Source organism: Arachis hypogaea, chromosome 16, assembly GCF_003086295.3.
Source record: "Arachis hypogaea cultivar Tifrunner chromosome 16, arahy.Tifrunner.gnm2.J5K5, whole genome shotgun sequence".
NCBI classification, from domain to species: domain Eukaryota; kingdom Viridiplantae; phylum Streptophyta; class Magnoliopsida; order Fabales; family Fabaceae; genus Arachis; species Arachis hypogaea.
Window position 1 is genome coordinate 76,678,139 of NC_092051.1, and position 72,089 is coordinate 76,750,227.

General features: G+C 39.4%; 3 non-coding genes across 3 annotated transcripts; 2 read left to right on the forward strand and 1 right to left on the reverse strand.

Annotated features, from left to right (window-relative positions):
* The first annotated feature begins 27,554 nt into the window (after positions 1-27,554).
* Positions 27,555-27,658, forward strand: LOC112759981 (small nucleolar RNA R71). The gene has a single exon (XR_003180440.1). It is a non-coding gene; the product is annotated as a small nucleolar RNA R71 (small nucleolar RNA).
* A 27,910-nt stretch (positions 27,659-55,568) lies between these two features.
* On the reverse strand, positions 55,569-55,676 carry LOC112760955 (small nucleolar RNA R71). Its single transcript, XR_003181367.1, has one exon. It is a non-coding gene; the product is annotated as a small nucleolar RNA R71 (small nucleolar RNA).
* Positions 55,677-70,434: 14,758 nt separating this feature from the next.
* On the forward strand, positions 70,435-70,542 carry LOC112760160 (small nucleolar RNA R71). The gene has a single exon (XR_003180611.1). It is a non-coding gene; the product is annotated as a small nucleolar RNA R71 (small nucleolar RNA).
* Positions 70,543-72,089: the final 1,547 nt, after the last annotated feature.

A 72,089-nucleotide genomic window follows, 5' to 3' on the forward strand; every position in this document is an offset into this window, starting at 1 on the left:
CAACCAAGAGTGTGAAAAACTAGGTAAAAACCCAACCAAGCATTTTGTCAAACACTTGGCGGGCATAAAAAGAGAGCATGATAAAATGACAAGAAATAATAAATGCTACAACTACCAAGCAAGGAAAGTAAAGATAGCAACTCAATTAAACAATAAATGACATGAAAACATAAATTGCATTAAACGTAAATTAAAATAACAAGAGTGTTCATGAACATAAAAAACAAGGAAAATGAGAAATTGACAAGATAACATAAGAAAATTAAGACAATAAAACAAAGAAAGGTAGAAAAAACTAGATGAAAATAAGAATTAAAAGTAGAAATTATAAAGAAATTAAACTAAGAAACCCTAATTCTAGAGAGAAAAGGGAGCTTCTCTCTCTAAAAAACAACTTACATAATGCTAAACTAACCCTAATTTCTCCCCCCTTCACATGGAATGAGGCCTCATTTGATATAGCAAGAATCAGCTTCATAAAGTCCCAAAACTGGGCTTTGGAGGCCAAGAAATCGCCCCTAGTGATTTGCATTAATGAGGTCACGTGACGCAGGTAACGCGTGCGCGTGGGTCACGCGTACGCGTCACCTGGCGAAATACACTCCCAAGCGTACGCGTCGTGTCACGCGTACACGTCGTCGTGCTTGCTCTTGTGCGCGCGCACACATTGCTTGTGCGCACGCACGGATGCTGAATCTTCCAAAACTTCATTTCTTCATGATTTCTCCACTTTTGCATGCTTTTCCACCCCTTCTTCAATCCATATTAGCCTTGTTAACCTGAAATTACTCATCAAACACATCAAGGCATCGAATGGAATGAAAGTGGAATAAAATTGATTAAATTAAGTACAAAACAACATGTTTTCACAATTAAGCTCAATTTAGGGAGAAAATACAAAAGTATGCTATTTGGATGAATAAAGATCGGTTTATGTGATGAAATCCACTCAAATCAAACCAAAATATATCGTCAAATATGGATTCATCAGTAATGCCATTTGCAAAAGCAAAGCTTCACAACTCCTCCCGATGTCACACGCTAACAAGTTTAATCCTTCGTGTTCATAAGTCCTGTCTAACGAACTAACGTTTCGATGGTTGCGTCTAAGGATTGCACGTGACACCAATTTTTAAAAATAGTCATTTCGCTGCAGAATTCACATTTTTATACCAAACTTTAAACATGCATAACTTTTCTTTAAAAATCATATTTCACCTGTTCTTCGGATGACATAAACTTCACGAACCCAATTTTCATTCGAAACAACTTTCATCAAAATTGAGGCTCCGGAAGATATGTTATGGCACGACAAAGTTTGTTAGAAACATGTTTTATCAAAATTGTGCAAAATCCTCTATTTTTCAAAATCTCAAACCATACCAATTCAACAATATCCATGATCAACTTCAAGACGTTACTACACTACACTTACTCCTCAATCACGTTTCTACATGTCCACACCTATTTTTCTCAATCTCCCTTTTATCCACTCATAGATCAATAAACCCAATAATTCTCAATCTAAGAAATGCATATCAACAATTTATCACAAATTCAACTCATTCAACAACTTCAAACTCAGCATAATTCACATCAATGCCCCTAGTTCCATAAATTCGCATCAACATCTATAATCACCGTCTCAAGCATCTACAATTATCACCAATCACCAATCATTTCCATTCATTTCCTAACATCATGATTATTATCATTCTACAACATCATAACCATATCTCATTGCATAAAAACTCATTCAATCTACATTCACAATTTTTACCCATCATCATCAAATCCATATTTATCATCAATTCATTGCATCAACACCACTTCCATCATACAACTCAATCCACATTTCAATATTCATCTAATATTCACATACAACTAATCACATTTTGCACATTCAATCATTCAATCCTATCTTAACGTCCACTAGCCTAAGTTTCCCACAACATTATATATTAACTAAAGGAACCCGAAACCATACTTTGTTTAACACCCTATCACCCTAAGCCTTACTTCATGCCATAAAGCAAAGGATAACAAAGTGCCACGACAGTTCTAAATCACATACAATAATATGTATGGAAGGAAGTAATAATACTTGAAGCCCGATAAAGAAATTAAACCTCAAAACTCATATAACAGAGGTACAAAAGCGCAAAGTGTTCACACGATAACCAAATGCGTAAAGGTAAGCGAAGGATCATAGATACAAGATAATCAAAGTATAATATACATATATATAAAGTACACAAAAGAGAATAAGACACAGCCTGTAGAGTTTAGACTGGCTAGCTTAAACCAAAACTAATAGAGTTTTTGGGATAAAACGGGAACATCCTAACTCTAAATGTAAGCCTCTAAGGCAACAAGTAAAATATACAAAAGTGAGAAATACTACATTAAATTAGCCAAAAGGTACAAAATATAGAAGTGAACCCTCCGCTCTGTCACCATCCTACAAAACTTACCGAGGTGGGTTGCGACCTGCATCTGAAAAACAACAACAACATATGGCATGAGAACCGGAAGTCCTCAATATGGTAACAGTGCTCAATAGATAAGATATAGGGTTTCGGGATGCCAAAGGCAATCCTAGAACTTCAAACTGGAAAATAAAGATTCAACTTAAAATAAAAAACTTAAAACCATAAAAAGATTATTTATCTTAAGGGATTTCTAGCTAACATAAACACCACTGTCCCACAGCCTTAGGCAGCCAAACCTCCACGTGATCCCATCTCCACCACATACTGAGCCTCTTCAATCCCAGTAGAAAACAGAAGTAATTGAAAAAAAGTAAAACACAGGTAATACACACTTACAACAATTAATTCAGGAAGCAAGTAAGCATGTTATACAATTAGGAACTAAATGCAAGTAAGAAAAGCAAAAAAACACATAGAAGATGCACATGATGAATGCCTATTGATGACATGTCATCATGTCATGTTTTTCTATGTTTTTTCATACAAGAAATTGATGATTATTGCTTAAATATTGAATGCTTTTGTGCTTAAATGGTATATTTCTTTGATCTTTTGATTTTATAAACTTTGTAGGAAATAATAGAAGAAGAAGCAATAAAAGCACTAAAAGAAGAATCATGCTCCCAAGGTGGCAAAAGAGTTGGAAACAGACTCAAGGAGGAGCAAAGAGGATTTGCAACCCTGACCTCTTCACACTCCAACAAGAATAACTCGAGCTACAAAACTCCAACTGAGGTAATTCAAGTGGCATTGGAAAGTAAGAATCTAGAGCTTTCCAAGCATATATGGCACTACATGGTGGACACTAAATCTGAGGGAGAAAACTTACCCCGAAAGTACAAAGATGAACATAGTATCAACCTGCAGTAAGGCTAGGTGACCTCTTCACCTTCCAAGAGGAATAACTTGAGCTATCAAGCTTTGAATGATGCGCTCTCAAATGCATTAGAAAGTAGACATCTAGAGCTTTCCAACGATATATAATAATATGGGGTGAACATTAAGTTTGGGCCTCAGAAGCTGGCGCTAACTTTGGCCTCCAATCAGCGCTCATTTGCCAAGTGAGCGCCACGCTCACTAATTGAGTGTTTTCGTGAGTTTTCAGCTGGGAAGCAAGCTTTTTGCTGTCCGAGCACTCAATAAGTTAACTGGGCTCTCACTAAGTTAACTTGGCGCTGACAGCACGACTATGCCTTCTTCAAAGGACCATAACTTGAGCTACAGATGTCCAATTGATGTGCTTCCAATTGCGTTGGAAAGCTGACATTCAGAGCTTTCCAACGATATATAAAAATCTATATTTGGCATGAAATTAAAGCACAAGTGATAGGAATCTTTACGGCCCACAAACCACGCTCAATAGCCTTTGGAAGTGAGCGTGGCGTTCACTTTTCTACCTTTTTCGTGACTTGCAAGCCTTGGGGAGGAAGTTTGTGCCATCCGTACACTAAATTAGTGCTCAAAATTTGAGCGAAGCGCTCACTAATGCAGCGCCCAGTGAAGAAACAAAGCCCTCAATGAAGGCAGCGCTCAAACAAGCAAAGTGTAGTGCTCAAAGGACGATTGCATTGCTAAAAAAGAGAGTGCTAGTAAGGGAGCCACAATGCGCACCAATTGGCACACCAAAGGAGTGAACGTTGCGTTCACAAAGTGAACTAAGCATTCCACTGGGAGCATCACCAACACCCCTGACCTACTCTAATTCAAGGCCAAACCAACAAAAGCCCATTGGTCATGACTCAAAGGCACAAGAAATAATTAGAATAGGAATTTTATTTGAATTGTAATCTGTTTTTAATTTCAATTTCATTTTGTAAAGCCTATATAAAGGCATCAATTTCATTTCATTGGAGCTGGGTTAGGCTACTAGCCAGCAGTAGGAGTAGGAGTAGGAGTAGAATAGAAAGCTCTCTTTGATACACTTTTATTTTTTTTGCAATTGTCATATTTTAGTCTTGAATTCGATTTCACAGTTTCGTTTTCATTGAGCTTGATTTACTCTTTTGCACTTCTACTTCTCTGTAACTTTACATTTCTGTACATGATTCAATCTGATTTACTCTTCCTGCAAGTTTGATTTTCTGCAATTGCTCTAAGTCGTGATTTACTGCTTCATTCAATTTCCTGCACCCAATTCCCTTTACATTTGATGCAATTTACCTTTCTTGATCTTTAAGCTTCTGTCAAATTTACTTTCTGCACTTTATAATTCTTGCAATTCCTTCTCTGTTAGTTAAATTTCATTCAATTCACCAATGTTAGCTTGACTAAACTGATCACTCACTAAAGTTGCTTGATCCATCAATCCCTGTGGGATCGACCTCACTCTTGTGAGTTATTACTACTTGATACGACCCGGTATACTTGCCGGTGAGTTTGTGTGGAAATCTAATTTTCACTCATCAAGTTTTTGGCACCGTTGCTAGGGATTGATTCAGATCAACAATGATTAAGTGGGTGAGAAGTCTAGATTAGGCATTTTCTTTGTTTTTGTTCTTTTAATTTTCTGTTCTGAGTTGACATCAAGGTGTTTGTATTTTTGGCTCACTAAAAAATTCTCAACTGTGATATGAATTTCAATTTTCATTGGTGATGTGTTTTACAAAATTTAAATGGAGTCTCATCTTTTGATCAAACAAATTTCATGAGATATTACCCACCGTCATCAATTGACTATTTTAATAGTGGCTGGGAATATCACCAAGAAAATATAAATTCTGAGCACTCCAATCCATGGAGATATGCTCCAGAGCCACAAATTGATCAAGCGAATCACATGAGATATTGTCCAAAACCACAAATTGATTTATGTCATTATCCTCATGGTATCTATGCATATCAACAAGAGTGTGAACAATCAAGTGAAAGGAATTTCCTCCCAGAGCCACAAAGTGAATCATACTGTTATGACACTAACACAAACTATGGCTGGGAAGGGAATTCTAGTGCTCCATATGATATTCAGCAAGAGACATCATCTCTTGATTATGCTTTCAATGAATTCATGCATGATTTCTCTCCAATGCCACAAAATGATCCACACCCTAATGAATTCTACAATGATTCACATTGTGGATGGGAGGATTAAAACCAGAAAGCAATTGACAGTTCATACTCCATTTATCAAGAGCCATCATCACTTGAGCAAACCTTCAATTCATTCATGCAAAATTGTCCACCCTCACCTCCCAGTTTCTTATTTGAAAACTCTTCATCACTTGATTTTGCCTCAACACAAAGTTTCCTCCAAGATCCATACAACTCATCCCACCAACCACAAAATTCATTCCACGACTCACAAAACTCATTCCACACCCCTCAACACAACTTCACCACAACACATCTATGTCACCAAAATTACTCTCAACCTTCATCTCTTTAGCTAGCAGTTGAGGATTACCTTCAATGGTCCAAAGAATCCTTAGAAAGCCGATGTCAATTCACTGGAAGACAGGGACAACTCTTGGAAATACACAAACAATCATGGAAAGAAATCCTCTTCAAGAAGATGGATGGGTCGATCCCACGGAGATTGCTGGCTTGAAGCAAGCTATGGTCATCCTGTATATCATAGTCAGGCGGATTCAATTGGTTATGTGTTTTGATAATTGAGAGATAAATAAAACGTAAATTAAAATTAAAATACTTATGTATTTCATTGGTGGGAATTTCAGATAAGCATTTGGAGATGCTTTGTTGCTTCTGAACCTCTGCTTTCCTATTGTCTTCATCCAATCATGCGTGCTCCCTTCCATGGCAAGCTGTATGTTGGTGGATCACCGTTGTTAATGGCTACCATCCGTCCTCTTAGTAAAAATGGTCCAGACACGGTTTCTGTACGGCTAATCATCTATCGGATCTCACGTCTCGGATGAAAAATACCAGGCACAGCTACCGCACGACTAATCATCTGTCGCTTCTCACTTGTGTTGGAATAGGATCTCTCTATCCTTTTGCACACTGTCACTGTGCCCAACATTCATGACTTTGAAGCTCGTCACAGTCATCCCATCCCAGATCCTACTCGGAATACCAAAGACAAGGTTTAGACTTTTCGGATCTCAGGAAAGCTGCCAATTGGTTCTAGCCTCTACCACAAAGATTCTAATCTCGCGAATTCCAATCCTCTATTGTCAAGAGAGGCAAGTCAAATCCATGGATTAGAGACCCAAGAGATTATACTCCAGCTGTCGTCCAATGACTACGTTGAACATCATGTAGACCGCTTGTGGTTGTCAGGCACGCGGATGTTGACTAAGCGAGTAATGAAGAAAGTGGGTGATTGTCACGGGTCACCCCTTTATTCTGAATTAACTGAATTAAGAACGAGAGTATATCTTGGAGAAGAGACATGCGTGAATTGAAAGAGAAACAATAGTACTTTCATTAATTCAGGAAAAACAGCAAAGCTCTGCACCTTAATCTATGAGGTGTAGAAACTCCACTGTAGAAAATACATAAGAGAAAAATGTCTTGGCATGGCTGTGTGGCCAGCCTCCCAATGTGAAAAATGGCATAATATCTGAATACAATAGTAAAAAGTGCTATTTATACTAAACTAGTTACTAAGGATTACAGAAAATAAGTAACTAAGTGCAGATAGTGCAGAAATCCACTTCCGGGACCCACTTGGTGTGTGCTTGGGCTGAGCATTAAGCTTTACACGTGTGTAGGCCTTTTCTAGAGTTAAACGCCAGCTTGGATGCCAGTTTGGGCGTTTAACTCCAGTTTTGGTGCCAGTTCCGGCATTTTACGCCAGAAAAGGGTCTCTGGCTGGCATTGAACGCCAGGTTGGGCCATCAAATCTGGGGCAAAGATGTTTGCTTTCCAGCACAATTGAGAACGCGCTAATTGGATTTTTATAGCTCCAAAAAAATGCGTTTGAGTGCAGGGAGGTCAGAATCCAACAGCATCTGCAGTCCTTTCTCAGCCTCTGAATTAGATTTTTGCTCAGGTCCCTCAATTTCAGCTAGAAATAACCTGAAATTACAAAAAAACACACAAACTCATAGTAAAGCCCAGAAATGTGATTTTTGCATAAAAACTAATAAAAGTGTAATAAAAAGTAACTAAAACATACTAAAAACTACCTAAAAATAATGCCAAAAAGCGTATAAATTATCCGCTCATCACAATACCAAACTTAAATTGTTGCTTGTCCCCAAGCAACCAAAAACAAAATAAGATAAAAAGAAGAGAAAATACAATAAATTTCAAAAATATCAATGAAGATTAGTTTTAATTAGATGAGCGGGACTAGTAGCTTTTTGCCACTGAATAGTTTTGGCATCTCTCTATCCATTGGAGTTCAGAATTGTTGGCCTCGTTAGAAACTCAGAAATACAGATAATGTTATCGATTTTCCTAGTTAAGTTCTTTTTGATTCTTGAACAAAGCTACTTTATGAGTCTTGGCCGTGACCCTTAGCATTTTATTTTCCAGTATTACCACCGGATACATAAATGCCACGGACACGTAACTGGGTGAACCTTTTTAGATTATGACTCAGCTTTGCTAGAGTCCCCAGTTAGAGGTGCCCAGAGTTCTTAAGCACACTCTTTTGTTTCGGATCACAACTTTTACCACTCAATCCCAAGCTTTTCACTTGGACCTTCATGACACAAGCACATGGTTAGGGACAACTTGATTTAGCCGCTTAGGCCAGGATTTTATTCCTTTGGGCCCTCCTATCCATTGACGCTCAAAGCCTTGGATCCATTTTACCCCTGCCTTTTAGTTTAAAGGGTTATTGGTTTTTTGCTCTTGCCTTTTGGTTTAAAGAGCTATTGGCTTTTTCTTTCTTTTTTTCGCAAGCTTTTGTTTTTCAATGCTTTTTCTTGCTTCAAGAATCAATTTTATGATTTTCAGATTACCGATAACATGTCTCTTTTTTCATTATTGTTTCAAGAGCCAACTTTTCTTAATTCAAACTTCAAACATGCACTGTTTATGTATACATTCAGAAAACAGAAAGTATTGCCACCACATCAAAATAATTAAACTAATTTCAAGATAAAATTCGAAATTCATATACCTTTTGTTCTTTTGCAAATAAAAGTATTTTTCATTTAAGAAAGGTGAGCGATTCATGGAATCATTCATAGCTTTAAGACATAGACACTAGACACTGATGATCATGTAATAAAGACACAAACATAGACAAAACAGAAAGCATAGAAACGAAAAATAGAAAAATAAGAACAAGGAAATTAAAGAACAGGTCCACCTTAGTGACGGCAGATAGTTCTTCCTCTTGAAGATCCTATGGAGTGCTTGAGCTCCTCAATATCTCTTCCTTGCCTTTGTTGCTCTTCCCTCATGGAGGATAATGGAGTGCTCTTGGTGCTCCATACTTAGTTGCTCCATGTTGGAACTCAAATCTCCTAAAGAGGTGTTAAGTTGCTCCCAATAGCTTTGTGGAGGAAAGTGTATCCCTTGAGGCATCTCAGGGATTTCTTGATGAGGAATTTCCTCATGCTCTTGTTGAGGTCCATGAGTGGGCTCTCTTGTTTGCTCCATCCTTTTTTTAGTGATGGGCTTGTCATCTTTAATGAGGATGTCTTCCTCTATGACAATTCCAGCTGAATTGCATAGGTGACAGATGAGATGAGGAAAGGCTAACCTTGCCAAAGTGGAGGGCTTATCAGCCACCTTGTATAGTTCTAAAGGTATGATCTCATGAACTTCTACTTCCTCTCCAGTCATGATACTATGGATCATGATAGCCCGATCCACAGTTACTTCGGACCGGTTGCTAGTAGGAATGATAGAGCGTTGGATGAACTCCAACCATCCTCTAGCCACGGGTTTAAGGTCAGGCCTTCTCAATTGAACGGCTTGCCTTTGAGTCTTTCTTCCATTGTGCTCCTTCCACATGAATGTCTGTGAGGACTTGGTCCAACCTTTGATCAATGTTGACCCCTCTAGTGAAAGGATGAGGATCTCCTTGCATCATTGGCAAGTTGAATACCAACCTCACAGTTTCCGGACTGAAATCCAAGTATTTCTATCGAACCATTGTGAGCCAATTCTTTGGGTTTGGGTTCTGATAAAGCCCAATTTTGTGGTTTATCTTGTGCTTAATTTGGGGGATTTTATCACCTTTTCTCATATTTATTCAATGAATTAGCATGGTTTTGCAATTCTCCCTTGATTTGTGCTTAAATGTGAAAACATGCTTTTTAGGCCTTAAAATCGCTAAATTCAACTCACTTTAAGTCCATTCAATGCCTTGATATGTCTGTTGAGTGATTTCAGGTTCATAAGGCATGTATTGGATGGAAGAAGTGAGGAGAAAAGCATGCAAAGTGGGAGAACTCATGAAGAAATGAAGGAACCGTAAATTTGTCAAGCCTGACCTCTTCGCACTCAAATGACCATAACTTGAGCTACAGAGGTCCAAATGAGGCGTTTCTAATTGCGTTGGAAAGCTAACATCCAGCGCTTCGAAATGATATAAAATTTGCCATCTATTACTTCACGTTCAGGAGAGCACACGCACCATGTACGCGTGCCCGCCGATGCTATCCGTGGCCCACTAAAGTGAAATCACCCCCAGCGATTTCTGAAGCACTTTGGGCCCAACCCAACTCATTTCTAATGCTATTTCATGCAGAATTCAAGCTTGGGCAAGGGGGGAGCAATTGTTTGTAGCATTAGCATCGTGTAAGTTAGTTTCTAAAGAGAGAAGCTCCCTCTTCTCTTTAGGATTAGGTTAGGTTAATCCATCTTAGATCTAGGATTAATTCCATGTTCTCATCTTATTTCCTTTACAATTTCTTGTTCTACTACTTTATTCTTCTTAGTTCTCTTGTTAATTTTACTTTTATGTCTCTTTTATGTTTATGAATGCTCTTGTTGGATTTGGATCTTTTCCTTAATGAAATTTAATGATGATGTTTCTTTTATTGATGATTTGAGTTGTTGATTTACTTTTCTTGCAATTGGTAGTTGGTAGATTTATTATTCTTGCACATTTATTATGGTTTCCTTTATTACCCACCAAGTGTTTGACAAAATGCTTAGTTGGGCTTTAGAGTAGCTTTTGAGCATTCTTGGCTTGGGAAGAGTAATTGGGCAATCTTGAGTCATTTATACCCAATTTACATTGGTGATCTAGAGTTGTTAGTTAATATCATTTCCATTGACACTAATCTTTCGCTAATCCAATTAGTGAGTTGATTAGGACATTTGGATTTGAGATTAACTAGTCTTGTTTGACCTTCTCTCATAGAAGATAACTTATACCTTCTTCCAATGTTGGAGATGACGAAATGAGATAGATTCTTGTTATTATTATTATTATATGATTGATTAGTCTTGTTTGACATTCTCCCTATGTGAAGATAACATGATACCTTCTTCCATTTGTTGGAGTTGACTAAATAAGATGAATTAATCATTGTATGACTAGGATAGAAAGCCTATGATCTCAAACCTTGCCATGAATGTCTCTCTTTATTAATTGCTTTCTTTAATTGCTCTCTTTACTTCTCTTGTCATTTATTTTCTTGCCCTCCTATCAACCAAACCCCTTTCTTACATTTTCATAGCCTATAATTGATCACTTCATTGCAATTCCTTGTGAGACGACCCGGAGTCTAAATACTTTGGTTATAAATTCATTGGGGTTTGTACTTGTGAAAAACCAAATTTTTGATTGAGAGGATTGTTTGTTGGTATAGAACTATACTAGCAACGAGAATTAATTTTGTGAAATTCTATACCGACACGACAGAATCTATTAAATCAAAATGGCACCGTTGCCGGGGAGTTGCAATGGTGTTATGTTATTGGCTATTGTATATATGTTAATATGCTTCTTTGCTAGTTTTTGCTTGTTTTAGGAGTTATTTTTTATTAGTTCTTACTAGTTTTGTTTTTATTTTCTCTTGCTTTTATGAATTCTCACCACTTTGGCTATGAGTTTAGTTCAAATTATGTTGTAGAAAATGGGAGCTATGATAAACCCCGATTTCGTGGTTTATTTTGTGCTTATTTTGGGGGATTTATCCACTTTTTCCCACATTTATTCAATGAAATAGCATGGTTTTGTAATTCTCCCTTAAATTATGCTTAATTGTAAAAAACATGCTTTTTAGGCCTTAAATTGGTGATTTTAACCCACCTTAATTCCATTCGATGCCTTGATGTGTTTGTTAAGTAATTTCAGGTTCATTAGACAATTATCGGATGGAAGAAATGAGGAGAAAAGCATGCAAAGAGGAGAATGCATGAAGAGACAAAGATTTGGAAGGAACCAATGGACGCGCACGCGTACAAGGCGCGCACGCGCAAAAGTGGTCTCTCACAAGGATGCGCACGCGAACATGCCGCTTCCGCACGGATGGGGATTTGCCAATCAACGCGCACGCGCACATGGCGCGCACGCGCCAACACTCGTACTTGGCCCACTTAATGGCAAAACGCTGGGGCGATTTCTGAGCTGCCCAAGCCCAAATCCAACTTGTTTCTGAGTGTATTTCATGCATAATTGAAGTCCAAGCAAAGGGGGAGCAATTAGTTGTAGGTATAGCATTATGTAGGTTAGTTTCTAGAGAGAGAAGCTCCCTCTTCTCTCTAGAATTAGGTTAGGTTAATCTCTTCTAGATTTAGGTTAATTACATGTTCTCATCTCATTTCTTTTATGATCTCTTACTTCTACTCCTTGATCCTCATGATTTGTAGTGTTAATTTTACTTTCATGCTCTCTTTTACATTCATGCACTTATGTTGGATTTGGTTACATTTAATGCAATTTTAATGTTGATGTCCTTTTAATTGATGTTGATTTGAGTTGTGAATTTACTTTTCTTGCAATTAATAGTGGTAGATTTTAGTATCCTTGCAAGTTATGATGTCAATTTTTATTGCACTCTAGGTGTTTGATGAAATGTTTTCTTCAGTTCTTGAGTAGTTTTGTCAACTCTTGGTCTAGGCCAAGGGACTTAAGTGATCTTGAGTTTTGGATATCATGGAATTGGTAATTTGAGAACCCTATGTGATCAATTTGAAGCCCATTGACGCTATCTACTACTAAACCAATTGGTGGGGAGGTTAGGACTTATGGGTGGATGTGATTAGGCCTATTTGACATACTTCCAGTCTAGGAGTAAATGTGACGTACTTAAGGCTTCGAGAAGTAGACTTAATGGGTTGGCCTCTCATAATTGTCAATAATTGGTATTAACTAGGATTGTGATCTTAAGTACCCATTTCTTAGCCAAGAGTTCTTTAAATTGCTTTCTTTGCTTACTCGCTCAATTTACTTATTTTCTTGCCATCTCATAAACAAAACCCCTTTTTCTTCCCCTCTATAGTCAATACACATGCACTCCATTGGTTCCTAGGGAGACGACCCGGAGTCTTAATACTTCGGTTAATTCTTATTGGGGATTGTTAATTGTGACAACCTAAATTTTTGATTGGGAGGATTGTTTGTTGGTGTAGAACTATACTTGCAACGAGATTTCAATTGTGAAATTCTATACCGACACGATAATTCCTTCGTCTATCAAAATGGCGTCGTTGCCGGGGAGCCCAATGGTGCTATGTTATTGGCTATTGTACATACTGTGAATAGCTTTATTTTTTTTTTTGTTTACTTGTTGATTTTTGCTAGTTTTAGGATTTAGTCTTCTTCATTTCTTATTGCTCTTTGTTTTTTTTACTTTCCACATCACTATGAATTCTCACTTTGGCTATGAGTGTAGCTCAAACTATGTTGTAGGAGATGAAGGCTTCAACGAGGATGTACATCAAGGAATTGGAGATCAAAGGTGGGAGGAGCCTCAAACACTTGATCAACCTCCATGGCAACAACCTCCACCAATGCACTATGAAGAAGTGCCGTTCTATGATGCATATCAATCCACTAGCTATGGTGAATTTCCTTGTGACTTCCAAGAACTACCACCATATGCCTATGAGACATATCCTCAACATAGCCACACGTCATACTCACAAGCCTCATACCATCATTCTCCTCCATATGACCATAACTTATACACACCATATCAACCACCATTAGAATTACATGTAGAACAACCCCCATCCCAACACCAATACTCTCAAGAACCACAAATTCCACATACACCACCTCAAGATCTTCACCAACATGAACCACCTTCCGATTATAATAATTCTTCCCTAACTAATGAATTTTATCTTCCAACACCATCTCCTGACGAAGCCTTCATGTTAGAACTGAGAGACCTTGAATCTCGTATTTTAAGGCGATAAGAGGAAGATGAAACCAAGTTCAAGGAGTTAAGAGTAAGGGTGGCCGGCATAATAGAAGCCGTGGGTCACCTAACATCTCACCTAAGCTCATGTGCCATAAGTACTTCCATTGTTGGATGCGGAGAAGCAACCCCAGAGCTTAGCAAGGATATGAACATGGAACTCCATGGTGAGGAAGAAGAATTGAATCAAGAACCACAACAAGAAGAGAAGATAGAGATTAGCGAACAAAAGGAAGTGGTGGATGGATGTTTAGGATATGTTGAGTACATAAAGGAATCCCAAGTTGAGGAAACTTCCTCCAAGGAATGTGGAGGGAATATCAAAGAAAAGAGCAATATCGCAGGAGTAAACAATGAGTTAAAGGAAATTGATAAAGAAGTGGATTCCATCTCTAATGATTTTTTGCCCACTTCGATCAACTCCCTTAACGATCCTGTTGAACCCTCCCCCAGTACATTGGAAAGCAAGGTTGAAGAGGGCTTGCAACCTCCAAAGCCTAATTCAAGTGAAGAACTGGAAGAAGTGCTCCAAGCAACAAACCTACCTATGATGATTCCGAATCAACATATGATCCTTTTGAGTTTGAAGAATCCTTCCCTAATTTGCTTAGACTTGATGATGAGGTAGACTTCACTAGACCTCCTATCTACGATGAGAGCGATGGGGAAGAAATAGAAGAAATTGGTGAAGAAGAAGGTGAACCTAAGGAGACTTGGCATGAGGGGGAACTTGAAGAACCTCACCAAGTGGTGGAAACCTCTAGAAAGGGATGGACGGGAGTAGAGCATGCTTTATCACGATCTTTGGGAATTCCTCTACCTAGTTCGTCATCCGATCCTCCATTTGAGTGGGTAAAACTTCTAACTCACAGCTGTGTTATCCCACTTGAATATGGTTTGCTTGAAACGGATGGCCAACTCAGGGCGCTTTGTGGAATCAAGCGAAAAAGGAGGATGTTTAGTAGTTGGCATTCTAAATCTAGGCTCATTATGGTGGGAAGCTCGGAATTAGAGAGCATAGATTAGTGTAATGCTGAACTAAATGGGTCTAGGAGAGTAGAGTGGTGCTTCCATGAGAATTCTATTTTCTCGTCGCCCGGACAAAGTCAAGATAATCAACTAGAAGATGGGTGCGAGGACAAGATATGGGATCCTGGATTATCCTATGATAATCTTTCTTGGGAGCTCACGTCTTGGAAAGAACCTCACCAAAGCTTAATGAAGAAGGTTGGAACTTCTGACAACCGATTGAAGGACAAGCACTTGTGGAAGTTCAAGGATGGGTACAAGCATAAGCCACCTTGACAAGGAGCCTCCCAATGTCCAACTTAAGGACTTAAACTAAAAGTGCTTGGTGGGAGACACCCCACCATGGTAAACTCTTTCCATTCTCCTGTAGATATAATGAATGAATGAATTGGGTTCCCTTGTATATAGTTTCTTTATCTCTTGGTATATTTTCCTTTGTTTACTAAGGTGTTTATGCATTCTATGCTTTAATAAGGGATGAATTTATTTTTGAATTGAGTTTTTGCTTGAATTGCAAGTTTTCTCAAGTTGTTTGAAAATGCCTCTATGTCTCTAAATGTGCTTAATCTTACACCTTAGCTAGAGTTTTAGAAAAGGATGGAAAGTTATGAGGTCTTTTGATGCTCATAATAAAAAAAAAAGAAAAGAAAAAAAGAGAAAGCAAGCCACGCGCAAGCGCAAAGTGCGCGCACGTCGGCTACGCATTTTAGTTTCCTGGGCCAAACACCAGAGAGTTGTGCCACTTTTGGGCCAACTCTGTGCCTCAACCCACGCAGACGCACGCTATACGCGTCCGCGTCACTCCCTGTTTTGCTGTTCACGCGTTGGCGTACTTCACGCCTCCGCGCCCCTCCAATAAGCTCAGCCATCCACGCGAATGCGCATAGTGCGCGCGCGCGTCGATGTGTCTTAGCATCATCCAGGCCAAAGGACCCGGGAGTTGTGCCAACTCTGGGCCCCTTTTGTGCCTGCAGCCCAGCACATCCGCGCCGACGCGCACCTTTTGCGTCCGCGCCCATTCTGATTCCTTCATCTACGCGCAAGCGCGCATTGCGCTTTCGCGCCGTTCTTCCATTTCGCCTACCCACGCGAATGCGCACCTTACGCGCACGCGTGGATTCGAATTTTCGCTTACCCCAGAGACGCGAAGCCCTAGCGCATTCGCGCATTACACCCTTTCCATCCCCAACGTTCCATTTTCCTTCTCCCACTATTCAACCCCCCCTCCATCATCAAACTTCTCCCAGTAACCACCTCACCTTCGGCGAGCACTCTAATCCCGTCGCCGCCGTCGACTACCATCACCACGCCGTCTTCTCCTTCTTCTCTCACTTTTCTTTCCTCCCTCTTTCACTGCCCCTCTGCTCTCTGCTTCTCACTGCCTCTGCGCAACCAGCGCCACCGCGGCCGCCATTGTGACCGGTTCTCCATCTCACTACTCCACTTCACCTTCTTCTTCCCCGTTCTGCTTCTTCTCTGTCTCTGCAACCAGGTTCCATACCTCCCTTGTTTTGCTTCATTTTACTGCTTATTGTTAATTACGTTAGTGTAGTTTGAATTAGCGTAGTTAGTTAGTTTAGTTTGATTTAGGTAGTTAGCGAATCTGGGCTGAGTAGTGGATTTAGGCATTGTTTAAATTTCCTTTTCTGTGAGGAACTGCTCTGTTTCATTGCTGTCTCCATTCAAGCATTAACTTTACTTGGCTGCTGTTATTAAATGTTGCTTTACTCATGGATATTGGCTGCTCACTTGTTCATGATTGCTTTTTGGCTGATTTAGTTGAACTATTTCCTGTTGCTCTGCTTGCTGCTGTTGTGCTGCATTATTGGCTTGTTCACCCATCCATATGGATTCAGATCCGATTTCTGTGTTTCTAATTCCTTAATGAATTCATATGAAATTTGGTGCAAATGTTCAAATTTGGGAATTAGTCAATTTGCTGCTGAAATGCTGCCGGATTTTCATTAACCACAGTTTTTGGTGTTAATCTTGTTTGATGACTGAAATAGCCCCTGGTTGATGAATTCTGCTCAATTAGAGTGCTGTTGCCTAAATGGTTTATGAAACTCCTCAAGAACAAGTCCTTTGGTCATGCTTTTCATATTCTTGCTTGTTATTCATGCTGATTTGCTTCTTTGCATTGCATAGTGAGCAAGCTTTTCGATTGACCATCACTTGTGATTTCCTTAAAATTTTGTGCCTGTTTTGCAATAGACACATAAGTTTGAATGTTCTCATCTATGTGACCAAATAGTTCATTATGTTCATACATAATCTCATTAAGTCACATAGACCATGAGGTTTCCAATTCACATTTGAACTTGTGACTTGTATGCATTGCTAAAGTTGGTGTTAAATATGCTTGATTTACTTGTTTCTCAAGATTCTGATTTCACCAACATTACTAGTGATCCTTACATTGATTGATGGTTTGTTTCATATTAGCTATTTTCTAGCTATATCATATTTCATCATCAATGACTTGTTGCAACTCATGATTGTGAATGTGCTTACAACATTGGTTTGTGCAGTCCTTTCAGATTGAGATGGTTATTACCATATCACTGATTTTCAAACTGATTTCTAACTCTAACTCATTTAACCAACTGACTCCTTTTGGTTTTCAACCTAACTCTTTTTGTCATTCTTTTGGATATGGTGCTTTCTGAACTCAATTAACGAAGGATGTGCAAAACATGGTTTTAATTCTTGGTTTGAAGTCTGGTTTGAATTTTATATTCTGTTGCTTACATTCCAAGAAATCCTCTTTCCTTATTCACTTCATGAATATGCTTTGCTTTGAATGCTTTGTATCTACTTGGCTATAAGCTTATATTATATTATCTATGTTTTCAGGATGTCAGATAAAGGAAAGGCTATAGCCACTACTTCCAAAAAGAGGAAGCGCTCTAAGACCTCTACACCCTCACCATATGCTAAATATGCTAAGAATCCGCTAAATGATGAGGAAAAAGAAAATCAGTTACTTCCATCCACTGATCCAACCAAGTTTCCAAACCTCTACTGCGAACTACGCCTTTCTCGTTATGCAAAGACAAAGCTGAACATTGAGAAGAAGCTGAATCTTCCCAATGATGTGAGGCGTGCCATAAACGCCCGTATTTCTGAGTTGGGATTGGATTTCATCGATAGGGACTTCGGACGGATTAACATTTCGTCGGTCAAGGAATTTTACTGTAACTTCTTCCGACAAGGCTTGGATTTAGTACACTTGAGGGGTAGAGAAATTATGATCACTGAGGATGCCTTAAAGGATGCGCTGCTCTGCAGAGTTGGTACTCCTGAGACTTGTGCCTACTAGCAGGCAGAGGTAGCTCTCCTCTCCATGACTTTTGACTATGAGGCGCTTAGCCGCGTGATTGCTACACCAGATGCTTCCTGGGTGATGGATTCGAGCAACACAAAGCCCAAGGGAATGCTATTTGCATATCTGACTAGGGAGGCTAGGACCTGGCAGCAGATATTTGCCCACTATGTCTTCCCTACCACTCACTTCTCAGAGATTCTGATGGATATGCTAGTTTTGATTGGGTGTGTCATGGAGGGGAAGGAGGTGTATTTTCCCCGGTTGATTAGGCATAGCATGTGGAGAGCTCATATTCGCGGCTTGCTACTGTTCCCGACACTGGTTACTAGCTTAGCTGAGCTAGCTGATGTCCCGTGGGAGGACGATGACGTGACACCACCACCTCCAGATGACGATGACAAGGAAGTTACTATTCCCTGGGGTATATGGGTGCACGAGAAGCCCCCGACTAGCCGCCGTTCTCGAGCTAGAGCGGTAATCGAGGCAGCTAGACCTTCACCCTCCACAACAGCTAGACCTTCACCCTCCACAGCAGCTGGACCTTCTTCTTCCACAGCAGCACCTGCACCACCATCAGCACCTGAGCCGACCTATCTGTTAGTGCAGCACCTTCTTCGCTTCATGGAGCGCTTCGAGCGTCGTGTTATGCGACGCCTCGACTGCTTAGACCAGGAGGCTGCATCACAGGGTATCGAGCTCCCTCCACTTCCAGAGTCTTCCGCCTCTGATGAGCAGGATCAGGAGGAGGAGCATGGTGCGGAGCCGACACAGCAGGAGGCACCACCAGTGACGCAGACCACCATTGAGGTCTAGCATGACATTCCGGAGCCATAGCCAGTGCCACCTCCAGTCCCACAGCCCGAGCCTGAGCATGAGTGATGTGCATAAACTTGTTATGCTACGATTTAGGAAATTGCACGATCGGCAAAATTCCTTCCGGCAAGTGCACCGGTTATCGTCAAGTAAAAACTCACAATAGAGTGAGGTCGAATCCCACAAGGATTGGTTGAGTGAGCAATTCGGATTAGAAGTATGTTCTAGTTGAGCGGAATCAAGATTTAGATGAGAATTGTGGAATGCAAAATTGCATGAATTAAAGAGCGAGAAGTTAAATTGCTGAAATTAAAAGGGATGGGGGTGATTGCATGAATTTAATTGCAGAATGTAAAGAGAAAGTGGTAAATCAGAAATGGGAATTCATTGGGTGTTAGGAGATATTGAGATCTTCGAATCAAAACAACTTTTATCCCTTCCTCAACCAATGCATTCATTAAATTTTGCTTGGCAATCTTATATGATTGGATCCCAATCCCTTGGCTCACCAATTCTCTCTAAAAACAAACAAATTCCCAATCCCTTGGTTTAAATGTTCATAAGAAGAGATGATGCTCGATCACTGATTATACCACACAGTTTCATGAACCACAATTTGGTAGGATTACATGTCACAATATCCATCCAAACCCCAATCCAATTCACTGTGAGAAAGCTTCTCTAGCATGAATCCTCCATTCCTTTCCCAAGGTTCCGAAGGATTCCAATTATGGGTAGTTTCTTTCCCAAGACAACTACCCAATGGAATTAGATCGAGAAACTTTCTAACAAAATTCAAGAGAAAAAATTGAAGAAGAAGATAAAACTATTATTGATTCATTGAATTACAATAGAGCTCCCTAACCCAATGAAAGGGGTTTAGTGAGTCATAGCTCTGAATTCAATTACAAAACTAAAAGAAAATGATCCAAAGTTCTCCGTGTAAAAATCTCCTCGAGTGTGTGTCAACCAACTTAAATTCTATCCTATTTATACACTTTCTAAATTGAGCTTCTGTTGTGTTTCTTGGGCTTTGAGGCCTTTCCCTGATTTCCTTTTGCTTTGGGTTTATGATCCATAATCCTGATGAGGCTGTGATCCTATTCTGTAACATTCATTGAGCAAACTTAGTGATAAACAAGTAATGACACAAGACTCAACAAATTGAAGCTCCAGACTCATCAATTCTTCAGGCCCAATCCCATAAACCATGATATTCAATTGGGTTTCATACCATAATACGTTTAAGTTAATGTTTGTGCTCAAATGCTAACTTAAACTTCAATATATTTGGCCCAGAAACCCTTTCAAAAAGTGGCGTTTAAGTTGAAGTTTAAGTTTCAGTTTAAGGTTAAACTGAAACTTAAACGTGGAAATGGAAGAAAGCAACCCAGGAGTGTGAAATGTCGAACACGTTTAAGCTTCAGTTTAAGGTTAAACTGAAGCTTAAACGTGGAAATGAAGAAAGCAACCCTGGAGGAGCAATTGGGTCGAACACGTTTAAGCTTCAGTTTAAGGTTAAACTGAAGCTTAAACGTGGAAATGAGAAAGCAACCCTGGAGGAGAGAAATAGTCGAACACATTTAAGCTCCAGTTTAAGGTTAAACTGGAGCTTAAACGTGGAAATGCTCCTGGTGCCTTTCTTACTTCTGGCGTTTAACCTCCAGTTAAAGGTTAAACTGGAGGTTAAACGTGGAAATGCTTCTTTGGTGAGAATTTGTGTCGAACACGTTTAAGCTCCAGTTTAAGGTTAAACTGGAGCTTAAACGTGGAAATGCTCCCTTGGTGAAATTCTCATTCTGGCGTTTAACTTCCAGTTTAAGGTTAAACTGGAGGTTAAACGCCAGTTCCAGCATTTCCTAGCCTTCATGATTCTGGCGTTTAAGCTCCAGTTTAGGCTTAAACTGGAACTTAAACGCCATTTCCAGCATTATATGGCTTGGTAGTTTAAGTTCCAGTTTAAGCTTAAACTGGAACTTAAACTCCACATGTGATATTCAAGCTTCCTTTATTGATTTTGTTGCTTCCTTGCCTAGCCTCTTCTTCCCTGAAATCATCCAAACAATTGCATCAAAGTCTTGCAAAATTTCATGAGAAATCTTCCATTCATAGCATTCAAGTAATATAACTAAAAACTCATGGAATTTGCATCAAAATCATACTATTTGGATGGTTCATTGCTTTGTTATTCATTTAACCATTCTTGGTTACTTTAAGCTCAAGAAAATGCATAAAACAACTAAAACTAACAGAAAAATGCTAGTGAAACTAGCCTAAGATGCCTTGGCATCACAACACCAAACTTAATACTTGCTTGTCCCTAAGCAAGTCCTGAGTTATTTGAGAAGAAAGTATGAAACAGAAAGCAATTACATTGGCTATATTAGCAAGCATTTGAAGTTCATCAAAAGGGTTTTATGCAGAAAGTTGCAGCATCACTTTTTCATTCTTATCAGGTAAGATTATCACTTTTTCATTGCATCCATCAAACACTGCTATGGCCTCTTGTTATTCTTATGTCCTTGGCACTTTTCTCTTCTTTGTTTTTCTTTTCTTTTTCTTAGAGCTCCTTTGCTCCTTGTTTGCTTAGTGTCATGTGTTGCACAAGCCTTTGGCATTTTCTTTTTCTTATCAGTGCACTACACATATCCACTACAGGCATTTTAGTTCACATTTCTTCTTGAGACATTGGTGCCCAGCACCTCTTTGTGTGACTAAATGTTTTGTATTTAGGTTGCTCTTGATAATGGACTTTTGGTTGATAATCCCGGGTTAGTTAACCCAAGTTACCAAGTGTTGAAACACTCCTCAGAACCTATTCATCCAAGCATATCCTTAATACATAAACACCACAGGCATTTGTCTCAGAAGTTCAAACCATTGGTGCCTAGCTTATTTTCTCAATTTTTTTGCTTTTTGGTTGCCCTTTTTCAGTGGCTTTTTCTTCTTCTTTTTCTTTCTTTTTCATGGCCAAAGACATTTATTCATCAAGATCCATAGACAGTTTTCAATTTCTACACAAAAAATGATAATTCTACACTCTATTTCCAGTGATCTGACTAAACAATCAAGCATGCATACCACCACTTAATTCTACTTGATTTGTCACTAATTGAGCCAAGTTACTTTTGTTCAAACTTTTCTTTTATTTTTAGAAACAGAACAAGCATGGCAAGCATTTGTTTAAGAAGGTGAAGTTATATCCAAACATCTAGGCATTCACTTTATTCAAAGCAATAAACAGACAAACATACTAGAAACTTCACATTCCAGAAAGATTCAACAATTACAGTTTAAACCAGAACAAGCATGCTTTTGTTTGCCCTTTTTAAAGAATTGTCAAGGAACAACACCACCTTGTGAAATTCCTTGTTTTCTCTTTGTTGCCAGGAAACAATTTGATTTCTCCTTCTTCTCCTAGTTGTTGCTTCATGCTTTAAGATCCTTGTTTCCTTTCCTGCAAAGAGTGATGAAGTTGCTTGCTTCTCAAGCACTTGAGTGGTTAGCTCAACTATGTATGGGTAAGTGTCTGAGTCTTAAGTTAGTGTGTGAACACCAAACTTAGTCTCCTACTTACTTCTCTGTTCTTTGATTCCTTTAGTTCTCCTTGGAATGAAGTTGCTGCTAAGGATTTTAAGCATTTCTGTGATTGCTTAGAATGGTTGTTCCTTTCATATAATTCAAAGGTTGTTGTGTTCAGTTGATCTTTATGGTGGAACACCAAACTTAGAGTCACACATTCCCCTTTGAATTATTGATCCACGAATTCATTGTTTGGTGTGAAACACCAAACTTAATTCTTTGCAATGCACAGAAACTACTTCACCCTTTTTATTGAAACAAATAAAAGAAACAGCAAAGGGGTATTACCTCAGGTTGGGTTGCCTCCCAACAAGCGCTTCTTTAACGTCACTAGCTTGACGGTTGTCTTCCTCAGTTGAGGTGATATTTAACCTTGTCTTTCTCCTCCACATCTCCCAAGTAATGTTTGAGTCTTTGACCATTCACAGTGAAGGTTCGTTGTGACTTTTCTTCCATGATTTCTACTTGTCCATATTGGGAGACCTTGGTGACAAGGAATGGTCCAGACTACCTTGATTTTAGCTTCCCTGGAAATAGCTTCAGCCTAGAATTGTAGAGCAATACTTTTTGTCCTTCTTCAAATTTCCTTGGAGCTATGTTGCTTTCATGCTTCTTCTTTGCTCTTTCTTTGTAAATTTTGGCATTCTCATAAGCTTCAGCTCTGAATTCTTCCAACTCTTGAATTTGCAACATCCTTCTTTCTCCAGCAGCTTTGCTGTCCAAGTTCAAGATTTTCAAGGCCCAGAATGCCTTGTGCTCCAACTCCAGTGGCAAATGGCAAGCTTTTCCATACACTAGTTGGTAAGGAGACATTCCAATTGGTGTTTTGAAAGCTGTCCTATATGCCCAAAGAGCATCATCTAGCTTAATCGACCAGTCCTTCCTTGAAGTTCCCACAGTCTTTTCCAGGATTCTTTTAAGTTCTCTATTAGATATTTCGGCTTGCCCACTTGTCTGTGGATGGTATGGTGTGGCTACCTTGTGTTTGACTCCATATTTTAGAAGCAATGCCTCTAATGGTTTGTTGCAGAAGTGGCTTCCTCCATCACTGATGATTGCTCTTAGAACCCCAAAACGGCAAAAAATGTGTTTTCTGAGGAAGTTCATGACTACCTTATTATCATTGGTTGGAGTTGCTATTGCTTCAACCCATTTGGAGACATAGTCTACTGCCACAAGAATGTAATTATTTGAGTATGAGGTGGGGAAGGGTCCCATGAAGTCTATCCCCCATACATCAAACAATTCAAGTTCCAGAATGAATTGTTGTGGCATTTCATTTCTTCTTGGCAGGTTCCCCGCTTTCTGGCATTCATGGCAGTGCTTCACTAGTTCCTTTGCATCTTTGAAGATAGTGGGCCAATAAAAACCACACTGCAACACCTTAGCTGCTGTTCTTTCTCCTGCAAAATGTCCTCCATAAGTGGAGCCATGGCAGTCCCATAAGACTTCCCTTCCTTCTTCCTCTGATATGCATCTTCTGAGTATGCCATCCGAACATTTTTTGAACAAGTATGGTTCGTCCCAGATGAAGTATTTGGCATCATTTACCAATTTCTTCCTTTGATGCCTGTTAAATTCCAACGGCAAACTCCCAGTGGCCTTGAAGTTGGCTATGTCTGCAAACCAGGGTGCTTTGTGAATTACCATGAGTTGTTCATCAGGAAAGCACTCATTTATATGTGTGCTTTGTGCGCTTCCTTCTTCACATGGTATCCTTGATAAATGGTCTGCCACCTTGTTCTCTACACCCTTCTTGTCTTTGATTTCAATGTCAAATTCCTGCAACAAAAGAACCCATCTAATAAGTCTTGGTTTGGATTCTTGTTTAGCAAGTAAGTATTTTAAAGCTGAATGATCAGTGAAGACAATGACTTTAGATCCAATGAGATAGGATCTAAATTTTTCAAATGCAAAGACTATTGCCAAGAGTTCTTTTTCAGTGGTTGTGTAATTCCTTTGGTTATCATTCAAGACTTTACTGGCATAATAAATCACATGTACCAAATTGTCTTTCCTTTGTCCTAACACTGCCCCAATAGCAAGGTCTGATGCATCACACATCAGTTCAAAAGGTAAGTTCCAATCAGGTGGGGCAATGATAGGTGCAGAGGAAAGTTTTTGCTTCAAAAGTTCATAGGCTAGCAGGCAATTTTTATCAAATACAAAGGGTGTATCAGAGACAAGCAAGTTACTCAAAGGTTTGGCTATTTTAGAAAAGTCTCTAATAAACCTTCTGTAAAAGCCAGCGTGTCCCAAAAACTCCTAACTGCCTTGACATTACTTGGTGGAGGTAGTTTTTCAATGAGTTCCACCTTAGCTCTGTCCACCTCAATGCCTCTATTAGAGATTTTGTGGCCAAGGACTATTCCTTCTGTGACCATGAAATGACACTTTTCCCAGTTTAATACTAGGTTGGTTTCTTGGCATCTCTTAAGCACCAAGGCAAGGTGGTGTAGGCAGCTAGGAAAAGAATCTCCAAACACAGAAAAATCATCCATGAAAACCTCAATAAATTTTTCAATCATGTCCGAAAAGATGGACAGCATGCATCTTTGGAAAGTGGCAGGTGCATTGCACAATCCAAAGGGCATGCGTCTATAAGCAAAAACTCCATATGGACAAACAAATGATGTTTTCTCTTGATCTCTAGGATCAACTACTATCTGATTATAGCCTGAGTATCCATCCAGAAAGCAATAGTAAGCATGTCCTGCAAGCCTTTCAAGCATCTGATCCATGAATGGGAGTGGGAAATGATCTTTTCTGGTGGCTTCATTGAGCTTCCTGTAGTCTATGCACATCCTCCACCCAGTGATAGTTCTTGTGGGTATGAGTTCGTTCCTCTCATTTGGCACCACAGTTATGCCACCTTTCTTGGGAACTACATGGATGGGACTAACCCATGGGCTATCAGAAATGGGGTAGATTACCCCTGCCTGCCATAACTTCATGACCTCCTTTTGTACCACTTCTTTCATGACGGGATTCAATCTTCTCTGAGCTTGAATGGAGGGTCTAGCATCCTCTTCTAACAAGATTTTATGCATGCATATGGATGAACTTATCCCCTTCAAATCAGCTAGGGTCCATCCAATGGCATCTTGATGAGTTTGTAGCACCTTGATCAATTCTTCTTCCTGTTCTTGGCTCAGGGCAGAGCTAATGATAACAGGATGGCTCTCATCACTACCTAAGTATGCATACTTGAGATTAGGGGGCAATGCTTTGAGCTCAGGTTTTGGTGCTTCCTTCTCTTCTTTCACTCTCTCTGGCATGCTTGGCATGGTTGTTTCAGCAGCGTTGATGTCACTAACTTCAATATCCTTGGTGAACTCCTCCTCTGCCACTACCTTTGTTGTTTCCTCAAAGGTTTCTTGTATTGCAATGTCCACTACATCCACCCTCATGCATTCCTTTAGTGATTCTGATGGATAGCTCATTGCCTTGAATACGTTAAACACCAATTTCTCGTCATGTAGTCTAAGAGTGAGTTCACCCTTTTGTACATCTATGATGGCTCCAGCAGTAGCCAGGAAGGGTCTTCCCAGAATTATTGAAGCTTTGGCTTCTTCCTCCATATCTAACACCACAAAATCAGCAGGAAATATAAAATCTCCCACTTTCACCAACAAATCCTCAACTATCCCATGAGGGAATTTAAAAGTTCGATCTGCCAATTGGAGGGCCATTCTTGTTGGTTTGGCTTCCTCAATCTTCATTCTTCTCATCATTGTTAGAGACATCAAATTGATACTGGCCCCTAAGTCACACAAGGCCTTCTCCACCATGACTTCTCCTATGATGCAGGGGATTTGGAAACTGCCTGGATCCTTCAATTTCTGAGGCAATTTGTGTTGAATGATGGCACTGCATTCTTCAGTCAACAACACAGTTTCCTCATTTCTCCAGCTTCTCTTCTTGGTCATTAATTCCTTTAAGAATTTTGCATAGAGTGGCATTTGCTCTATTGCCTCAGCAAACGGAATGTTGATTTGAAGCTTCTTGAAAATCTCCAAGAACCTGGAGAATTGGCCATCCTTTTCACTTTTCATCAAACGTTGAGGATATGGTGCTTTAGGTGTATAAGGCTTCAGGACCTCTTTTTCTTTTTCTTTTGTTGCAGACGGTGTAAAAGATTGTCCTTGTTCCTTGTCTCTCACATTTTCCTTTGCTTCATCCTCTGTGGTTTCCTTTGAGATCTCCTTTAGATTCTTTCCACTTCTGAGGGTTATGGCCTTACATTCTTCCCTTGCAATAGCCTTGGCAGCATGAGAAACGCTTGGCCCAGGGGTTTGCTTAGACAAATACACAATTTGATTTTCTAGCTTCTGGATGGCAGCTCCTTGGTTTTGCAGGTTAGAATTTACTTCTTCCTTAAAGGCTTTCAATTCGGTTATGTCTTGACTCATGGTTGCAAGCATTCCTTCTATCCTGTTTAATTGATCTTGAAATTGTTGGTTCGGATTAGGTTGGGTAGGTTGATTATTTTGGCCATGATATGATGGTTGGGAGTAAGTGTTTTGTGTGGCTTGGTATGATCTTTGGTTGGAGTTTTGGTATGTGGAATTGTTATGTTGGTTTTGGTTGTAAGGTTTGTGGTTTTGTGGTTGGGTTTGTTGGTTCCCCCACCCAAAGTTTGGGTGGTTTTTCCATCCTGGGTTGTAAGTGTTGGAATGTGGATCATATGATTGCCTTTGTTGGTTTCCCACATAGTTGGCCTCTTCCCAATCACCTCCTTCAGTGCTTACTTCCTCTTGATCTTGTGTGTGTATTGCAGCCACTTGCTTTGTTTCTAATTTCCTGGTGAGCTCTGCTAGTTGCTTGGCAAACACTTTGTTTTGGGCTAAAATTGTATCAACATTGTTCAGCTCCATGACTCCCTTAGTGTTGTGTCTCTCTGAAGCATAGTAGTACTCATTCTCAGCCACTGTCTCAATCACTTCAATGGCTTCTTCCACAGTCTTTTTCCTGTTCAATGAACCTCCCGATGAATGGTCTACAGCCTTCCTTGATTCATAAGAAAGTCCATCATAGAAAATATGCAATTGCACCCAGTCATGGAACATGTCTGGTGGGCTTTTCCTTGTCAAATCCTTGAACCTCTCCCATGCCTCATAGAGAGTTTCACCATCTTGTTGTCTAAAAGTCTGAACCTCAGATCGAAGCCTATTGACCTTTTGTGGGGGGTAGAAACGTGCCAGAAACTTGCTTTCCACCTCATCCCAGGTTGTTAGGCTCCCCCTTGGATCTTCATTAGCACTCCCACCAAATGAACAATGATCCTCCACAAGTGATATTAGCTGTGGTTTGAGTTCAAAATTGTTGGCCTGAATGGGTGGTTTCTGAATGCTGCTACCACAATTCCCAGAGGTTGGGTTTATGTATGAACCAGGAACCCTCCTCTCGGGAATGGCATTGTTTCCATCCGCTCTCTCATGGTTGTGAACTTCTCTATCCATGTTGAGATCTAGAGCTTCCTCAAAATTGTCCTCAGATTCTCCTTCAGATTCCTCTTCTCTCAGTACTCTCTTCCCTCTTGCTTCCCTTCTAAGTCTATGAAGGGTCCTCTCTGGTTCAGTATATGGAGGAGTTGATGTCTCTCCTCTCCTACCTGTCATACAAGAACACAGCACAGGCACCAAACAAGTGAAATACTCTTGGTTAATGGAAGAGTATGGTTAGAGCAGTTGAGGAATTAATTCAAATAGTTAGTGAGTCAGTGAGTTAGTTGCTTAAATTTAAAGGCATAAAGAAAGAAAGCATGTAACAGAGTGCAGAAATTAAAATTCAACAAGTAACTTGAACTGAATTAACAAAGCAAGAAAAAAAATGCTCAATCTAGTTAACTTCCAATTTGAGAATTGTCAATCGAAAACCAATCCCCGGCAACGGCGCCATAAACTTGATGTGCATAAACTTGTTATGCTACGATTTAGGAAATTGCACGATCGGCAAAATTCCTTCCGGCAAGTGCACCGGTTATCGTCAAGTAAAAACTCACAATAGAGTGAGGTCGAATCCCACAAGGATTGGTTGAGTGAGCAATTCAGATTAGAAGTATGTTCTAGTTGAGCGGAATCAAGATTTAGATGAGAATTGCGGAATGTAAAATTGCATGAATTAAAGAGCGAGAAGTTAAATTGCTGAAATTAAAAGGGATGGGGGTGATTGCATGAATTTAATTGCAGAATGTAAAGAGAAAGTGGTAAATCAGAAATGGGAATTCATTGGGTGTTAGGAGATATTGAGATCTTCGAATCAAAACAACTTTTATCCCTTCCTCAACCAATGCATTCATTAAATTTTGCTTGGCAATCTTATATGATTGGATCCCAATCCCTTGGCTCACCAATTCTCTCTAAAAACAAACAAATTCCCAATCCCTTGGTTTAAATGTTCATAAGAAGAGATGATGCTCGATCACTGATTATACCACACAGTTTCATGAACCACAATTTGGTAGGATTACATGTCACAATATCCATCCAAACCCCAATCCAATTCACTGTGAGAAAGCTTCTCTAGCATGAATCCTCCATTCCTTTCCCAAGGTTCCGAAGGATTCCAATTATGGGTAGTTTCTTTCCCAAGACAACTACCCAATGGAATTAGATCGAGAAACTTTCTAACAAAATTCAAGAGAAAAGATTGAAGAAGAAGATAAAACTATTATTGATTCATTGAATTACAATAGAGCTCCCTAACCCAATGAAAGGGGTTTAGTGAGTCATAGCTCTGAATTCAATTACAAAACTAAAAGAAAATGATCCAAAGTTCTCCGTGTAAAAATCTCCTCGAGTGTGTGTCAACCAACTTAAATTCTATCCTATTTATACACTTTCTAAATTGAGCTTCTGTTGTGTTTCTTGGGCTTTGAGGCCTTTCCCTGATTTCCTTTTGCTTTGGGTTTATGATCCATAATCCTGATGAGGCTGTGATCCAATTCTGTAACATTCATTGAGCAAACTTAGTGATAAACAAGTAATGACACAAGACTCAACAAATTGAAGCTCCAGACTCATCAATTCTTCAGGCCCAATCCCATAAACCATGATATTCAATTGGGTTTCATACCATAATACGTTTAAGTTAATGTTTGTGCTCAAATGCTAACTTAAACTTCAATATATTTGGCCCAGAAACCCTTTCAAAAAGTGGCGTTTAAGTTGAAGTTTAAGTTTCAGTTTAAGGTTAAACTGAAACTTAAACGTGGAAATGGAAGAAAGCAACCCAGGAGTGTGAAATGTCGAACACGTTTAAGCTTCAGTTTAAGGTTAAACTGAAGCTTAAACGTGGAAATGAAGAAAGCAACCCTGGAGGAGCAATTGGGTCGAACACGTATAAGCTTCAGTTTAAGGTTAAACTGAAGCTTAAACGTGGAAATGAGAAAGCAACCCTGGAGGAGAGAAATAGTCGAAAACGTTTAAGCTCCAGTTTAAGGTTAAACTGGAGCTTAAACGTGGAAATGCTCCTGGTGCCTTTCTTACTTCTGGCGTTTAACCTCCAGTTTAAGGTTAAACTGGAGGTTAAACGTGGAAATGCTTCTTTGGTGAGAATTTGTGTCGAACACGTTTAAGCTCCAGTTTAAGGTTAAACTGGAGCTTAAACGTGGAAATGCTCCCTTGGTGAAATTCTCATTCTGGCGTTTAACTTCCAGTTTAAGGTTAAACTGGAGGTTAAACGCCAGTTCCAGCATTTCCTAGCCTTCATGATTCTGGCGTTTAAGCTCCAGTTTAGGCTTAAACTGGAACTTAAACGCCATTTCCAGCATTATATGGCTTGGTAGTTTAAGTTCCAGTTTAAGCTTAAACTGGAACTTAAACTCCACATGTGATATTCAAGCTTCCTTTATTGATTTTGTTGCTTCCTTGCCTAGCCTCTTCTTCCCTGAAATCATCCAAACAATTGCATCAAAGTCTTGCAAAATTTCATGAGAAATCTTCCATTCATAGCATTCAAGTAATATAACTAAAAACTCATGGAATTTGCATCAAAATCATACTGTTTGGATGGTTCATTGCTTTGTTATTCATTTAACCATTCTTGGTTACTTTAAGCTCAAGAAAATGCATAAAACAACTAAAACTAACAGAAAAATGCTAGTTTGGTTGCTGTACATATTTATGCTTTTGTAGATACTCTTATTTTGGTTGTTGCACACTTTTAGTATATATATATATATATATATATATATATATATATATATATATATATATATATATATATATATATATATATTGCATCTCAGTTGTTGATTGTGATTAGAAAATTAATAGATTACTGAAAGTCTAGTTGACCCTTTTTATATAAGAAATGTGTTTTGATTGAAAAAGGGGTAAACTAGGAGAATTTAAAAAAAAAAATTTCTAAATCACAATTTTGCAGTAGAATAAGCTCAATCAATATGATGAAATTTCCAAGAAACTTATTTTTAGGGCACCACCCCAATTGGTTGAGAATTTTTTTTAGAACTTGCTTGAAGTATATACTTTGTGGATCATGTTTTGAGCTAAGAACACAAGCATGTGAGATTTGGGCCTAATCGTGTGGTTACATCATATATAACCACTTATTTTCATTCTTGTGTGAGTTATTTTCTCTCTATGATTGTAATCTTTGATTTGTTTGATTCTTTATGTCCATTATTTGCGTATACATGCATTTATATGATTGAGGCCATTGTTCAAATAGCTCACTTACCCAAATAGCCTACACTTTTATCTTCCATTGTTAGCCAAATGTTGAGCCTATGCTTAACCCACTTATTCTTAATTATAGCACACTACAAGCCTAAGTGAAAAACAATAAATGTCCCTTGTTTGGATCTTTGATTAGCTTAGGCTAGTGAGATTGTTCATTGTTTGATTTTGGGAGAGTTGGGAACATTGGGTAGAGATAAAAGTGTGTTTATATTTTTATTGAAAAATTTTGGGAATTGGGTATATACTCATGTATTAATCAAATGTAAAACCATATGCATTAATACTTGTATATATACTTTACAAAAAAATAAAAATAAAAATAAAAATAAAAATAATATATATATATATATATATATATAAGAAAGAAAAAGAATTGCAATAAAAAGGGCACAAAATGCCCCAAGGTTCAAGGTTCAATAATAATCAATGCATATGTGTGGTGTTTAAAATAGAATGCATGAGTATGCGAAAAAGTGAAGAATGGGTAGTTAGGTTTATTTAGAATTGTATAGGTTGTCATAGGTTAGGTGGGAAGTTTAAGTTAATCAAAGATTCAAATCTCTAACTCACTTGACTATATGCATCCTACCTTGACCCTAGCCCCATTACAACCCATAGGAAAGCCCTCATGATATTTGTATACATGCATGAATTAATTGTTGATTGTTAGATGAAAAACAAATCTTGGAAAGCATGATTAGAGGAGAATTGAGTGAATCAACCCCATACACTTGAGTGCTTAGAGCGGATACATATCCGGTGAGGGTTCGATCGCTCAATTACATGTTTCCACCCTTAATAATCTCCTCTTGCAAGTTTGTGAACTTTTTCGATGATTCAATCCAATTGTGGTTTGCTTGATTGCAAATACCTTAGCCCTTGTGCTTACATGTGTACTCTTGGAAATTGACTTGTTTTGACTGAGCCATTGCATTCATGTAGATAACTTGCATATAAATAGATTGCATTTAGTTGGTAGCTTGCATTGAATAAATGTGATACCCTTTGCTTCTTTCTTGATTTTAGCATGAGGACATGCTTAGTTTAAGTGTGGGGAGATTTGATAAACCCCGATTTCGTGGTTTATTTTGTGCTTATTTTGGGGGATTTATCCACTTTTTCCCACATTTATTCAATGAAATAGCATGGTTTTGTAATTCTCCCTTAAATTATGCTTAATTGTAAAAACATGCTTTTTAGGCCTTAAATTGGTGATTTTAACCCACCTTAATTCCATTCGATGCCTTGATGTGTTTGTTAAGTAATTTCAGGTTCATTAGACAATTATCGGATGGAAGAAATGAGGAGAAAAGCATGCAAAGAGAAGAATGCATGAAGAAACAAAGATTTGGAAGGAACCAATCGACGCGCACGCGTACAAGGCGCGCACGCGCAAACGTGGTCTCTCACAAGGATGCGCACGCAAACATGCCGCTTCCGCACGGATGGGGATTTGCCAATCAACGCGCACGCGCACATGGCGCGCACGCGCCAACACTCGTACTTGGCCCACTTAATGGCAAAATGCTGGGGGCGATTTCTGAGCTGCCCAAGCCCAAATCCAACTTGTTTCTGAGTGTATTTCATGCAGAATTGAAGTCCAAGCAAAGGGGGAGCAATTAGTTGTAGGTATAGCATTATGTAGGTTAGTTTCTAGAGAGAGAAGCTCCCTCTTCTCTCTAGAATTAGGTTAGGTTAATCTCTTCTAGATTTAGGTTAATTACATGTTCTCATCTCATTTCTTTTATGATCTCTTACTTCTACTCCTTGATCCTCATGATTTGTAGTGTTAATTTTACTTTCATGCTCTCTTTTACATTCATGCACTTATGTTGGATTAGGTTACATTTAATGCAATTTTAATGTTGATGTCCCTTTAATTGATGTTGATTTGAGTTGTGAATTTACTTTTCTTGCAATTAATAGTGGTAGATTTTAGTATCCTTGCAAGTTATGATGTCAATTTTTATTGCACTCTAGGTGTTTGATGAAATGTTTTCTTCAGTTCTTGAGTAGTTTTGTCAACTCTTGGTCTAGGCCAAGGGACTTAAGTGATCTTTAGTTTTGGATATCATGGAATTGGTAATTTGAGAACCCTGTGTGATCAATTTGAAGCCCATTGACGCTATCCACTACTAAACCAATTGATGGGGAGGTTAGGACTTATGGGTGGATGTGATTAGGCCTATTTGACATACTTCCAGTCTAGGAGTAAATGTGACGTACTTAAGGCTTCGAGAAGTAGACTTAATGGGTTGGCCTCTCATAATTGTCAATAATTGGTATTAACTAGGATTGTGATCTTAAGTACCCATTTCTTAGCCAAGAGTTCTTTAAATTGCTTTCTTTGCTTACTCGCTCAATTTACTTATTTTCTTGCCATCTCATAAACAAAACCCCTTTTTCTTCCCCTCTATAGTCAATACACATGCACTCCATTGGTTCCTAGGGAGACGACCCGGAGTCTTAATACTTCGGTTAATTCTTATTGGGGATTGTTAATTGTGACAACCTAAATTTTTGATTGGGAGGATTGTTTGTTGGTGTAGAACTATACTTGCAACGAGATTTCAATTGTGAAATTCTATACCGACACGATAATTCCTTCGTCTATCAAGCTACAATGAAGATGTGCATCAAAGATGGAACAATCAAAGATGGGAGGAGCCTCAAGGGATTGATCAACCTTCTTGGCAACCACAACCTCCGGTTTCTTATGGGTATAATTCTAATCCTAATGCATATCAATCTAATGGATGTGGTGACCCTTATTGTGATTGTCAACAACCACCACCACATGCCTATGAACCACCCCCTCAACATGACTTTGAACTACCTTACTCACAAGCCCCCTACAACCAAACACCACATTATGACCCTAATTCTTATCCACCATACCAACCACCTTATGAACCATATGAACCACACATGTAACCCCCACCATTCCAACATAATTACATTCAAGAACCATCTCAATATACACCATCTCCATACCCTTACCAAGATGAACTAACTTCTAATTATGAAACTTCCTTCCCAAACAATGATCCTTCTTTTTCCACACCACCTCCAATGGATGATTCTTTCCAAGAATGCTTTAGTTCTTACATTCGAAGGCAAGAAGAGAACCAAAAGGAGTTTAAGGAGTTAAAAGCCAAGATAGCTACCATAGCAGAAGCTGTTCGCAATATGGTCTCCTCCCAACTAAGCCTAAGCAACCAAGGCACTCCCATTGACGAATGTGGAGAAGCAATTAAGGAGCATAGTGAGAGAGTGAATTTAGAGCTTCAAGGTGAAAAAGAGGAGTTGAAGAACGAATTGCCACAGGGGGAGGAAGTCAAGACAATTGAGCCGGAAGGAGTGGTTGAAAACATAGGAGATGTTGGAAGTCCATGGGAATGTAGAATTATGGAGCCCTCTTTCAAGAAGCTTGATATTGATGTTGAGGAGGGTGTACAACTTCCAAGGCATATCAAGGTGGAAAACTTTGAAGAGGTTGATCAAGAGATGGATTCAACATTGATGAATTTTTATGTACAATTGAATCTTCTCCCATTGGGCTTGACATGGAGATCAAGGAAGAAGATGTACAACCTCTCTTGCCCTTGGTGAGCAATGAAGAAGAAATTGAATTGGAAGTGAGCCATCAAGAGGAAGATATTGAAGTTGAGGAAAGTTGTAAAGAGGTGGAGATAGTCAAGGAAGAGCACAAGGGAGTGGAGCTTGCAAGATCATTGGGGCCACCCCTTCCTAAGTCACCATCACCCAACACAACATTCAAGTGGGTAAAATTCTTATCCCTAAGCTTTGATTTCTCACTTGAATATGGTTTGATTGAAAATAATGGTCAACTTAGAGCTCTTTGTGGAGTTAAGAGTAAGAGAGAGTTGTGTAATGGTTGGAATCATCACTCTAAGTTCATAATGGTTGCATGCTCAAAGTTTGATTGCAAGGTTTGGTGTAGAACCAAATTGTATGGGTCTAGGAATTTGTTTGGAGGCTTCTTTGAGAATTCCAAGGCTAAACCACCCAAGTGGAATAATGATGATCAATTTGAAGATGGGTGTCAAAACAAAGTGTAGGATCCCAGATCGCACGAGGAGAATTAAATTTGGGAGCCCATGGCTTGTGTGGAACTCCATCAAGGCTTGGAGTTATCATCTTTGAAGACTAAAGCTTATTGGAGATTCAAGCATTGGTAGATGTTCAAGGATAGCTTCAAGCACAAGCCACCTTAAGAGGAGCTCCCCATAAGTCCAACTTAAGGACAATAAACAAAAGTACCAGGTGGGAGACACCCCACCATGGTAATATCTTTTCATTTTCTCTTTTGTAAATATTGGTAGAATTAGTTTAAATTCATATTTAGAGTAGTTTGTTGAGTTTAATTGGTAGTTTAATATGTTGAATAAAGTTTTATGGTGTTTGGGTAGCTGTTTTTAGGTTTGGAATGCTTGGTTTGGTGCAAGAACTTGGAAAAATTTAGAAAAACAGAGCACCAACCCGCGCGTGCACGCACCTGGCGCGTACGCGCGCCTCAAGCATTTTTGACCATCCACGCGGGCAGGCTATGTGCGCGAACGCGTGGATTGAAAAATCTCACCCCTCCATACATTGACCCGAGAGTTGCGCCGACACTGCACCAGCACCTTGCCTAAAGCACAAACCACCCGCGCGTGCATGCACCTGGCGAGTACGCGTCCTTGAAGCTAATTGCACAATACGCGCGTTGATACGTAAAAAATTAATTTCACGTAATTACCGGCAAATATACCGGGTCGTATCAAGTAATAAAACTCACTAAGAGTGAGGTCGATCCCACGGAGATTGGTAGATTAAGCAACTTTAGTTAAATGGTAGATTTAATCAAGCAAACATGGTTTTGATTTCATGAGATTTGTGATTTTTGAACATAATTGCAAAAATTTAAATGGCAAGGAATTTAAAGAACTAGAAGAGAGAAAGAAGATGAAAGTAAATAACTGAAACTTAAAATGCAAGAAACTTAAATGACATTAAAGATAAATTGCAAGAAAGTAAAGATTGCAGAATTTTAAAGAGCATAAGAGTAAATAGCAAGAAATATAGAAACAGAATGTAAATGACAAGAATAATGAATTGCAAGAATGTAGAAGGGAATTGGGTAATGGGTATTCAAACAACTAAAGAGCAAAAGAAATGAGAATTGATGATGGAGAGGATCATTAGGGATCGGAGATGCAAATTCTCATGAATTGATGTTGATCAATTCCTTCTCAATCATAGGTATAGATCCATGGCAAATTGTGGGTAATTGAGTCCCAATCTCTTGGTAACTCAATTTCTCTCAACACAACTAATTGCCACTCTCGTGATCTAATTGTTCATGAGAAGAGATGAAGTTCAATTTCTAATCCAAGCCACACAACTTCCAGAATCTCAACTAAGGTAGCTTACATCTCACATACCAACCAAAGTGTATTGATCAAGGAAATCATGAAAGGATGAACTCTAAACTGAATTATGTGACTCCTTTCTCAAATTCACCACATAATTCATATAGATTAATCCCTCTCTTGATGGTGATTGAATCTTTGAAGAAAAAGAGTTTCCTCTTGGATTAACCACTTGAATTAAGAAGGAGGAGAAGAGATATCAATTCATTCAAACAAGTAGAGCTCTTCCCCCTAATGAAAGTGGGGTTTAGTGAATCATAGCTCCAATTTCAATAACAATTGCAATAGATGAAAATCAAACTAAGTATTGAGAAGAATGAAGAAGAAGAAGAAGTTCTTGAAACTCCAATTCAAAGTTGCCAGAAGAAAACAAAATAAAATATGGTTGAGAAGCAGTGAAAACCCAAAAAAAAACTCTATGTGTAGAAGTAAAAGTGTCTAAGAGTAAAAATTGCTAAAAATAAAAGTCAAAAGTAAAAGTCCCTTCAAAGTACCAAACTCTTCTCTATTTATACTACTCCTAAAACTCCTTCAGAGATCTTTAATTTGGGCTACCAATGTGGGCTTTCTCTTTGTTGAATTCCTGGCTCAATGGAAGAAGTGTTGCTAAACTTGGAAGGAGGAGTTCATTCATAATGCTTCTGGCCCAATGGCTTGGCATTTTTGCCAATAACGCTAGCCTTAATGCACGTTGGCAACGTGCATGGTATTTTCTAGGAGTGGGCTTTGATACTTGAGCGTTGTTAGCCCAAGTTGTTGCTAACAACTTGCTTTTTTTCTTCTTGACTCTACTTTCATGCTTAATGTTGCCCAGAATTTGAGTGTCAATCCTCTGCTTTAATTTAGACTATCATACATCATTGAAAAGCTCAGAATGTCTTCTTTCTAATGCACTTGGAATCACCTCAATTGGAGCTTTGTAGCTCAAGTTATGCTTCCTCAAAGAAGGTAAGGTCAGGCTGCCAAGTTTATTGAAGTTGTTGCTGAACACGCCCCTCTCTTCCCAAGTTGGCAACGTGCCAAGCCTTCCAAGGCTGAATCATGGGGCTGGCGTTGTCCTCAAACACGCCCCCTTGTTGGCACGTTGGCAACGTGCTCGTTGCTTCCCTCCAGGGCTGCTTTCTAGCCTTCAACTTTGCTTGTCACGTTGCCTTGGAACACACCTATAGAGCTTGGCATTAGCAACGTGCTTGAGTGAGGGAGGATTGCTCTCCAAACTTGTTTGCTGCGTTGCTTTGGATAACGCCTATGCACTTCAGCGTTGGCAACGTTGGCTTCCTTTCCTGGACAGCCTCCTTGCTTGGCGTTGTCATAAAACACTCCAACACTTCCTGGAGTTGGCAACGTGCTCGAGCCTTCCTTAAGGCTCCATGCTTGCTGCTTGGCGTTGTCATTGAACACGCCTATGTTTCCTGGCGTTGGCAACGTGCTTGAGTTGGAAAGGTATCATCCAAGCTGCCTTGAGTTGTTGCCAAACAGGCCAATGAAGGCTGGCGTTGGCAACGTGCTCGATGGGTGGAGATCCAAGGCTTGCTGCGTTGCCTTGGAACACGTTTCTTATTCCTGGCGTTGGCAACGCCAGCTTCTCCCCTTCCTGGGCCAAGTCTTGACGTTGTCTTCAAACACACTAGTGAAGCAGCACGTTAGTAACGTGCTCTCCAGGATTGCCTCCTTCCAAGCTTTCCCCCCTGGCGTTGCCTCTAAACACTCTAGTGAAGTAGCACGTTGGCAACGTGCTCGAGCTTCTTCCCTGGGTTGCCTTCAATTGCCTATGCTACTGGCGTTTCCATCAAACACGTCCATGCATCATGGAGTTGGCAACGAGCTTGAGCTTTGTGCTTGCTACGTTGTCCCTAAACACGCCTTTGGAAGCTGGCGTTGGCAACGTGCTCGAGCTTCCTTGGCTGGACCAAATCTTCTAGCTCAGCATTGCCTTGAAGAACGCCTATATATTCCCACGTTGGCAACGCCCTCGAGCTCCTCCCTGGCCCAATTCCTTGCTTGCCTGCGTTACCATCAAACACTCACCCTTTCTCCAAGTTGGCAACGCTCAAAAGTGTTCTCCAGGGCTGCCTTGCATTGTTGGGCGTTGTTGATGGACACTTTAGTTGAAGTGCAAGTTAGCAACGTGCAACTTCTCTATATTCATTCCCCAGGGCTGCCTGGCGTTGCCTTGGAGCACGCCCTTGTTCCTGGCATTGGCAATGCCCAACTCCTCTTCTTCTTGCCCAGTTTACTTCTTGGCGTTGTTGCCAAGCACTTCAATGTAATTCCAAGTTAGCAACATGCATGTTTCCCATCTTGAATTAATTGTTAGCCACTTGCTTGTTTCATTCTTGCTTCAATGCCTTCTTGTTGCATCACCTATCATAAACAAGGAAACTTGCTTCAAAGTCTCACCAATGCATGCAATCAATGTAATCAACTTCATGAGATTTATTTATTTATGCATTCCTTGACTCATTTGCATGAAATTAGCCACAATTAACATGGTCCTTGGTATTCTTATGCATGAAAACAAAACTCATAGAAATACTTGTTTAATTCAAAGAAAATGAGTGAAACTAAGCTAAAACTAACTAAACTGACTAGCTAATCTAGCAATTATGCAAATGCATCACAACACCAAACTTAAAATATTGCTTGTCCTCAAGCAAGAGATAGAATAATTTGACAAAAGAGTTTAAGATGCAAGAATTGAATGTCTTAACAGAGAAGAATTCTTCCATGAAAAATGTCATCCTCAATTGTGTAGTCACCTGTTTAGTGGAACTGATCAAGGCTAATCTAAATTCTTAGTTGAAATGCTTGCTCCAGTACTAGGTTGGTTAATTTCACTAGACTCTTTTTCTTTACCTTAGCATATAGTCCTTAAGTTATTCTTTTCTCTACTTTTCTTTTCTCCCTTTTTTTTTCTTTTGTTTCAATTTGAGCTAAAAATCTTGTCTTAAGGCGGCTCTTTAGCATAAGCTTTCAATCAACAATCCCAAACCAGTTGGTTTAAGTTGTTAAGTGTTGAAGCACTCTTAAAGATTTACTAACTCAAGCCTCTCTCCTTAACACATTCAATCACAGGCATATAACATTGAAACTTTATCTGGATAGTGGTGTCCAACACCTCTTTGGGTTGCTAAATGTTCTGTTATAGAGATACTCTTGAATGTGGGTTTTCAATTGATAATCCCGAGTTAGTTAACTCAAGTTACCGGGTGATGAAGCACCCCTCGGATTTACTAGCCCAAGTATGGCTCTTCATCATCAAATTCTCTTATCACATTAGTGTAGAACTCATGGATGAGAAGCATGCTCACTTCTTGAGGTTGGTTACAGAGAAGCTCCTATCCCCTCTTCCTAATTATTTTTTGTATCTCAGAATATTCCTCCTTTTTTAGCTTGAAAGGTAACTCCGGGACAACATCTTTGCTTGACATCCAACTAAAGATACGCTCATTGTGTTTGGATTTGAATCTCTTTCGATCAAAGTGGCTTTGTTCTTCATCTGTGATGGTTTGCTTGTCCCTCCTAGCTCTTGATGATGAGGCCATTGAAATTCAATTGCAAGGGTTAAATCTTCCAACACCAAACTTAGATGAATGCTTGTCCTCAAGCATAAAGAAAATGTTTATGAAGGGGGGGTAGATAGATATGGTGACAAGGTAAATTATACAAGCTAGAAAGTGATTGTGAGAGGGAAGTGGGTGGTTCGGGTAGGCTAGGGGGAGTTAGTGCACTCTAAGTTTTGTTGAGCAAAACATAGGTTCAAAGCTAAAAATCTGCAAAGCAAGGATGATTTAAAAGTTGAATGTGAATTCGGCTGAGGTGAATTGATGAAATGGGGTGATGGAGAAGGGTATATATGAGTGAGGATAAAGTGAGGTTTGATGAATATGGTTAGAGTAGTTAAAGTGATATTTATGATGGGGGAATGGTTTTGAATGTTCGGTCAAGGCATGGGGAAAATGAAACTTCTTTGCCTAATGCATGCTAAGGTGTTTTCCTCAATGCACATAATTCAAGACTCATGTGATTTTCTTTTCCTTGTGTGTCCGTGACTTCTCTTCAAGGATTCCCCATCACTTCTTTCTTTCACTTCCCTGCAACAAAATTCCAAAACATTGAGATTCTTGAAGTGTCTTAACACATGCCAACAAATTATGATGATATTATCTTAAAAAATTTACACTCTCTCTTCCTTTTTTTTTTGTGATTGCTTCTATATTACTAAAAGAAATAACTACACTGTTGCTCTATGGTCTAGTATTTTCGTGTATGTATAGACACCAAACTTAGTTTGTGACTAAGTGTTGTAAAGAAAACTTTTGCAATTATTTTGAGATTGGTCACACCAAACTTAGTTCTTTGCATACACTATATGCTAGTTCACTCTTTATTATCACTTAAAGCATGAAAATAAAAGACTCCTGTGCATGGGTTGCCTCCCATGAAGCGCTTGTTTATCGTCCTTAGCTTGACATTGCAGCTCTTTTGCTCATGTTAGTAAGTGCACATTTTCTTCCTTGCTCCAAGAGCCACCAAGATAAAGTTTCACCCTATGTCCATTGGCTGTGAAGGTCTGTTTTGAAGCTTCATAAAGTAATTCCACATAGCCATGAGGGGATACTTTGGTGATGGTATATGGACCAGTCCATCTAGATCTGAGCTTTCCAGGGAAAATCTTCAGTCTTAAGTTGAATAGCAACACTTTTTGGCCTAATTCGAATGTTCTTTGGGAGATCCTCTTGTCATGCCACCTTTTTGCTCTTTCTTTGTATATTCTGGTATTTTCATATGCCTCCAATCTGAATTCCTCTAATTTATTGAGTTGTAGTAACCTCTTTTCTCCTGCTGCTTGAGCATCTAAATTCAAAAGTTTGGTGGCCCAAAAGGCCTTGTGTTCAAGCTCCACAGGGAGATGGCATGCCTTCCCATACACCAGCTGAAATGGAGATTTTCCTATGGGCATTTTGAATGTTGTTCTGTATGCCCAAAGTGCATCATCCAGCTTCCGAACCCAATCCTTTCTTGTTGCTCCCACAGTTTTCTCCAGGATCTTCTTTAGCTCTCTGTTATCAAGTTCAGCTTGCCCATTTATCTGTGGGTGATAAGGTGTGGCCACTTTGTGAGTAACTCCATATTTGTGAAGTAGAGAATTTAATTGCTTGTTATAGAAGTGGCTTCCTCCATCACTTATAAGTCCCTTGGGCACTCCAAATCTTGTGAAGATGTTTCTCTTTAAGAATTGCAACACTACATTGGTATCACATGTAGTGGTGGCTATTGCTTCTACCCATTTTGAAACATACTCCACTGCCACCAAAATGTATTTGAATGTGTAGGATGGAGAAAAGGGTCCCATGAAGTCTATTCCCCATAAATCAAAGAGTTCCACTTCCAAAATGAACTTCTGAGGCATCTCGTTTCTCCTTGTCAAAATTCCTGTTCTTTGACACTCATTGCAATGGCTCACAAAGTCTCTAGCATCCTTGAAGATGGAAGGCCAGTAGAAACCACTTTGAAGTACCTTTGCAGCAGTTCTCTCAGCTCCAAAATGGCCACCATAGCTTGAGTTGTGACAATGCCATAGTATGTCCTTCATCTCAACCTCCGGTACACACCTTCTTATCATTCCATCTGGGCACCTTTTGAATAGAAATGGCTCATCCCAGAAGAAGAACTTAGCCTCATGTAACAACTTCTTGACTTGTTATTTTGTGTATTCTTGTGGTATAATCCTTCCTGCCTTATAGTTTGCCATGTCTGCGAACCAAGGAACATGTTGAATCTGCAAGAGGTGCTCATCTGGAAATTCTTCATTTATTGATTGAAGATTGTCTTGACATGTATCTTGTGGCACCCTTGATAGATGGTCAACAACTTGATTTTCACTACCCTTTCTATCCTTTCTCTTAATGTCAAACTCTTGTAGGAGTAGTACCTATCTGATTAGCCTTGGTTTGGCATCCTGTTTTGACATAAGATACTTAAGAGCAGCATGGTCAGTATATACTAAAACTTTAGATCCAATCAAATATTGTCTAAACTTATCAAAAGCATATACCACAGCTAGCAACTCTTTCTCTGTTGTAGTGTAATTTCTTTGAGTTTCATTCAACACTTTACTTGCATAGTAGATAACATGAAGCTTCTTTTCCTTCCTCTGCCCCAACACAGCACCAATTGCAAGGTCACTTGCATCACACATGAGTTCAAAAGGCAATCCCCAACTTGGGGGTGTGATGATTGGTGCTGTGGTGAGCTTAGCTTTTAGAGTTTCAAAGGCATGTTTACATTCATCATCAAAGAGGAAAGGGTTGTTTACCACCAGCAGATTGCTTAGTGGCTTTGCTATTTTAGAAAAATCTTTAATGAATCTTCTATAGAATCCAGCATGCCCTAAGAAGCTTCTAACAGCTTTCACACTAGTTGGTAAAGGAAGTTTTTCTATAATTTCTACTTTTGCCTTGTCCACCTCTATACCCTCTCTTGAAATTTTGTGACCAAGAACAATGCCTTCGGGTACCATGAAATGGCATTTCTCCCAGTTTAAAACCAAATTGGTTTCTTGGCACCTCTTCAAGATTAGGGTAAGATGGTGCAAGCAAGTATTGAAAGAATCACCAAAGATAGAGAAATCATCCATAAAGACTTCAATAAATTTTTCTACCATATCCGAGAAGATTGATAGCATGCATCTCTGAAAGGTAGCTGGGGCATTACATAGTCCGAATGGCATTCTCCTGTAAGCAAAGACTCCAAAAGGGCAAGTAAAGGAGGTCTTCTCTTGATCCATGGGGTCAACTACGATTTGGTTATATCCAGAGTATCCGTCAAGGAAACAGTAATAAGCATGGCCAGCCAGCCTTTCCAGCATCTGGTCAATGAAAGGAAGGGGGAAATGGTCCTTTCGTGTGGCATCATTCAGCCTCCTATAGTCAATGCACATCCTCCATCCAGTCACTGTTCTTGTTGGAATAAGCTCATTCTTCTCATTGACAATGACAGTCATCCCACCTTTCTTGGGTACTACTTGAACTGGGCTAACCCATGGACTGTCATAGATGGGGTAAATGATCCCAACTTTACATAGCTTCAGTACCTCTTTTTGGACCACCTCTTTCATTGTGGGATTCAATCTTCTCTGAGGTTGTACTATTGGTTTAGAATTTTCCTCCAAGAGTATTTTGTACATGCATATGGCAGGGCTTATGCCTTTCAAGTCATCAATGGTCCACCCCAGCGCCTCTTTGTGAGCTCTCAAAACTACAAGTAGCTTTTCTTCTTCCTCAGCACTCAATGTAGAATTGATGATCACTGGGAAACTGTCCTTTTCACCAAGAAATGCATATTTAAGATGAGGGGGTAGTGGTTTCAACTCTTGTTGTGGTGCCTCTTCTTTCTTAGCTTCACTTGGTTCCTCTGGTGTTTCCAACTTGTTCTCTTCTTGTCCTTGGATGTCCTGGACTTCCTCCTGTTTCACTTGATGGTTTATTTCAAGTACTTCTTCAACTAAAGAATCCACCACATCAATCCTCATGAAACTCTCTTTCTCAACGGGGTGTTGCATTGCCTTGAAGACATTTATGGTCATTTGCTCATCATGTACCCTGAAGATCATCTCTCCCTTTTCCACATCAATGATTGTTCTAGCTGTAGCCAAAAAGGGCCTACCAAGGATAACTGAGTTGCTCCCCTCTTCGTCCATATCTAGGACTACAAAATCAGCTGGGAATATAAAGTTCCCCACTTTCACCAAGAGATTCTCAACTACACCATTTGGTATTTTGATAGATCTGTCAGCAAGTTGGAGTGACATCCTTGTGGGTTTCAACTCTTCTATCATCATTTTCTTCATCATGGTAAGGGGCATTAAGTTAATGCTTGCTCCCAGGTCACAGAGTGATTTGTCAATGGCTATACTCCCAATTGTACATGGTATGAGGAAGCTGCCTGGATCCTTGAGTTTTGGTGGCAGTCCTCTTTGAATAATGGCACTACACTCTTGCATGAGAATCACTGTTTCTTTCTCTTGCCAACTCTTCTTCTTGGTGATTAATTCTTTAAGAAACTTTGCATATAGTGGCATTTGTTCCAAGGCCTCCGCCAATGGGATGTTGATTTCAAGTTTCTTAAAGATTTCCAAGAACCTTGGGAATTGTTGATCTTTCGTTCCTTTGTGTATCCTGGTTGGATATGGAAGCTTGGGTACATAGGCTTTCACTCCTTCATTCTTGTTCTCCTGTTGTGGCTTCACACTCTCCTTGTTGTTGGGATGGTTGTCTGGAGTGGATGTCTTGCTTTGTGGCTTTTCATCTTCCTTGCCTTCTTGAGGTGTTGCTATCTTGTCTTCATCTTACTTGCTTGATGTGCCTTGCTCTTTGAGTTTTATTGCTTCCTTGTTAGGACTTTCTCCAATTACTTTGCCACTTCTCAACTGAAGAGCTTTGCATTCTTCTCTTGGGTTGGGCACTGTGTCACTTGGGAGGATATTGGTTGGCCGTTCAGGTTGTTTAGCCAATTGTCCCACTTGCCGTTCAAGGCTCTTCATTGTAGCTTCATTTCTCTCTTGCACTTTGATCAAGCTTTGAGTGGACTGAGCAATTGCTTGTAGGGCTGCCTCAAGACTTGAAAGCCTACTTTCATGATGGTCAATTGGTGGTATAATGGGGGTAGAATGTGGTTGCTGGAAGTTTTTTGTAGGGGTAGTGTGGTAGTTTTGGGGGTTAGATGTTGGTGCGGGAATGCTATTTTGATGAGTTTGTGGATTGTGGTGAGGTGGTTGATATGTGTTTTGTGGTTTCTTGTATTGGTTAGTGTTGTTGGATGGGTGGTTTTGGTTGTGTGTATTGCGGGAATGGTTGGAGTTGTTGTTCTTCTGCCACTGGTTTTGATTATCACCCCATCTCAGGTTGGGGTGGTTCCTCCAGGATGAGTTGTATGTGTCACCATGGAAGTCGTTTTGAAATGAACTTGAGGTGTTTTGTATGTATTGAACTTGTTCTTGTTGCTGCTCAACATTGCCTGCTTCATTTTGACCTCATTCAATTGAAGCCTGATTTGTTGTACTCACTGAAGCTAGTTGGAGGCCATCTATTCTCTTAGCCATCATTTCCATTTGTTGCTGGATTTGTTGGTGCATCAACTTGTTCTATGCCAAGATAGTATCCACTCCCTCTAGTTCCAACACACGTTTCTTTTGAACAGGTTGACGTTACCTCTGATGAGCAAAGAAGTATTAGTTATTTGTCACCATGTCTATGAGATTCTGAGCTTCTTCGGCTGTATTCATTAATTGTAGCGAGCCTCCTGCAGAGTAATCCAAAGATTCTTGGGATTTTTCTGTCAACCCTTCATAGAAATTTTGAAGTTTATCCCATTCACTGAACATCTCAGGTGGACATTTTCTAATCAAGGTTTTGTATCTTTCCCATGCTTCATACAATGTTTCCCCATCCATTTGAGTGAACGTTTGCACCTCTGTTTTCAACCTGATGATCCTCTAAGGCGGATAGAATTTGGATATGAATTTATTCACCAGATCATCCCAAGTGTTGATACTTTCTTTGGGAAATGTCTCTAGCCATTGAAATGCCTTATCCCTCAAAGAAAATGGGAATAATAGCAGCTTGTAAACATCTAGATGCACACCATTTGTCTTGACAGTTTCACAAATTCTTAGGAAGACAGATAGGTGTTGATTTGGGTCCTCAAGGGGACCTCCTCCATAGGAGCAATTGTTCTGCACAAGGGTCATGAGTTGAGGCTTCAATTCAAAATTGTTTGCATGAACATTGGGGGCAAGTATACTGCTCCCACAGTGTCTTGGATTTGGGAGAGTGTAAGAAGCTAGAACTCTCCTTTGAGGTGGGTTGTTATTGTTATTGGCTACTCCTTCTGGTGGATTTGGTGGATTTGTTAAGTGTTCCTCCATATCTTGGAATTCATCTTCTGACTCCTCTTCTCCAACAATGTTTTTCCCTCTTTCAGCTCTTCTTAATCTTCTGAGGGTTCTTTCGTCTTGTTCACAAAAAGTGGGTATAGTTCTCCTTGTACCTGACATGCAACCCAAGCATAAGAATCACACAACACCAGAAAGGCAATAACACTTCAATCGATGGCTGAGGTGAAATGTTAATTGGTTTAAGCAAAAATTCAAACAGTTAGTGTGTTAGTTAAAAGTTAAAGAATAAAAATAAAAAGTGCTAGATCTAGATCTTCACTTTACTTAATCATTGTTAATCTAATTCAATCCCCAGAAACGGCGCCAAAAACATGATACGTAAAAAATTAATTTCACGTAATTACCGGCAAGTATACCGGGTCGTATCAAGTAATAAAACTCACTAAGAGTGAGGTCGATCTCACGGAGATTGGTAGATTAAGCAACTTTAGTTAAATGGTAGATTTAGTCAAGCAAACATGGTTTTGATTTCATGAGATTTGTGATTTTTGAACATAATTGCAAAAATTCAAATGGCAAGGAATTTAAAGAAATAGAAGAGAGAAAGAAGATGAAAGTAAATAACTGAAACTTAAAATGCAAGAAACTTAAATGACATTAAAGATAAATTGCAAGAAAGTAAAGATTGCAGAATTTTAAAGAGCATAAGAGTAAATAGCAAGAAATATAGAAACAGAATGTAAATGACAAGAATAATGAATTGCAAGAATGTAGAAGGGAATTGGGTAATGGGTATTCAAACAACTAAAGAGCAAAAGAAATGAGAATTGATGATGGAGAGGATCATTAGGGATCGGAGATGCAAATTCTCATGAATTGATGTTGATCAATTCCTTCTCAATCATAGGTATAGATCCATGGCAAATTGTGGGTAATTGAGTCCCAATCTCTTGGTAACTCAATTTCTATCAACACAACTAATTGCCACTCTCGTGATCTAATTGTTCATGAGAAGAGATGAAGTTCAATTTCTAATCCAAGCCACACAACTTCCAGAATCTCAACTAAGGAAGGTTACATCTCACATACCAACCAAAGTGTATTGATCAAGGAAATCATGAAAGGATGAACTCTAAACTGAATTATGTGACTCCTTTCTCAAATTCACCACATAATTCATATAGATTAATCCCTCTCTCGATGGTGATTGAATCTTTGAAGAACAAGAGTTTCCTCTTGGATTAACCACTTGAATTAAGAAGGAGGAGAAGAGTTATCAATTCATTCAAACAAGCAGAGCTCTTCCCCCTAATGAAAGTGGGGTTTAGTGAATCATAGCTCCAATTTCAATAACAATTGCAATAGAGGAAAATTAAACTAAGTGTAGAGAAGAATGAAGAAGAAGAAGAAGTTCTTGAAACTCCAATTCAAAGTTGCCAGAAGAAAACAAAATAGAATATGGTTGAGAAGCAGTGAAAACCCAAAAAAAAACTCTAAGTGTAGAAGTAAAAGTGTCTAAGAGTAAAAATTGCTAAAAATAAAAGTCAAAAGTAAAAGTCCCTTCAAAGTACCAAACTCTTCTCTATTTATACTACTACTAAAACTCCTTCAGAGATCTTTAATTTGGGCTACCAATGTCGGCTTTCTCTTTGTTGAATTCCTGGCTCAATGGAAGAAGTGTTGCTAAACTTGGAAGGAGGAGTTCATTCATAATGCTTCTGGCCCAATGGCTTGGAGTTTTTGCCAATAACGCTAGCCTTAATGCACGTTGGCAACGTGCATGGTATTTTCTGGGAGTGGGCTTTGATACTTGAGCGTTGTTAGCCCAAGTTGTTGCTAACAACTTGCTTTTCTTCTTCTTGACTCTACTTTCATGCATAATGTTGCCCAGAATTTGAGTGTCAATCCTCTGTTTCAATATGAACTATCATACATCATTGGAAAGCTCAGAATGTCTTCTTTCTAATGCACTTAGAATCACTTCAATTGGAGCTTTGTAGCTCAAGTTATGCTTCCTCAAAGAAGGTAAGGTCAGGCTGCCAAGTTTATTGAAGTTGCATTGCTGAACACGCCCCTCTCTTCCCAAGTTGGCAACGTGCCAAGCCTTCCAAGGCTGAATCATGGGGCTGGCGTTGTCCTCAAACATGCCCCCTTGTTGGCACGTTGGCAACGTGCTCGTTGCTTCCCTCCAGGGCTGCTTTCTAGCCTTCAACTTTGCTTGTCACGTTGCCTTGGAACACGCCTATAGAGCTTGGCGTTGGCAACGTGCTTGAGTGAGGGAGGATTGCTCTCCAAACTTGTTTGCTGCATTGCTTTGGATAACGCCTATGCACTTCAACATTGGCAATGTTGGCTTCCTTTCCTGGACAACCTCCTTGCTTGGCGTTGTCACAAACACGCCAATGAAGGCTGGCGTTGGCAACGTGCTCGATGGGTGGAGATCCAAGGCTTGCTGCATTGCGTTGGAACACGTCTCTTGTTCCTGGCGTTGACAACGCCAGCTTCTCCCCTTCCTGGGCCAAGTCTTGACGTTGTCTTCAAACACACTAGTGAAGCAGCACGTTGGTAACGTGCTCTCCAGGATTGCCTCCTTCCAAGCTTTCCCCCCTGGTGTTGCCTCTAAACACTCTAGCGAAGTAGCACGTTGGCAACGTGCTCGAGCTTCTTCCCTGGGTTGCCTTGAATTGCCCATGCTGCTGGCGTTTCCATCAAACACGTCCATGCATCATGGAGTTGGCAACGTGCTTGAGCTTTGTGCTTGCTACGTTGTCCCTAAACACGCCTTTGGAAGCTGGCGTTGGCAACGTGCTCGAGCTTCCTTGGCTAAACCAAATCTTCTAGCTCAGTGTTGCCTTGAAGAACGCCTATACATTCCCACATTGGCAATGCCCTCGAGCTCCTCCCTGGCCCAATTCCTTGCTTGCCTGTGTTACCATCAAACACTCACCCTTTCTCCAAGTTGGCAACGCTCAAAAGTGTTCTCCAGGGCTGCCTTGCATTGTTGGGCGTTGTTGATGGACACTCTAGTTGAAGTGCAAGTTGGCAACGTGCAACTTCTCTATATTCATTCCCCAGGGCTACCTGGCGTTGCCTAGGAGCATGCCCTTGTTCCTGGCGTTGGCAACGCCCAACTCTTCTTCTTCTTGCCTAGTTTACTTGTTGGCGTTGTTGCCAAGCACTTCAATGTAATTCCAAGTTAGCAACGTGCATGTTTCCCTTCTTGAAAAATTGTTAGCCACTTGCTTGTTTCATTCTTGCTTCAATGCCTTCTTGTCGCATCACCTATCATAAACAAGGAAACTTGCTTCAAAGTCTCACCAACGCATGCAATCAATGTAATCAACTTCATGAGATTTATTTATTTATGCATTCCTTGACTCATTTGCATGAAATTAGCCACAATTAACATGGTCCTTGGTATTCTTATGCATGAAAACAAAACTCATAGAAATACTTGTTTAATTCAAAGAAAATGAGTGAAACTAAGCTAAAACAAACTAAACTGACTAGCTAATCTAGCAATTATGCGAATGCAGCGCACGCACGCTGTGCGCGTGTGTGCCGATAGTGCCAGCTGCCCTCCTGGAACATGTTCCAGAGAGTTATGCCCAGTTTGTGCCTATTCTGTGCCTATAACCCACGCGTGCGTGCACCTGGAGCGTATGCGTCCTTTGACCAAACTGCGCATCGGCGCAGAAGCGTGCATGACGCATCCGCGCCGGAATAAAAAAAGAGTTTTTTTTCTCATCTTCCATTTTCTTTTGTCCATTGCATTCTCATACTTTTATTCTTTGCATTTTCATTTTGTTTTTATAGCCTATTTTTACTTTATTTTTCTTCGAGTTTCTTATTTTAATAATGGTGTTGAATCTTCTTACTCAATTGTTGAGAATTTCTTGATTAATCTTGGTGATTCTTGACTTGTTTGATATTGTTGGGTGATGAAACTTTTAAATCAATGCTTAATCCTTGATGATCCTTGTATCCCTTGTGCATTGATATAAGCTTACATGTCTTTCATGACCCACTCTTTTTAGTTGAACTTGATGCTTTTGAGTGCTCTTCATGCTTTAACTTTGTTCTTGCATCAAGTATTAGTTAATATGCCTTTGCTTGAATTTCTCTCTCACTTACATGCGTAGCTAACATGTATTGAGAACCTTACTTTTATTTGGCATTAGCCCCCGCCTATGTTTTATTGCTTTGATATCTTTGTTGTAGGCTTAATTTCCTTTCTTTCTCTTTCCTTTTAGGTTGGCCACCAAGAAGAAAAAGATTGGAAAGGCTTCTAAATAGGGCAACAAACAAGTTCACCCGCACAACCCTTTGAAGAAACTCATCAATTGTAACAACCAATCCACTTTGCTCTTCTTGAAATCCTTGTTTTGTTTGTATTACCTCAATTTTCCGGTAATATATTAATTGAAACGAAATTGGATTTAGAATTATCAACTTTTATTTATTTGTCATTCCTTTCTTCGTCGAATACAAAAGAAAAGGAGGTTCATGGCCAAGGGTAAAGATATCCGAGTAAGGGTTATTTTATGGGAGAGGCTATAAAATATATTGGGGGTGGACGAATTTCTTCATATATATATATATATATATATATTGTTATCTTTTTTATTCATTCTTTTAGTAATTTGCTCTCTTTTTTTATTTGTTTACTAATGCAAATTTATAAGTGTGGGGAGGTCGTCCGACCAATCTCCATGGGTAACAACTTCCTTTCAACACCAATTCTTAATTTTTGTCTTTCCTAGTTAGTTGTTGCATTGCATGATAGGTTACATGTTAGTTAAAATTTGTATATGATGAGCGGATAATTTATACGCTTTTTGACATTGTTTTTAGTATGTTTTTAGTAGGATCTAGTTACTTTTAGGATGTTTTCATTAGTTTTTATGTTAAATTCACATTTCTGGACTTTACTATGAGTTTGTGTGTTTTTCTGTGATTTCAGGTATTTTCTGGCTGAAATTGAGGGACTTGAGCAGAAATCAGATTCAGAGGTTAAAAAAGGACTACTGATGCTGTTGGATTCTGACCTCCCTGCACTCAAAATGGATTTTCTGGAGCTATAGAACTCGAAATGGCGCGCTTCTAATTGCGTTGGAAAGTAGACATCCAGGGCTTTCCAGCAATATACAATAGTCCATACTTTGGCCTAGAATAGATGACGTAAACTGGCGTTCAACGCCAGCTTTCTACCCAAACCTGGCGTCCAGCGCCAGAAAAGGAGCCAAAACCAGAGTTGAACGCCCAAACTGGCACAAAAGCTGGCGTTCAACTCCAAGAAGGACCTCTACACGTACAACACTCAAGCTCAGCCCAAACACACACCAAGTGGGCCCAGGAAGTGGATTTATGCATCAATTACTTACTCATGTAAACCCTAGTAGCTAGTTTATTATAAATAGGACCTTTTACTATTGTATTAGGCATCTTTTGATCATTTTTAGATCTCTAGACCTCCATGGGAGGCTGGCCATTCAGCCATGCTTACCCTCTATTCACTTATGTATTTTCATACGGTAGAGTTTCTACACTCCATAGATTAAGGTGTGGAGCTCTGCTGTTCCTCAAAGATTAATGCAAAGTACTACTGTTTTCTATTCAATTCATCTTATTTCGCTTCTAAGATATCCATTCGCACCCAAGAACGTGATGAAGATGATGATTATGTGTGACGCTCATCATCCTTCTCCTTTATGAACGCGTTCCTGACAAACACTTCTGTTCTACATGAAATAAGCTAGAATGAATATCTCTTAGATCTCCTAACCAGAATCTTCGTGGCGTAAGCTAGAATGATGGCGGCATTCAAGAGAATCCGGAAAGTCTAAACCTTGTCTGTGGTATTCCGAGTAGGATTCAATGAATGAATGACTGTGACGAGCTCCAAACTCGCGATTGCAGGGCGTTAGTGACAGACGCAAAAGGATAGTAAATCCTATTCCAGCATGATCGAGAACCGACAGATGAATAGCCATGCCGTGACAGGGTACGTGAGCATATTATTCACTGAGAGGATAAGATGAAGCCATTGACAAGGGTGATGCCTCTAGACGATTAGCCGTGCCGTGACAGGGCATTGGATCATTTTCCCGAGAGATGACCGAAAGTAGCCATTGACAGTGGTGATGTATCACATAAAGCCAGCCATGGAAAGGAGTAAGACTGATTGGATGAAGATAGCAGGAAAGCAGAGGTTCAGAGGAACGAAAAGCATCTCCATTCGCTTATCTGAAATTCCTACCAATGATTTACATAAGTACCTCTATCCCTATTTTATTAATTAATATTCGAAAACACCATTATCAATTTATATCTGCCTGACTGAGATTTACAAGGTGACCATAGCTTGCTTCATACCAACAATCTCCGTGGGATTCGACCCTTACTCACGTAAGGTATTACTTGGACGACCCAGTGCACTTGCTGGTTAGTTGTATCGAAGTTTTGAACCATGGTATTGGCACCATGTTCTTGGCTCCATTGCCAGGGAAAGAAAGAGCCATGAATTTTACATCATTAAAGTGTAATCACGATTACGCGTACCAAGTTGCTCACGTTGCCAGGGATTGTTCGAGCCTGGACATCACAATTTCGTGCACCAAGTTTTTGGCGCCGTTGCCGGGGATTGTTTGAGTTTGGACAACTGATGGTTCATCTTGTTGCTCAGATTAGGTAATTTTCTTTTTGTTTTCTTTTCAAAAATTTTTCAAAAATATTTCAAAATTTTCTCACCTGTTTTCGAAAAAAAAATGTTTTCAAAGATAAATTATTCTATGGGTTCAGAATTTTTAAGAATGAATTCTAGTGTTTCATGAAGCATGTTGAAGCCTAGCTGGCTGTAAAGCCATGTCTCAATTCTTATACTCAAGAGAAGAGCTTCTTTATCTTTCTTAGCCAATTGGCTGTTGAATGTAAGGAATGTCAGGCGTGTCATGTCTGAGTTACATACTAAAGCTTGGCTGGCTATTAAGCCATGCCTGACCCTTTGATTGGAGCTTTAGAGCATAAGATTCCTGGAATTCATATTAAAAATTTTGGAATCCTTATTTTCTTTTTCAAAAGAATTTTTCGAAAAATATAAAATAAAAATCCAAAAAAATTAGAAAATCATAAAAATCAAAAGTATTTTTGTGTTTCTTGTTTGAGTCTTGAGTCATATCACAAGTTTGGTGTCACTTGCATATGCATCTTGCATTTTTCGAAAATTTCATGCATTCATAGTGTTCTTCATGATCTTCAAGTTGTTCTTGGTAAGTCTTCTTGTTTGATCTTGATGATTTTTTGTTTTGTGTCTTTTCATGTTTATCATATGCATTATTGAATTCTTAGTGCGTAAGCATTAAAGAATTCTAAGTTTGGTGTCTTGCATGTTGTTTTCTTTGCATTAAAAATTTTTCAAAATTGTGTCTATGATGTTCATCTTGACATTCATAGTGTTCTTGGTGTTCATCTTGACATTCATAGCATTCTTGCATGCATTCATTGTTTTGATCTAAAAATTTCATGCATTGCATAATTTTCATGTTTTTCATAAAAATTCAAAAAAATCAAAAAAATATCTTCCTCTTTTCTCTCATCAAATTCGAAAATTTGAGTTGACTTTTTCAAAAATTTTTAAAATCAAATTGTTTCTCATGAGTCAAATCAAATTTTCAATTTGAAAATCTTATCTTTTTCAAAATCTTTTTTTCAAAAATCAAATCCTTTTCAAAATTTTTGGTTATTTTCGAAAATTCCAAAAATATTTTTCAAGAATCTTTTTCTTATTTTTATCAAAAATTTTCGAAAATAACAATAACAATTAATGTTTTGTTTCAAAAAATTCAAGTTTGTTACTTGCTTGTTAAGAAAGATTCAAACTTCAAGTTCTAGAATCATATCTTGTGATTTCTTGTGAATCAAGTCATTAATTGTGATTTTAAAAATCAAATCTTTTTCAAAACTAATTTCAATCATATCTTTTCAAAAATATCTTCTTATCTTATCTTTTTCAAAAATATCTTTTCAAAATATCTTTTCTAACTTCTTAACTTCTTATCTTTTCAAAATTTGTTTCAACTAACTAACTAACTTTTGGTTTGTTTCTTAACTTTTTCAAAACTACCTAACTAACTCTCTCTCTCTAATTTTCAAAAATATCTTCCATCTTTATCAAAAATTTCTTTTTAATTAACTAATTATTCTTATTTTTATTTTTAATTTTAAAAATTTTTCAAAAAAAATACTAACAATTTTCAAAAACCATTTTCGAAAATCACTAACTCTTTTTCAAAATAATTTTCGAAAATTATTCCTCCCCTATCTTATTCTATTTATTCATTCATATCCTAACATCTCATCTCACATCTCTGCCATCCTCACAGTTGTGTTTCTTCCATTATATTACATTCTTTGTCTCCCCCTCTTCTTCTACTCACACAGGGATCCCTATACTGTGGTATAAAGGATCTCTATTATTATTATTATTTTTCTGTGCCTTCTTCTTTGTCATATGAGCAGGAGCAAGGACAAGAATATTCTTGTTGAAGCAGATCCAGAACCTGAAAGGACTCTGAAGAGAAAATTAAGAGAAGCTAAAATACAACAATCCAGAGATAACCTTTCAGAAATTTTCGAACAGGAAGAGGAGATGGCAGCCGAAAATAATAATAATGAAAGGAGGATGCTTGGTGACTTTACTGCACCTAATTCCAATTTACATGGAAGAAGCATCTCCATTCCTGCCATTGGAGCAAACAACTTTGAGCTGAAACCTCAATTAGTTTCTCTGATGCAGCAGAACTGCAAGTTTCATGGACTTCCATCTGAAGATCATTTTCAGTTCTTAACTGAATTCTTGCAGATATGTGATACTGTTAAGACTAATGGAGTAGATCCTGAAGTCTACAGGCTCATGCTTTTCCCTTTTGCTGTAAGAGACAGAGCTAGATTATGGTTGGATTCTCAACCCAAAGACAGTCTGAACTCTTGGGATAAGCTGGTCACGGCTTTCTTAGCCAAGTACTTTCCTCCTCAAAAGCTGAGCAAGCTTAGAGCTGATGTTCAAACCTTCAGACAGAAAGAAGGTGAATCCCTCTATGAAGCTTGGGAAAGATACAAACAGTTGACCAAAAAGTGTCCTTCTGACATGCTTTCAGAATGGACCATCCTGGATATATTCTATGATGGTTTATCTGAGCTATCAAAGATGTCACTGGACACTTCTACAGGTGGATCCATTCACCTAAAGAAAACGCCTGCAGAAGCTCAAGAACTCATTGACATGGTTGCAAATAACCAGTTCATGTACACTTCTGAAAGGAATCCTGTGAATAATGGGACGCCTATGAAGAAGGGAGTTCTTGAAGTTGATACTCTGAATGCCATATTGGCTCAGAATAAAATATTGACTCAGCAAGTCAATATGATCTCTCAGAGTCTGCATGGAATGCAAGCTGCATCCAACAGTACTCAAGAGGCTTCTTATGCAGAAGAAGCTTATGATCCTGAGAACCTTGCAATAGCAGAGGTAAATTACTTAGGTGAACCTTATGGAAACACCTATAACTCATCATGGAGAAATCACCCCAATTTCTCATGGAAGGATCAAAAGCCTCAACAAGGCTTTAATAATGGTGGAAGAAACAGGTTTAGCAATAGCAAGCCTTTTCCATCATCCACTCAGCAACAGACAGAGAATTCTGAACAAAATACCTCTAATTTAGCAAATTTAGTCTCTGATCTATCCAAGGCCACTGTAAGTTTCATGAATGAAACAAGGTCTTCCATTAGAAATTTGGAAGCACAAGTGGGCCAGCTGAGTAAGAGGATCACTGAAATCCCTCCTAGTACTCTCCCAAGCAATACAGAAGAGAACCCAAAAGGAGAGTGCAAGGCCATTGACATAAGCACCATGGCCGAACCTACAAGGGGAGTGGAGGACGTGAATCCCAAGGAGGAAGACCTCCTGGGACGTCCAGTGATCAATAAGGAGCTTTCCTCTAAGGAACCAAAGGACTCTGAGGCTCATCTAGAGACCATAGAGATTCCATTGAACCTCCTTATGCCCTTCATAAGCTCTGATGAGTATTCCTCTTCTGAAGAGAATGAGGATGTTACTGAAGAGCAAACTGCCAAGTTTCTTGGTGCAATCATGAAGCTGAATGCCAAATTATTTGGAATTAATACTTGGGAAGTTGAACCTCCCTTGTTCATCAATGAACTAAGTGATCTGGATCAACTGACATTGCCTCAGAAGAGACAGGATCCTGGAAAGTTCATAATATCATGTACCATAGGCACCATGATCTTTAAGGCCCTGTGTGACCTTGGTTCAGGAATAAACCTCATGCCCCTCTCTGTAATAGAGAAACTGGGAATCTATGGGGTGCAAGCTACTAAAATCTCATTAGAGATGGCAGACAGTTCAAGAAAACAGGCTTATGGACAAGTAGAGGACGTGTTAGTAAAGGTTGAAGGCCTTTACATCCCTGCTGATTTCATAGTCCTGGATACTGGAAAGGAAGAGGATGAATCCATCATCCTAGGAAGACCTTTCCTGGCCACAGCAAGAGCTGTGATTGATGTTGACAGAGGTGAAATAGTCTTTCAATGGAATGAGACCTCCCTTGTGTTTAAAACTCAAGGATCTCCCTCTGCAACCATGGAGAGGAAGCAGAAAAAGCTTCTCTCAAAGCAGAGTCAACCAGAGCCCCCACAGTCAAACTCTAAGTTTGGTGTTGGGAGGCCACAACCAAACTCTAAGTTTGGTGTTGAACTCCCATATCCAAACTCTAAGTTTGGTGTTGGAGAGTCTCAACAAAGCTCTGCACATCTGTGAGGCTCCATGAGAGCCCACTGTCAAGCTATTGACATTAAAGAAGCGCTTGTTGGGAGGCAACCCAATTTTTATTTATCTAACTATATTTTCCTTAGTTATATGTCTTTGTAGGTTCATGATCATGTGGAGTCACAAAATAAATATAAAAATTGAAAATGGAATCAAAAACAGCAGAAAAAAAATCACACCCTGGAGGAGCATCTGTCTGGCGTTCAGCGCCAGAACAGAGCATGGTTCTGGCGCTGAACGCCCAAAATGGGCAGCTTCTGGGCGCTGAACGCCAGAACAGGCATGGTTCTGGCGTTCAACGCCAGAAATGGCACACAAATGGGCGTTGAACACCCAAAATGGCCACCAACCTGGCGCTGAACGCCCAGAGTTGTGTGCAAAGGAAATTTTACATGCCTAATGGGTGCAGGGATGTAAATCCTTGAACACCTCAGGATCTGTGGATCCCACAGGATTCACTCAGGATCTGTGGACCCCACAGGATCCATTCAGGATCTGTGGACCCCACAGGATCCCCACCTACCTCCACTCACTTCTTCTCACTACTCACATCCATCCACTCTTCCCCAAAAACCTACCTCATAAACTCCACCTACCTTCAAAAATTCAAAACCAATTTCCCACCTAAACCCACCCATATGGCCGAAACCTTCCCCCCTCCCTTCCCTATATAAAGCCCTCCATTCTTCATCAAATTCACACAACACACCCCTCTACACCTTTCTTGGCCGAACCACATCACACTCTCCCTCTCTTCTATTTCTTCTTCTTCTTCATCTATTCTTTCTTTTATTGCTCGAGGGCGAGCAATATTCTAAGTTTGGTGTGGTAAAAGCATAAGCTTTTTGTTTTTCCATTACCATTGATGGCACCTAAGACCGGAGAATCCTCTAAGAAGGGGAAAGGGAAGACAAAAGCTTCCACATCCGAGTCATGGGAGATGGAAAGGTTCATCTCCAAAGCCCATCAAGACCACTTCTATGATGTTATGGCCAAGAAGAAGGTGATCCCCGAGGTCCCTTTCAAACTTAAAAGAAATGAGTATCCGGAGATCCGACATGAAATTCAAAGAAGAGGTAAGGAAGTTCTAACAAATCCCATCCAACAAGTCGGCACCCTAATGATTCAAGAGTTCTATGCCAATGCATGGATCACCAAGAACCATGATCAAAGTAAGAACCCGGATCCAAAGAACTATGTTACAATGGTTCAGGAGAAATACTTAGATTTTAGTCCGGAAAATGTGAGGTTGGCGTTCAACTTGCCAAACATGGAAGAGAACGCACGACCCTACACAAGGAGAGTCAGCTTTGATCAAAGGTTTGACCAAGTTCTTATGGACATATGTGTAGAAGGAGCTCAATGGAAGATTGACTCCAAAGGCAAGCCGGTTCAACTAAGAAGATTGGACCTCAAGCCTATAGCTAGAGGATGGTTGGAGTTCATTCAATGCTCAATCATTCCCACTAGCAACCGGTCTGAAGTTACTATAGACCAGGCCATCATGATCCATAGCATCATGATTGGAGAAGAGGTGGAAGTTCATGAGATTATACCTCAAGAACTCTACAAGGCTGCTGACAAGTCCTCCACCATGGCAAGGTTAGCCTTTCCTCACCTCATTTGCCACCTATGCAATTCGGCTGGGATTGACATAGAGGGAGATATCCTCATTAAAGAGGACAAGCCCATCACTAAGAAAAAGATGGAGCAAGCAAGAGAGCCCAGTCATGGAGCTCAAGAGGCGCAAGAAGCTCATTTCTATGAGATTCCGGAGATGCCTCAAATGCACTTTCCTCCACAAAATCATTGGGAGCAAATCAACACCTCCCTAGGAGAAGTGAGTTCCAATATGGGACAACTAAGGGTGGAACATCAAGAGCACTCCATCATGCTTCATGAAATAAGAGAAGATCAAAAAGCAATGAGGGAGGAGCAACAAAGACAAGGAAGAGACATAGAAGAGCTCAAGGACATCATTGGTTCCTCAAGAAGGAAACGCCACCATCACTAAGGTGGATTCATTCCTTGTTCTTCTTTCTTCTGTTTTTCGTTTTCTATGTTATGTGCTTATCTATGTGTGTGTCTTCATTACATGATCATTAGTAGCAGTAACTATGTCTTAAAGTTATGAATGTCCTATGAATCCATCACCTCTCTTAAATAAAAACTGTTTTAATTCAAAAGAACAAGAAGTACATGAGTTTCGAATTTATCCTTGAACTTAGCTTAATTATATTGATGTGGTGACAATGCTTCTTGTTTTCTGAATGTATGCTTGAACAGTGCATATGTCTTTTGAAGTTGTTATTTAAGAATGTTAAATATGTTGGCTCTTGAAAGAATGATGACTAGGAGACATGTTATTTGATAATCTGAAAAATCATAAAAATGATTCTTGAAGCAAGAAAAAGCAGCAAAGAACAAAGCTTGCAGAAAAAAAAAAATAGGCCAAAAAAAAAAAGAAGAAAAAGCAAGCAGAAAAAGCCAAAAGCTCTTAAAACTAAGAGGCAAGAGAAAAAAGCCAATAACCCTTAAAACCAAAAGGCAAGGGCAATAAAAAGGATCCCAAGGCTTTGAGCATCAGTGGATAGGAGGGCCTAAAAGGAATAAAATCCTGGCCTAAGCGGCTAAACCAAGCTGTCCCTAACCATGTGCTTGTGGCGTGTAGGTGTCAAGTGAAAACTTGAGACTGAGCGGTTAAAGTCAAGGTCCAAAGCAAAAAAAAGAGTGTGCTTAAGAACCCTGGACACCTCTAATTGGGGACTTTAGCAAAGCTGAGTCACAATCTGAAAAGGTTTACCCAATTATGTGTCTGTGGCATTTATGTATCCGGTGGTAATACTGGAAAACAAAGTGCTTAGGGCCACGGCCAAGACTCATAAAGAAGCTGTGTTCAAGAATCATCATACTGAACTAGGAGAGTCAATAACACTATTCGAAATCTGAAGTTCCTATAGATGCCAATCATTCTGAACCTCAATGGATAAAGTGAGATGCCAAAACTATTCAAGAGGCAAAAAGCTATAAGTCCCGCTCATATGATTGAAGCTCTGTTTCATTGATAGTTTGGAATTTATAGTATATTCTCTTCTTTTTAATCCTATTTGATTTTCAGTTGCTTGGGGACAAGCAACAATTTAAGTTTGGTGTTGTGATGAGCGGATAATTTATACGCTTTTTGACATTGTTTTTAGTAGGATCTAGTTACTTTTAGGGATGTTTTCATTAGTTTTTATGTTAAATTCACATTTCTGGACTTTACTATGAGTTTGTGTGTTTTTCTGTGATTTCAGGTATTTTCAGGCTGAAATTGAGGGACTTGAGCAGAAATCAGATTCAGAGGTTAAAAAAGGACTGCTGATGCTGTTGGATTCTGACCTCCCTGCACCCAAAATGAATTTTCTGGAGCTACAGAACTCGAAATGGCGCGCTTCCAATTGCGTTGGAAAGTAGACATCCAGGGCTTTCCAGAATTATACAATAGTCCATACTTTGGCCAAGAATAGATGACGTAAACTGGCGTTCAACGCCAGCTTTCTACCCAGCGCCAGAAAAGGAGCCAAAACCAGAGTTGAACGCCCAAACTGGCACAAAAGCTGGCGTTCAACACCAAGAAGGACCTCTACACGTACAACACTCAAGCTCAGCCCAAACACACACCAAGTGGGCCCAGGAAGTGGATTTATGCATCAATTACTTACTCATGTAAACCCTAGTAGCTAGTTTATTATAAATAGGACCTTTTACTATTGTATTAGGCATCTTTTGATCATTTTTAGATCTCTAGACCTCCATGGGAGGCTGGCCACTCGGCCATGCTTACCCTCTATTCACTTATGTATTTTCATACGGTAGAGTTTCTACACTCCATAGATTAAGGTGTGGAGCTCTGCTGTTCCTCAAAGATTAATGCAAAGTACTACTGTTTTCTATTCAATTCATCTTATTTCGCTTCTAAGATATCCATTCGCACCCAAGAACGTGATGAAGATGATGATTATGTGTGACGCTCATCATCCTTCTCCTTTATGAACGCGTTCCTGACAAACACTTCTGTTCTACATGAAATAAGCTAGAATGAATATCTCTTAGATCTCCTAACCAGAATCTTCGTGGCGTAAGCTAGAATGATGGCGGCATTCAAGAGAATCCGAAAAGTCTAAACCTTGTCTGTGGTATTCCGAGTAGGATTCAATGAATGAATGACTGTGACGAGCTCCAAACTCGCGATTGCAGGGCGTTAGTGACAGACACAAAAGGATAGTAAATCCTATTCCAGCATGATCGAGAACCGACAGATGAATAGCCGTGCCGTGACAGGGTGCGTGAGCATATTATTCACTGAGAGGATAAGATGAAGCCATTTACAAGGTGATGCCTCCAGACGATTAGCCGTGCCGTGATAGGGCATTAGATCATTTTCCCGAGAGATGACCGAAAGTAGCCATTGACAGTGGTGATGTATCACATAAAGCCAGCCATGGAAAGGAGTAAGACTGATTGGATGAAGATAGCAGGAAAGCAGAGGTTCAGAGGAACGAAAAGCATCTCCATTCGCTTATCTGAAATTCCTACCAATGATTTACATAAGTACCTCTATCCCTATTTTATTAATTAATATTCGAAAATACCATTATCAATTTATATCTGCCTGACTGAGATTTACAAGGTGACCATAGCTTGCTTCATACCAACAATCTCCGTGGGATTCGACCCTTACTCACGTAAGGTATTACTTGGATGACCCAGTGCACTTGCTGGTTAGTTGTATCGAAGTTGTGAACCATGGTATTGGCACCATGTTCTTGGCGCCATTGCCAGGGAAAGAAAGAGCCATGAATTTTACATCATTAAAGTGTAATCACGATTACGCGTACCAAGTTGCTCATATTGCCAGGGATTGTTCGAGCCTGGACATCACAATTTCGTGCACCAGTATATATTTTACTTTTTAGGACTACTTGGTTAGGGTGATGATTTTTTTTCCAAAAAATAAATTGTTTTTAGGGAACCCTACAACTTTGAAAAAAAATAATTTTGTGTCAACCTGCTTGAAGAATTTATTTTGGAACATGGCTTTTGAGTTAAGAACACAAGCATGTGAGTTTTGAGCCTTATGGTGTGGTTACATCTTATAACCACTTATTTTCATTCTTGTGTGCATTGTTCTCTTTCTATGATTGTAATCTTTGATTTGTTTGATTATTTATATCCATTATTCCATGTATACATGCAGTTATATGATTGAGGCCATCATTTCATATAGCTCACTTACCCAAATAGCCTACCTTTCATCAACCATTGTTAGCTAAATTTGAGCCTATTGAATCCCTTGTTCTTAATTGTAGCACATCACTACCCCTAAGTGAAAAATAATAAATGTCCTTAATTTGGATCTTTGATTAGCTTAGGCTAGTGAGGGTGTGTATCATTTGGGTATGGAAAACTTAGGACATTGGTTGAGGTAAAAGTGTAATTTTTATTTTTATTACAAATATTGGGAATTGGGTACATATTCATGCACTATATGTAAAATCATATGCATTGATACGTTTGTATATACTTTAGGAAAATAAATTATAGAGAAAAAGAAAAAAAAATATATATATATATATATAAAAAAGAAAAAAATATATATATATATATAAAATAAAAAATTTATATATATAGAAAAATAAAAAAGGAGAAAAAGAAATAAAAAGGGGACAAAAATTCCCGAGAGTAAAGTTCAATAAAAATCAATGCATATGGAATGTGAATTAAAGAAAATGCATGACTATGTGAAAAAGTGGGAATCATGGGTAGCTAGGTATTGTATTAGAATTATATAGGTTGTTATATATGTTTGGTGAGATCTTAGGCTAATCAAAGATGCAAATTTCAAACTCACTTGACCATATGCATCCTACCTTGACCCTAGCCCCATTACAACCTATGAATAAGTCCTCATGATGAATGTATGCATGCATTGAATAATTGTTGATTGTTAGATGAAAAACAAACCTATACACTCGAGCGACTAGAGTGCAAACACTTCCAGTGAGGGTTCGACGCTCAATTCCTTGTTCCCGGTTTTCATGAGCTTTCTTCTTACAAGTCTACTTGTACATCATTTTGATATTTGAATTGGTAGAGTTTGTGAGTCGTCATATGACCTTTGCCCTACTTGCTTATATATGTTCTTGGAGATTGATTTGCTTTTAACCAAGTAGGTAGAATCATTTTGCATTTAGTTGCATGCATGTAGATAGGTTTATATAGTTTATTTGCATTGAATAAATGTTCATACCCTTTTCTTGTCCTTCTTTATTCTTAGCATAAGGACATGCTTGGTTTAAGTGTGGGAAGATTTGATAAACCCCAATTTTGTGGTTTATCTTGTGCTTAATTTGGGATATTTTATCACCTTTTCTCACATTTATTCAATGAATTAGCATAGTTTTGCAATTCTCCCTTGATTTGTGCTTAAATGTGAAAAAATGCTTCTTAGGCCTTAAAATATCTAAATTTAACTCACTTTAAGTCTATTAGATGCCTTGATATATTTGTTGAGTGATTTCAGGTTCATAAGGCAAGTATTGGATGGAAGAAGTGAGGAGAAAAGCATGCAAAGTGGGAGAACTCATGAAGAAATGAAGGAACCGTAAAGCTGTCAAGCCTAACCTCTTCGCACTCAAATGACCATAACTTGAGCTACAAAGGTTCAAATGAGGCGGTTCTAGTTGCGTTGGAAAGCTAACATCCAGGGCTTCAAAATGATATAAAATTTGCCATATGTTACTTCGCGTTCAGGGGCGCGCACGCGCCATGTACGCGTGCAAGCCGATGCTGTCCGTGGCCCACTAAAGTGAAATCGCCCCCAGCGATTTCTGAAGCACTTTGGGCCCAACTGGTGCACAAAATTGTGATCATCAAAAATGACGCCAAAGACTTGGAGCTCTCAAACATGAATCACACTTTGTCACAATTTCGCACAACTAACCAGCAAGTGCACTGGGTCATCCAAGTAATAAACCTTACGTGAGTAAGGATCGATCCCACGGAGATTGTCGGCTTGAAGCAAGCTATGGTCATCTTGTAAATCTCAGTCAGGAAGATTCAAATGGTTATGGAGTTTAAGGTGATGAAAATAAACATAAAATAATGATAGAGATACTTATGTAATTCTTTGGTGGATTTCAGATAAGCGTATGAAGATGCTTTGTTCCCCTTGAACCTCTGCTTTCCTATTGCCTTCTTCCAATCATTCATACTCCTTTCCATGGCAAGCTTTATGTTGGGCATCATCGTTGTCAATGGCTACATCCCGTCCTCTCAGTGAAAATGGTCCTGATGCTCTGTCACAACATCGGCTAATCAGCTGTCGGTTCTCGATCATGTCGGAATAGGATCCATTAATCCTTTTGCGTCTGTCACACGCCCCACAATCGCGAGTTTGAAGCTCGTCACGGTCATCCCTTCCCAGATCCTACTCAGAATACCACAGACAAGGTTTAGACGTTCCGGATCTCAGGAATGGCTGCCAATAATTCTAGCCTATACCACGAAGGTTCCAATCTTAGACTAGAAACCCAAGAGATACGCATTCAAGCCATTGCTAGTAGAACAGAGGTGGTTGTCAGGCACATGTTCATAGGTGAGAATGATGATGAGTGTCACGGATCATCACATTCATCAAGTTGAAGAAAGAATGAATATCTTGGAGAAGAAATAGACTTGAGTTGAATAGAAAAACAATAGTACTTGTATTAATTCATGAAGAACAGCAGAGCTCCACACCTTAATCTATGGTGTGTAGAAACTCCACCGTTGAGAATACATAAGAACAAGGTCTAGGCATGGCCGTGAGGCTAGCCCCAAATGTGAAAAGGTCTATCAAAGTCTGAGTAAAAGATCTGTCCGTAAATACAATAGCAAAAGGTCCTATTTATAGAAAACTAGTAGCCTAGGGTTACAGAAATAGGTAATTAATGCATAAATCTTCTTTCGGGCCCATTTGGTGTGTACTTGGGCTGAGCATTGAAGCATTTTCGTGTAGAGACTTTTCTTGGAGTTAAACGCCAGCTTTTGTGCCAGTTTGGGCGTTTAACTCTAACTTTTGTGCCAGTTTTGGAGTTAAACGCTAGAATTCTTGAGCTAACTTGGAACGCCTGTTTGGGCCATCAAATCTCGGGCAAAGTATGGACTATTATATATTGCTAGAAAGCCCAGGATGTCTACTTTCCAACGCAATTGAGAGCGCACCAATTGGGCTTCTGGAGTTCCAGAAAATCCACTTTGAGTGCAGGGAGGTCAGAATCCAACAGCATCTGCAGTCCTTTTTCAGCCTCTGAATCAGATTTTTGCTCAGGTCCCTCAATTTCAGCCAGAAAATACCTAAAATCATAGAAAAATACACAAACTCATAGTAAAGTCCAAAAGAGTGATTTTTAAATAAAAACTAATAAAAATATAATAAAAACTAATTAAAATATACTAAAAAACATACTAAAAATAATGCCAAAAAGCGTATAAATTATCCGCTCATCACAACACCAAACTTAAATTGTTGCTTGTTCCCAAGCAACTGAAAATCAAATAGGATAAAAAGAAGAGAATATACAATGAATTCCAAAAACATCTATGAAGATCAGTATTAATTAGATGAGCGGGGCTTTTAGCTTTTTGCTTCTGAACAGTTTTGGAATCTCACTTTATCCCTTGAAGTTCAGAATGATTGGCATCTATAGGAACTCAGAATCCAAATAGTGTTATTGATTCTCCTAGTTAAGTATGTTGATTCTCGAACACAACTACTTTATGAGTCTTGGCCGTGGCCCTAAGCACTTTGTTTTCCAGTATTACCACTGGATACATAAATGCCACAGACACATAACTGGGTGAACCTTTTCAGATTGTGACTCAGCTTTGCTAGAGTCCCCAATTAGAGGTGTCCAGGGTTCTTAAGCACACTCTTCTTTTTGCTTTGGACCTCGACTTTAACCGCTCAGTCTCAAGTTTTCACTTGACACTTTCACGCCACAAGCACATGGTTAGGGACACTTGGTTTAGCCGCTTAGGTCAGGATTTTATTCCTGTGGGCCCTCCTATCCACTGATGCTCAAAGCCTTGGATCCTTTTTATCACCCTTGCCTTTTGGTTTAAAGGGGTATTGGCTTTTTCTGCTTGCTTTTCTTTTTTCTTTTTTTTTTTCTGCAAGCTTTTCACTGCTTTTTCTTGCTTCAGTAATCAATTTTATGATTTTTCAGATCATCGGATAACATTTCTCCTTTTCCTTTCATTCTTTCAAGAGCCAACAATTTTAACATTCATAAACAATCAAATTAAAAAATATGCACTGATCAAGCATTCATTCAGAAAGACAATAGTATTGCCGCCACATCAAAATAATTAAACTGTTTTAAAATTTGAAATTCATGCACTTCTTTTTCTTTTTCAATTAAAAACATTTTTCATTTAAGAAAGGTGATGGATTCATTTTCATAGCTTTAAGGCATAGACACTAATGATCATGTAATAAAGACATAAACATAGATAAACATAAAGCATAATTTTCAAAAAACAGGAAAATAAAGAAACAAGGAAGTTAAAGAACGGGTCCACCTTAGTGATGGCGGCTTGTTCTTCCTCTTGAAGATCTTATGGAGTGCTTGAGCTCCTCAATCTCTCTTCCTTGCCTTTGTTGCTCCTCTCTCATGGTTCTTTGATCTTCTCTAATTTTATGGAGGAGGATGGAATGCTCTTGGTGCTCCACCCTTAGTTGTCCCATGTTGGAACTTAATTCTCCTAGGGAGGTGTTGATTTGCTCCCAATAGTTTTGTGGAGGAAAATGCATCCCTTGAGGCATCTCACGGATTTCATGATGAGGAATTTACTCATGCTCTTGGTGAGGTTCTCTTACTTTCTCCATCCTTTTCTTGGTGATGGGCTTGAGGTCATGCCTTCTTAGTTGAACCGGCTTCCCTCTCTCTTCCATTGGGTGCCCTCTTCACAAATGTCTATGAGGACTTGCTCCAACCTTTGATCAAAGTTGACCCTTCTAGTGTATGGGTGTGCATCTCCTTGCATCATGGGCAAGTTGAATGCCAACCTTACATTTTCCGGACTAAAATCTAAGTATTTCCATCAGACCATTGTAAGCCAATTCTTAGGGTCCGGGTTCACACTTTGGTCATGGTTCTTGGTGATCCATGCATTGGCATAGAATTCTTGAACCATTAAGATTCCGACTTGTTGAATAGGGTTGGTGAGAACTTCCCAACCTCTTCTTCGGATATCATGTCGGATCTCCGGATATTTGCCCTTTTTGAGCTTAAAAGGGACCTCGAGGATCACCTTCTTCTTGGCCAGAACTTCATAGAAGTGGTCTTGATGCACCATTGAGAGGAATCTCTCCATCTCCCATGACTCGGAGGTGGAAGCTTTTGCCTTCCCTTTCCTCTTACTAGAGGTTTCTCTGGCCTTTGGTGCCATAAATGGTTATGGAAAAACAAAAAGCTTTAGCTTTTACCACACCAAACTTAGAAGGTTGCTCGTCCTCGAGCAAAAGAAGAAAGAAGAGAGTAGAAGAAGAAGAAATAGAGGAGATAGAGTGGGCTTTGTATTTCGGCCAAGGGGTAGAAGTGGTGTTTAGGTTATGTGAAAATGAAGGAGGGAAGATGGATTTATATAGGGGTGAGAGGGGTGTGTATGGTTCGGCTATAGAGGGTGGGTTTGGGAGGGAAAGTGGTTTGAATTTGAATGGTGAGGTAGGTGGGGTTTTATGAAGGATGGATGTGAGTGGTGAAGAGAATGGTGGGATTTAATAGGTGAGGAGTTTTTGGGGAAGAGGTATTGAGGTGATTGGTGAATGGGTGAAGAAGAGAGAGAGTGGTGGGGTAGGTGGGGATCCTGTGGGGTCCATAGATCCTGAGGTGTCAAGGATATCTTATCCCTGCACCAAGTGGCGTGCAAAACGCCCCTTTCTGCCAATCCTGGCGTTAAACGCCAGGCTGCTGCCCATTTCTGGCGTTTAACGCCAGCTTCTTGCCCATTCCTGGCGTTAAACGTTAGTTTGGTGCCCATTTCTAGTGTTAAACGCCCAGAATGGTGCCAGACTGGGCGTTTAACGCCCATTCTGCTACCTTTACTGGCGTTTAAACGCCAGTAACTATCTCCTCCAGGGTGTTCTATTTTTTCATTCTCTTTTTCACTTTGTTTTTGCTTTTTCAATTATTTTTGTGACTTCACATGATCATCAACCTACAAAAAATATAAAATAACAATAGAAAATAGAAATTTAACATAGATAAGTAAAGATTGGGTTGCCTCCCAACAAGCGCTTCTTTAATGTCAATAGCTTGACAGTGGCTCTCATGGAGCCTTACAGATGTTCAGAGCAATGTTGGAACCTCCCAACACCAAACTTAGAGTTTGAATGTGGGGGTTCAACACCAAACTTAAAGTTTGGTTGTGGCCTCCTAACACCAAACTTAGAGTTTGACTGTGGGGGCTCTGTTTGACTCTGTATTGAGAGAAGCTCTTCTTGCTTCCTCTCCATGGTGACAGAGGGATATCCTTGAGCTTTAAACACAGGGGAGTCTTCATTCACTTGAATGATCAATTCTCCTCTGTCAACATCAATCACAGCCTTTGCTGTGGCTAGGAAGGGTCTACGAAGGATGATGGATTCATCCATACACTTCCCAGTTTCTAGGATTATGAAATCAGCAGGGATGTAATGGTCTTCAACCTTTACCAAGACATCTTCTACAAGTCGATAAGCCTATTTCTTTGAATTGTCTGCTATCTCCAGTGAGATTCTTGCAGCTTGTACCTCAATGATCCCTAGCTTCTCCATTACAGAGAGAGGCATAAGGTTTATGCTTGACCCTAGGTCACACAGAGCCTTCTCAAAGGTCATGGTGCCTATGGTACAAGGGATTGAGAACTTTTCAGGGTCCTGTCTCTTTTGAGGTAATCTCTGCCTAGTCAAGTCATCCAGTTCTTTGATGAGCAATGGAGGTTCATCCTCCCATGTCTCATTACCAAATAACTTGGCATTTAGCTTCATGATTGCTCCAAGGTACTTAGCAACTTGCTCTTCAGTGACATCTTCATCCTCTTCAGAGGAAGAATACTCATCAGAGCTTAGGAAAGGCAGAAGTAAATTCAATGGAATCTCTATGGTCTCAGAATGAGCCTTAGATTCCCATGGTTCCTCATTAGGGAACTCCATGGAGGTCAGTGGGCGTCCAATGAGGTCTTCCTCAGTGGGAATCACTGCCTCTTCCTCCTTTCCATGTTCGGCCATGTGAGATGTGGTTATGGCCTTGCACTCTCTTTTTGGATTCTGTTCTGTATTTCTTGGGAGAGTGCTAGGAGGGAGTTCAGTAATTTTCTTACTCAGCTGACACAATTGTGCCTCCAAATTTCTAATGGAGGACCTTGTTTCTGTCATGAAACTTTGAGTGGTTTTGATTAGATCAGAGGCAATGGTTGTTAAGTCAGAGGGGTCTTGCTTAGAATTCTCTGTCTGTTGCTGAGAAGGTGATGGAAAAGGCTTGCCATTGTTAAACCTGTTTCTTCCACTATTGTTGTTGTTGAAACCTTGTTGAGGTCTCTGTTGATCCTTCCATGAGAGATTTGGATGATTTCTCCATGAAGGATTATAGGTGTTTCCATAGGGTTCTCCCATGTAATTCACCTCTTCCATTGCTAGGTTCTCAGGATCATAAGCTTCTTCTTCAGAGGAAGCTTCCTTAGTACTGCCTGTTGCTGCTTGCATTCCAGACAGACTCTGAGAAATCATATTAACTTGTTGGGTTAATATTTTATTCTGAGCCAATATGGCATTCAGAGTATCAATCTCAAGAACTCCTTTCTTCTGAGCTATCCCATTATTCACAGGATTCCTTTCAGAAGTGTACATGAATTGGTTATTTGCAACCATTTCAATGAGTTCTTGAGCTTCTGCAGGCGTCTTCTTCAGATAAAGAGATCCTCCAGTAGAGCTATCTAATGACATCTTGGATAGTTCAGATAGACCATCATAGAAGATTCCTATGATGCTCCATTCTTAAAGCATGTCAGAAGGGCACCTTCTGATCAATTGCTTGTATCTCTCCCAGGCTTCATAGAGGGATTCACCATCCTTCTGTCTAAAGGTTTGGACTTCCACTCTAAGCTTACTCAATTTTTGAGGTGGAAAGAACTTTGCCAAGAAGGCATTGACTAGCTTTTCCCAAGAGTTCAGGCTTTCCTTAGGTTGTGAATCCAACCATGTCCTAGCTTTGTCTCTTACAGCAAAAGAAAAGAGCATAAGTCTGTAGACTTCAGGGTCAACCCCATTGGTCTTGACAGTGTCACAGATTTGCAAGAACTCAGCTAAGAACTGATGAGGATCTTCCAATGGAAGTCCATGAAACTTGCAATTCTGTTGCATTAGAGAAACTAATTGAGGCTTAAGCTCAAAGTTGTTTGCTCCAATGGTAGGGATAGAGATGCTTCTCGCATAGAAATCAGGAGTAGGTGCAATAAAGTCACAAAGCACCTTCCTTGCATTGTTGGCATTGTTGTTTTCGGCTGCCATGGTTTCTTCTTCTTTGATGAGCTCTGTTAGGCCCTCTAGAGAGAATTGTTCTTTAGCTTCTCTTAGCTTTCTCTTCAAGGTCCTTTCAGGTTTAGGATCAGCTTGAACAAGTATGCCTTTATCTTTGTTCCTGCTCATATGAAAGAGAAGAGAACAAGAAAGTAGGGAATCCTCTATGTCACAGTATAGAGATTTCTTGAGGTGTCAGAGGAAAAGAAGAATAGAAGAAGGAGGTAGATGGAAGAGATTTCGAACATATAAAGAAGGAGGGAGTTCGAATTGTACCTTGAGGAGGAGTCTTAGTCCCTTAAATAGAAGGATGTGAGAAGAGGGGAAGAATTTGCAAAAATTAATTAAAAGATTTTAAAAAGAAATTTGAAAATTTGATTGAGATTTTCGAAAACTAAGAATGGGAAAGAAATAAAGTGATTTTTGAAAAAGATTTTGAAATTAGAAAAAGATATGATTGAAAAAAATTAATTTTGAAAAACATGTGATTGAAAAGATATGTTTGAAAAGATATGATTGAAAATCAATTTAGAAAAAGAAAATTTTTAAAATTAAAGTTGATTACTTGACTATCAGGAAATTAAAAGATATGAATTTAAAATTTAAAGTTTGATCCTTTTGTGCCAGTTTGGGCGTTTAACTCCAACTTTTGTGCCAGTTTTGGAGTTAAACGCCAGAATTCTTGAGCTGACTTGGAACGCCTGTTTGGGCCATCAAATCTCAGACAAAGTATGGATTATTATATATTGCTGGAAAGCCAAACATGTCTACTTTCCAACGCAATTGAGAGCGCACCAATTGGGCTTTTGTAGCTCCAGAAAATCCACTTTGAGTGCAGGGAGGTCAGAATCCAACAGCATCTGCAGTCCTTTTTCAGCCTCTGAATCAGATTTTTGCTCAGGTCCCTCAATTTCAGCCAGAAAATATCTGAAATCACAGAAAAACACACAAACTCATAGTAAAGTCCAGAAGAGTGATTTTTAAATAAAAACTAAAAAAATATAATAAAAACTAATTAAAATATACTAAAAAACATACTAAAAATAATGCCAAAAAGTGTATAAATTATCCGCTCATCACCAACCCAACTCATTTCTAATGCTATTTCATGCAGAATTCAAGCTTGGGCAAGGGGG